This window comes from Coregonus lavaretus (genome assembly GCF_964263955.1).
Source record: "Coregonus lavaretus genome assembly, chromosome: 26".
Taxonomy (NCBI): Eukaryota; Metazoa; Chordata; class Actinopteri; order Salmoniformes; family Salmonidae; genus Coregonus; species Coregonus lavaretus.
In genome coordinates this window covers 6,445,306-6,516,282 of record NC_140013.1, presented here as the reverse complement: position 1 = coordinate 6,516,282, position 70,977 = coordinate 6,445,306, and the positions used below count along the sequence as shown (strand labels likewise).

General features: G+C 44.8%; 5 protein-coding genes across 7 annotated transcripts; 2 read left to right on the top strand and 3 right to left on the bottom strand.

Annotated features, from left to right (window-relative positions):
* Positions 1-15,020: 15,020 nt before the first annotated feature.
* On the bottom strand, positions 15,021-17,941 carry LOC311101688 (U1 small nuclear ribonucleoprotein A-like). 2 transcript variants are annotated; one of them, XM_084142839.1, is made up of 7 exons: positions 17,772-17,941; positions 17,332-17,407; positions 17,027-17,199; positions 16,686-16,886; positions 16,330-16,497; positions 16,063-16,151; positions 15,021-15,808 (listed from the first exon to the last, which is right to left on the bottom strand). In XM_084142839.1, exons 2-7 carry the CDS (start codon positions 17,402-17,404, stop codon positions 15,649-15,651), a joined length of 864 nt encoding a protein of 287 aa, XP_083998965.1. In that variant the 5' UTR covers positions 17,405-17,407; positions 17,772-17,941; the 3' UTR covers positions 15,021-15,648. The 2 variants fall into 2 exon arrangements, with proteins under 2 accessions (XP_083998965.1, XP_083998966.1); XM_084142840.1 differs by having other exon boundaries at positions 17,332-17,404; positions 17,772-17,860.
* A 665-nt stretch (positions 17,942-18,606) lies between these two features.
* Positions 18,607-21,425, top strand: LOC311101665 (actin maturation protease-like; the record flags this gene model as incomplete). The annotated part of the gene is given in 8 exon segments (XM_084142812.1): positions 18,607-18,633; positions 18,799-18,830; positions 18,832-19,002; positions 19,623-19,691; positions 19,888-20,012; positions 20,148-20,307; positions 20,546-20,616; positions 20,705-21,425. Coding segments are annotated over 8 exon segments (993 nt in total). The 3' UTR covers positions 21,043-21,425.
* Positions 21,426-22,230: 805 nt separating this feature from the next.
* LOC311102102 (inositol-trisphosphate 3-kinase B-like) lies at positions 22,231-42,366 on the bottom strand. The gene is made up of 7 exons (XM_084143330.1): positions 41,169-42,366; positions 26,766-26,865; positions 26,334-26,547; positions 25,873-26,077; positions 25,544-25,645; positions 25,342-25,413; positions 22,231-24,724 (listed from the first exon to the last, which is right to left on the bottom strand). The coding sequence occupies exons 1-7, from the start codon at positions 42,360-42,362 to the stop codon at positions 24,515-24,517; spliced, it is 2,097 nt and encodes a 698-aa protein (XP_083999456.1). The 5' UTR covers positions 42,363-42,366; the 3' UTR covers positions 22,231-24,514.
* A 7,085-nt stretch (positions 42,367-49,451) lies between these two features.
* LOC311102270 (elongation factor G, mitochondrial) lies at positions 49,452-57,932 on the top strand. Its single transcript, XM_084143554.1, has 18 exons — positions 49,452-49,662; positions 49,827-49,979; positions 50,200-50,332; positions 50,518-50,722; positions 50,817-50,933; positions 51,080-51,230; positions 51,369-51,523; positions 51,691-51,775; positions 51,922-52,059; positions 52,320-52,421; positions 52,565-52,621; positions 52,741-52,878; positions 53,086-53,168; positions 55,993-56,155; positions 56,529-56,673; positions 56,809-56,969; positions 57,092-57,145; positions 57,354-57,932. The coding sequence occupies exons 1-18, from the start codon at positions 49,588-49,590 to the stop codon at positions 57,483-57,485; spliced, it is 2,247 nt and encodes a 748-aa protein (XP_083999680.1). The 5' UTR covers positions 49,452-49,587; the 3' UTR covers positions 57,486-57,932.
* LOC311102271 (latexin-like) lies at positions 53,236-58,397 on the bottom strand. Of its 2 annotated transcripts, none has more exons than XM_084143555.1 (7): positions 58,230-58,397; positions 55,233-55,397; positions 54,921-54,983; positions 54,482-54,656; positions 54,187-54,323; positions 53,801-53,863; positions 53,236-53,713 (listed from the first exon to the last, which is right to left on the bottom strand). In XM_084143555.1, the coding sequence occupies exons 1-7, from the start codon at positions 58,380-58,382 to the stop codon at positions 53,594-53,596; spliced, it is 876 nt and encodes a 291-aa protein (XP_083999681.1). In that variant the 5' UTR covers positions 58,383-58,397; the 3' UTR covers positions 53,236-53,593. The 2 variants fall into 2 exon arrangements, with proteins under 2 accessions (XP_083999681.1, XP_083999682.1); XM_084143556.1 differs by lacking the exon at positions 58,230-58,397 and adding an exon at positions 55,672-55,740.
* Between the last annotated feature and the right edge of the window lie 12,580 nt (positions 58,398-70,977).

Here is a 70,977-nt window from a genome sequence, read left to right as displayed (position 1 = left end):
ACTGTCAGTAACTGGTCGGCAAACTGAAAGAGTTTCTATGGGACTACCTCTGAGCAATTAGGAGACCACTTATTATGGTAGTGGATAATGTATTTACTAACAGACTCCAATCAGGCCTGTGTGCAAAATGAAGCGGAGAAAAAATTCACTAAAGTTTGTCTGTTTGATCAAGTTTGAGTTTGAAGGGACCCCTCGCCATTGAGGGTGCCCATACGGGTGGCTGAGCAAAGTATTTGGTGTTTATGCTGTGCTATTCTTACAAAGCCGGACCGCAGCTGATGATTGGCTGTTTTAAATCGTTTGATTATGCATGTACACGCAAGGCTATGACATAATTTCTCCCAGCTCTGACCGTCTAGTGTCTGTGTGTGTGACTGCTTATGCACATTTACAATGATACATGCCTGGAGAACTACACACTGCTTCATTATACCGCCAACTATAAAGGGGTAGTTGCCATATACCCATAATAAAAGTGAAAAAATAATTTCCTCTAAAACCTATAGCATAGTTACAATAAACTGTGTCTAAACAACTCTAAATGTTATATGGCCACCTTCAATATTGAGTTTATATCCAATTTAATGAAGTATTTCATGCATTACTGCCTTGAATTTGTCCTCTGGTGTGACATTACAATTATTGTTAATGTAAAGGTTTAATGATTTCCAAATAGACAAGAAAATGATGATGATTATTTTTATTAAATGTTCTTGATGATAACCAAGTGTCTCACTATTACATTTTGGGTTAAGATTCACAGTAATTTCACTAAACCTTGATAAAAAAGCAATTATCTTACTTGTGTATTATTCTAACGTTATCTGCCTCATGCTTAACAATTATTTTTACATTTCGTCCAAGACAACAATTTTTTCCCTTTTATTTAGGCTATTGGCTTCACACCATAGGACATTATGTCACAACGATGGACAATACATAACAGGCAGTCAAATTGTACTGTTAAAACATAATTAATGACACTTTCAGAAGTTTCTGACCACTGTAAAAATGCTTCAAAACATTCGTTCTAAACATCCATAATGGATCCTCATTAAAGGATTTGAAGTGTAGCCTACTCATTCCAATTACAGGGACACAAAAGAGTCCTGTATTGTTATTTTTCGTCATTACCTCCCCGAATCAGGAGTGGAGAATTTGTGTGCCTGCTGCCCAGACCCGTCGCCAGACCTCAGTCTTAAGGGGGGCATATGAAATGCATGGGAGGGCACGGCACAATTATTATTAGCCTACAGTACCTATATTTAATAATAAATTCCCTCAAGGTGTGGGGGGGGGGGGGCACAAGCATTTTAGGGGGCGGGCCCGGCCCCCTATGGCCCGCCCATAGCGACGGGTGTGCTGCTGCCTCCCTTGGATGTGGTAGCTGTTTCTCAGGCTCCTGCTCCGAAATTGAACCCTCATCCCCCTTTACCCATGGTCACCATGGTAGGCACAGAAACTACCATCTAAAGTTGATTGGGCACACATTCGAATGATAAGCCTGTGCCAAAAGCGAGAGCACACCCATTTTACATTTACATTTTAGTCATTTAGCAGACGCTCTTATCCAGAGCGACTTACAGTTAGTGAATACATATATTTTTATACTGGCCCCCCGTGGGAAACAAACCCACAACCCTGGCGTTACAAACGCCATGCTCTATCAACTGAGCTACATCCCTGCCAGCCATTCCCTCCCCTACCCTGGACGACGCTGGGCCAATTGTGCGCCGCCCATGAGTCTCCCGGTCGCGTCCGGCTGCGACAGAGCCTGGATTCGAACCAGGATCTCTAGTGGCACAGTTAGCACTGCGATGCAGTGCCTTAGACCACTGCGCCACTCAGGACACCCGTATGCATAGCCGTGGGAAGTAGCGGTGCTGAGGCAGCACCCCCTGAAATAATAATAATAATGAATACATTTCACAAAAGTAGTGCACTGGGCCTTTACTAGTCCTGTATTAGTGGACCAATATAGCCGTCTGTAGCGGGCAACAACAGATAAATCAGTGATGAAGAAGAACCAAGCTCACTTGTGGGCACTGAGTGGGAGGCCCCAACCTACCCACAGCTGAAGCCGTTCGAGAGGTGTTCTATTGGAGGGGTTTTGGAGTATACCGCACAACAGAGCAAACTGCAGGGTTTGAGAAACGCAATGTGTCTCTAATGTCAGCGCGTAATGAATGGCTTTCACACCAAAGCACTAAGACATTTACCCCTTTTATGGCAATGGCAGAGAAGTGCAATATTTTCCTAAATATTCCTGATAAAGTTTACAACCTGTTCATGCCATGTGCTCCAGCCATGTCTTCTGTTCCTTCTTGCAAGAGAACCCTCCCCAGCGCAATGGTGCCCAAATGCTGGCTTGCTGTTTAATCACAGAATTGTGTCACACACCAAGTTGACATTGCTTTTAGGGACAAAATGTAATCATTCAGAACTATTTGGAAATATCATGAATAGACTTGGGGACTATTGTCTCTTGAAATACACTTCTGTGTGATAACTAAAAGAATAGGTGAAAGGAATGTTATTCATTTTTTTAAACATTTACAAAGTTCCACAACCTTACCTGGGACATTCATTCCGTTGGACAATTGTAACGTTTCGTTCAAAATTGTTAGAAAAATAATAAACTGCATGAATTTAGCGGCAGGTAGCTTAGTGGGTAAGAGCGTTGTGCCAGTAACCGAAAGGTTGCTGGTTCTAATCCCTGAGCCGACTAGGTGAAAAATCTGTCGATGTGCCCTTAAGCAAGGCACTTAACCCTAATTGCTCATGTAAGTCGCTCTGGATAAGAGTGTCTGCTAAATTACTAAAATGTAAATTTACTCATGACAAAAATAAAAAAGCTTTTAGTATAATATGCTATTACAATGTTAGCCAAATTTAAGTTGTTATATTTGTGTTTGACATCATGGTCAGAAATAGGCGTGTTACATCAACTACCCAAAGCATCTGGTTTCCTGTATTTGCATAAAGATAACGTTGTATGGAGCCATCTTGACATTGAATAAATTGTATACAAATGGATGAGAAGCATACGATGAAAGAGAAGTGTAGGTTGCGTCTTTTTGCATTTTGGCACTGATTCCACTAAATATTTTACATTGTCCAAGCGTCCGTTGGAACCAAGACTACAGGACAATGTGTCCGCTTCATGCCTGAAAAATAATGAGCCAATTCTAGTGACCCCGGTCCTCCCCCTCTCTTTCCCTTCCTACTCTGTGAGAGCAGGGATGGACTTGCTGCTTACGCTGACGCCCATGGCAACCAGTAGGCCTAGTATCTCCATTGCCCCGCGCTGCGCCATGACCCGTGGACAGAACAGAGGGCTCATGAAGCGCACAGTGCTCATTAGCATCGAGCAGCAGTGACCCTGAAACATGCTGAATTTCAATCATCCTCCCTCCCTCCAGAATGAAGCGATCTGCAGGTTGATTCTACATTATATTGGCACCTGGTGACGAGTGAAGGGCCTGTTGTTATCATCTACACTGGCAGCTCAATGTACAGAGCGACTTGGTCGATAATTGTTTTGAATACCCGACTTTAGTGGTTGGGTGGTTGGCGCCATCTGATGGTGACACATACATAAGTAATGAGAGATCATCGAGGGGCCTCAAACTATCCACTACTTTAACCGCATAGTAGTTCTAACTGATTACGTTTTACGACATTAAGGATGAATATATAGGGTCCATGCATCATTGGAGGCTGTTTTCAACAGGATCAAGGCTATCCTTATAATAGGCCTATTTGTCCCTATATGACCATTCAATAACCCCATAGGCTACCTTACTTCAAAGCAATAACAAATGTGCACAATCACAGTAGCCAGTTTACTGTTAAGTGTCAAAGCATGAGAACGGCCCGAGGGCTTTGAAGATAGCTACATCTACAGATAGATGTACTCCGGATAGTGAGTGATGGCCAACCAGTACTCCCCAGTGACGCAGCAAGCCGTACACAGATGAGCAGTAGCCTTTGTCTGAAAGACCCTTCAACAGGACAGGAGTAGCCTACAGTAAATACCCCTTAAACATAAAAAGGTGATGTACTTAATACAGGGTTAGCCTAAACTGTTATTGTCTTTGGAATGCTATTGATGTGTTTAATGTGAATATATACGTAGACATGCTTGGAGATGTCCCACGCAGACAGCAGATAAGTTGCCTCAGTTACCCGGCTGAAAGATCCCAATGTAGTGAATGGAGAGTCATTAGGCGTATTGCCAAGAGCGTGGGACACTGACACACACACACACACACACACACACACACACACACACACACACACACACACAGTGCCCCAGCAGCTAAGGTCAGCGCTTTCTCAAGGCAAAATAAGGGAGTGTGGAAGGGCTTGGCAAACTGCAGAAAAAAAACAACAGGAGGCCCTTGTTTGCACTGGGTACAGTTGATGGTACAGGCCTCTCCCTTCTTAAATCCAGTTGGAGAGGGGAAGGTGCTCCTTCTTGACTAGCAATTACTCTCCATTATCTTTTGAAGAACCTGTTCTGACTAAACCAGGGAAAAATCATGGGTCCACCCATTCTAACTCATGACTAAACAAACTTGGGTAACTGGTATGTTTCATAAACATAAATGTGTCATAAGCACAGGCAAAACAGTATGGTTGATGTTGCCTTGGAATGACCTAAAATTCAACCACATGCGCTTAAGACACTTCATGAACTACACACTTTTGAGCAGCTACCTCTACAGACAAAGAGCAGTGGAACCTTTACAGTTTTGTGGGAGCAAAGCTGTCCTGGAAAGAAAACAAATGATTTATTGACAGTAGGCCACTAGTAAAAAGTCAGTGACCACCAAAGTGCTAAAAGGACCCCTAAAAGGCCTTGTCTGGCTAGCTCCCAGTGCTATGAAATGACACCCTTTCCTATCCTCTCCTATCCTTCATGGTCATTAATAATGTTTAAGTAGGGGTGCACAGCAACACTGTGAAACCTATTGTTATTATTTTTATTTATAACTAAAGCATTGATTGGTAACTTTTTTTCTAGTATGGCACAAAGAAACTAGAGGCCATGAGTAACTTGGTCAAAAAGAATGGAACCGAAAGGAAACTATTAACAATTCAATTTTTGACTATGCAACGCTAATGCTTAAAATAAACATAAAGAATCGTCTTCTCATGGACTAAAAGTCAGATTCACTCCAAATGTGGTCTTTGGACACAATAGTCCCGAAAGAGTTAGAAAACATAACATTGATGCATTCAAAGATGGCCACACTATAGGGTGATTTTGGAATAAGTGGGGCAATATTTGCATTTCGGTCTTCTGTAACCTCTTTTGACATCTATCCAACATAGATCTGGTTTTGTCGCGTGGAATAAATATTGTGGATCTAAATGTTTTTCCTCATAATCCTGGACTATCGGACCACCGTTTTATTACGTTTGCAATCGCAAAAATAATCTGCTCATGACCCCAAAAAAGGATGATCAAAAGCTGCGCTATAAATTCTCGGACAACCCAAAGATTCCTAGATGCCCTTCCAGACTCCATCCACCTACCCAAGGACATTGAAGTACAAAAATCAGTTAATCACCTAACCGAGGATCTAAACTTAACCTTGCGTAATACCCTAGATGCAGTCGCACCTCTAAAAACAAAAACCATTTGTCACAAGAAACTAACTCCCGGGTATACAGAAAATACCTGACCCCTGAAGCAAGCTTCCAGAAAATTGGAACTGAAATGGTGCTCCACCAAACTGGAATTCTTCCGATTAGTTTGGAAAGACCGTACCGTGAAATATCAAAGAGCCCTCACTGCTGCTCGATCAGCCTACTTTTCCAACCCGATTGAGGAAAATAAAAACAATCCAACATGTATTTTTGATACTGTCGCAAAGCTAACTAAAAAGCAGCATTCCCCAAGTGAGGATGGCCTTCACTTCAGCAGTGATGAATTCATGAACTTCTTTGACGATATAGTTTTCACTATATATTCTATGTCAACTTTCACTGCGATGCAGATGACACACAGCTGTACATTTCGAGGCATCATGGTGAAGTCCCAAAATTGCCTACCCTGGAAGCCTATGTTTCAGGCATAAGGAAGTGGATGGCGACAAATGTTTTACTTTTAAACTCGGACAAAACAGAGATGCTAGTTCAAGGTCCGAAGAAACAAAGAGATCTGTTGTTTGATCTGACAAATAATATTGATGGATGTACAGCCATCTTAAATAAAACTGTGATGGACCTTGGCGTTACTCTTGACCCTGATCTCTCTTTTGACGAACATCAAAAAAATATTTCAAGGGCAGCTTTTTTCCATCTTCTTAACATTGCTAAAATCTGAACGGTTTTGTCCAGAAATTATGCAGAAAAGTTAATCCATGCATTTGTCACTTCTAGATTAGACTACAGCAATGCTCTAAGACTACCCATATAAAGCACTAAATAAACCTGCGGTTTCCGTCTCTCTCTCTCTCTCTCTCTCTCTCTCTCTATATATATCTCTCCCTCTCTCTCTCTCTCTCTCTCTCTCTCTCTCTCTCTCTCTCTCTCTCTCCCTCTCTCTCTCTCCCTCTCCCCCTCTCTCTCCCTCTCTCTCTCTCTCCTCCACTTGTGGGATACTACTCTGCCCCAGGTGGGGCCGCATCCCCAACAACCCAGCGTGTGGATTATTCTTCTACGTTGGAGTAGTAGGGAGTTGCAGCGCTGTGGACATTGCTGCATACGTCATATGGAGTACAGGAAGCACGTTTTGCCCGTATTGAGCAAGTCTTCTTTTCATTACGCAACAGAAGACCAGATCCCGGGCGTCCTCCTGTCAGGGGAGCCCTCTCCAACAGGCTGCAGTGGAGAAGATGGGACAGTCATATGGAGGACAGCAGAGAGAAGTTGTCTCTTCAGCCCCAGTACCGCCAGGTGTGACTGTGACCATCGGGTGTGACTATATTGCCTCTCCAGCCCTGTCAACGTTGTCGGGCACGGCTGCAACTGAGACCGGGCAGGGACACGTCATGTCCTCTACCCTCGCTGGTCCTCAGGAGTTGCCCGCTACGGAGACTGAGCCCAAACCAGATGTCATTCCCAATACCCCCTCCACTGCTGTAGTCTGGGGGAACCCTCTCCCCGGCTCAGGCGGCCTAGGTGATTCTAGCAGCATCACCATGCAGTAGTGAGCCTACGTTGCTGACTGGACCCTATTCCTTGCCGCCACCAGATCATCACCAGCAAGAGCTACCCGGTGAGCAGTCGCCAGCGACAGAGGCCTTGTCTGCCTCTGACTCTCTGCCTGTCCCTGCACTAGCGGAAACTCCTGCAGCACCGGACCGGTCTGCTGCTACCTCCGATGATCGGTCCAGCCCTGACCTGGTCCCATGGGGGTCCCAGCAAGACTTGAAATGGCTGTCTAGCAATGATCAACAACCAACTTGACAGAGCTTTTAGAGACTTACCCAGAAATAATTCTTCTTCCACTTTGACATTACAGAGTATTGTGTAGATCGTTGACAAAACATGACAAATCCATTGTAATCCCCCTTTGTAACAACAAATTGTGGAAAAAGTCAAGAGGTGTGAATACTTTCTGAAGGCACTGTATGTTGGATAGATGTCTGAAGAGATTACAGAAGACGGAAATGTAAAACGTGTCCCACTCTTTCTGAATTCACTCAAAGAACAGTATTAATAACTGTACTACAAGAAAACATTTAAAGGATATAGTGCTATAAGAACCAGAGCCCTGCCTAACCTAGGTACAGGGGGTCCCTAATGTAAACGGAATATCTTTCCTCTATTGGAAAAGCTGTTAAGACTGTCCCACTTTAACTACTCCATGTTGTCCTACTTTAACTACTCCATGTTGTCCTACTTTAACTACTCCATGTTGTCCTACTTTAACTACTCCATGTTGTCCTACTTTAACTACTCCATGTTGTCCTACTTTAGCTAGCTATGATTAGTAAAGCGGGACAACCAAAAAAATAACAGAATTACAAAATTGAAACATAATATTGGCAACATTTTTTTATGTATTTTGATGCACCAGTACATAGTAGGCACATTTACATTCCAATTTGGAACTGTACATTATTAATGACAGTTTTATAACCTTAACATCAAAACAGAAAAATATATAAGCTTGCTCTGCCCCCATCTATGATGTCACACCAATGAAGTGATGTGATTTTGATTACTTTCTCACTCATCATTGTTCACAATTCATTCAGGAAAATCCGTAATCACAGTAGCATCCACATTAATGTAGAAGTCTTTAGAAACATATTATATTCTTATTTACAATAAAAGTGACTCCAAAATGACACAACACATTATTTACCATTAATTTCTATTGGGCACAATATAATCTGAAACACAACCAAAACAAATAGCAAATGTAGAGTCACAACCTTGATGTAATCATTGCGCGCTAGGAATATGGGACCAAATACTAAACTTTTGACTATAAGTGACATATAAGTGAATTTGTCCCAATACGTTTGGTCTCCTAAAATGGGTGGACTATTTACTAAAAGTGCTGTAATTCTAAACAGTTCACGCGATATGAATGAAAATAGCCTCAAATTAAAGCTGACAGTCTGCACTTTAACCTCATAGTCATTGTATCATTTCAAATCCAAAATGCTGGAGTACAGAGCCAAAACAACAAAAATGTGTCACTGTCCCAATAATTATGAAGGGCACTGTGTATATAGTGCATTCGGAAAGTTTTCAGATCCCTTCTCTTTTTCCACATTTTGTAACATTACAGCCTTATTCTAAAATGGATTACATTAATTTTCTTCCTCATCAATCTACACAATACCCCATAATGACAAAGCTAAAACAGGTTTTTAGAAATTCCTTCTTTACATAAGTAAAGTCCCGTGTAGCTCAGTTGGTAGAGCATGGCGTTTGCAACGCCAGGGTTGTGGGTTCGTTTCCCACGGGGGACCAGTATGAACAAAAAAAAAATTAAATGTATGCACTCACTAACTGTAAGTCGCTCTGGATAAGAGCGTCTGCTAATTGACTAAAATGTAAAATGTAAGTATTCAGACCCTTCGAAATTGAGCTCAGGTGCATCCTGTTTCCATTGATCATCCGTGAGATGTTTCTACAACTTGATTGGAGACCACCTGTGTTAAATTCAATTGATTGGGCATGATTTTGAAAGGCACCCACCTATCTATATAAGGTCCCACAGTTGACAGTACATGTCAGAGCAAAAACCAAGCCATGAGGTTGAAGGAATTGTCCGTAGAGCTCTGAGACAGGATTATGTTGAGGCTAAGATCTGGGGAAGGGTACCAAAACATTTCTGCAGCATTGAAGGTTCCCAAGAACACAGTGCCCTCCATCATTCTTAAATGGAAGAAGTTTGGAACCACTAAGACTTTTCCTAGAGCTGGCCGCCCGGCCAAACTGACCAATCGGGGGAGAAGGGCCTTGGTCATGGAGGTGACCAAGAACCCGATGGTCACTCTGACAGAGCTCCAGAGTTCCTCTGTGGAGATGAGAGAACCTTTCAGAAGGACAACCATCTCTGCAGCACTCCACCAATCAGGCCTTTATGGTAGAGTGGCCAGACAGAAGACACTCCTCAGTAAAAGGCACATGACAGCCCGCTTGGAGTTTGCCAAAAGGCACTTAATGGACTCTCAGACCATGAGAAACAAGATTCTCTGGTCTGATGAAACCAAGATTGAACTCTTTGGCCTGAATTCCAAGCATCACGTCTGGAGGAAACCTGGCACCATCCCTACGTTGAAGAATGGTGGTGGCAGCATCATGCTGTAGGGATGTGTGGTCCTCTGTAGCTCAGCTGGTAGAGCACGGCGCTTGTAACGCCAAGGTAGTGGGTTCGAACCCCGGGACCACCCATACACAAAAAAATGTATGCACGCATGACTGTAAGTCGCTTTGGATAAAAGCGTCTGCTAAATGGCATATTATTATTATATTATTATGTTCACCTGCTCCAGAGCGCTCAGGACCTGAGACTGGGGGCGAAAGATCTGCAGAGAAGAATGGGAGAATCTCCCCAAATACAGTTGTGCCAAGCTTATAGCGTCATACCCAAGAAGACTGGAGGCTGTAATCGCTGCCAAAGGTGCTTCAACACGGGACTGAGTAAAGGGTCTGAATACTTATGTAAATGTGATATTTCCATTTTTTATTTTAATAAATGTGCAAAAATGTCTAAAAACCTGTTTTTGCTTTGTCATTATGGGGTATTGTGTGTAGATTGATGAGGGGGAAAAAACTATTTTATCAATTTTAGAATAAGGCTGTAACGTAACAAAATGTGGAAAAAGTCAAGGGGTCTGAATACTTTCCGAATGTACTGTATATCCCAGTTTATATAATGTCCCCCTCTTTCCACATTCCCTACCAGTAGTAGCACATACGCTAATATGCTAAAATATACAAAAATTACTGTTAAAATCTTCTTCTCATGACCCATAGAACCGAATAACACCATATTGGAATGTAGGCCCAAGGTACATGTCTTAACTTAGTTTGAGAAAAAGTAAGGGATTGGTCAAAGGATGGCTGAATTAATGACAAATCAAAAACCAGATTTCACGTGTCCATTGAACCACTGTAAATCCACTTCCCACAGGCATATCAACTTGAAACTTGTCATCGCTATCATGGACATCCCTAAGATGAACCACCCTGAATAAAGGTATTGATATATAAAAAAAAACAAGGAAACTATTAACAACTCATTCTTTGCATATGTAATACTAATGCTCAAAATCATCTGCAATCATCTTCTCCTGATCCCTGTATTTAGACTTATTACATCAGTCTTTAATGGTTGATTTTGTTTCTGCATTCAAAAATGGCTGCACTGTACCTATAGATGCACGTTAGCACATAAGCTAATGCTAAAAATACATTTTTCTCATGACCCATAAGTCAGATTGACTCCAGATGTAGTATATAGACTCAATGAATTAGCCTCAGAGGGGTTGGGTTAAATGCGGAAGACACATTTCAGTTGAATGTGTTCAGTTGTACAAGTAACTGGGTATCCCTCTTTCCCTTTCCTTTTTCTAATGAATTTGAGAATGACTAGTTGCTGCATTCAAATTCGGCCACGCTACACCAACAGATGGCACCATATAGGGCTATAAGGGCTGAACCGATGGACATGGGCCATGAAATCTGGGATGTAAACCTTATATACAGCTGAAGTCGGAAGTTTACATACACTTAGGTTGGAGTCATTTAAACTCGTTTTCCAACCACTCCACACATTTCTTGTTAACAAACTATAGTTTTGGCAAGTCGGTTAGGACATCTACTTTGTGCATGACACAAGTAATTTTTCCAGCAATTGTTTACATTACAGAGTATTGTGTAGATCGTTGACAAAACATGTGGGTCAGAAGTTTACATACACTAAGTTGACTGTGCCTTTAAACAGCTTGGAAAATTCCAGAAAATGATGTCATGGCTTTAGAAGCTTCTGATAGGCTAATTGACATAATTTGAGTCAATTGGAGGTGTACCTGTGGATGTATTTCAAGGCCTACCTTCAAATTCAGTGCCTCTTTGCTTGACATCATGGCAAAATCAAAATAAATCAGCCAAGACCTCAGAAAAAAAATTGTAGACCTCCACAAGTCTGGTTCATCCTTGGGAGCAATTTCCAAACGCCTGAAGGTACCATGTTCATCTGTACAAACAATAGTACGCAAGTATAAACACCATGGGACCACGCCGCCGTCATACCGCTCAGGAAGGAGACGCGTTCTGTCTCCTAGAGATGAATGTAGTTTGGTGCGAAAAGTGCAAATCAATCCCAGAACAACAGCAAAGGACATTGTGAAGATGCTGGATGAAACAGGTACAAAAGTATATATATCCACAGTAAAGCGAGTCCTATATAATCGACATAACCTGAAAGGCCGCTCAGCAAGGAAGGTTTGCAACTGCACATGGGGACAAAGATCATACTTTTTGGAGAAATGTCCTCTGGTCTGATGAAACAAAAATATAACTGTTTGGCCATAATGACCATCGTTATGTTTGGAGGAAAAAGGGGGACGCTTGCAAGCCGAAGAACACCATCCCAACCGTGAAGCACGGGGGTGGCAGCATCATGCTGTGGGGGTGCTTTGCTGCAGGAGGGACTGGTGCACTTCACAAAATAGATGGCATCATGAGGAAGGAAAATTATGTGGATATATTGAAGCAACATCTCAAGACATCAGTCAGGAAGTTAAAACTTGGTCGCAAATGGGTCTTCCAAATGGACAATGACCCCAAGCATACTTCCAAAGTTGTGGCAAAATGGCTTAAGGACAACAAAGTCAAGGTATTGGAGTGGCCATCACAAAGCCCTGACCTCAATCCTATAGAAAAGTTGTGGGCAGAACTGAAAAACATGTGCGAGCAAGGAGGCCTACAAACCTGACTCAGTTACACCAGCTCTGTCAGGAGGAATGGGCCAAAATTCACCCAAATTATTGTGGAAGGCTACCCGAAACGTTTGACCCAAGTTAAACAATTTAATGGCAATGCTACCAAACACTAATTGAGTGTACGTACACTTCTGACCCACTGGGAATGTGATTAAATAAATAAAAGCTGAAAGAAATAATTCTCTCTACTATTATTCTGACATTTCACATTCTTAAAATAAAGTGGTGATCCTAACTGACCTAAGACAGGGGATTTTTACTAGGATTAAATGTCAGGAGTTGTGAAAAACTGAGTTTAAATGTATTTGACTAAGGTGTATGTAAACTTCCAACTTCAACTGTATATGTGCTTAGAAGATTACCGGCTGCATTAAAAGATAACCAACCTACAGCACTAGACTAAACTTCATATGTGTTATCCTTGTGGTATTGAGATAAACATGGTCATGCTTTCACTGATTGCACATAAAGGAAGATGGTTCCTACATGATAGTGTTTGCTTTGTTATCCAGCTGATCTTCTGTTCTTTCTGTCATCCTGTGAACCCCGCTCATTGCTGCCCGTAGCTATATTTCATATTACTTTCTCCTATCGAGACCTTTCAGATCAGCGGTCATTAAAGGCATAATACGACGTTTTGGCAATTAAGCCCTTTTTTCTACATACCCAGAGTCAGATGAACTTGATGAGGACCACAATGGAAATAAGCCTCCGGCCTTTATTGTGTTATTATCCTCGATCATTGTTTTATGTATGTAATGTTGTCTCTGGCTGGAGCAGTCTACTACTTTTAGTTATGTAATAAATTCAATCAATCAACTCATGGATACCATTTTTATGTTACTGCGTGCAGTTTGTAGAAAGTTGAAGGTAGTTTCTGGAGCCACTGCTAATAGCGTTAGCGCAATGACTGGAAGTCAACAAGAACAGCTAGCAATAGCTCCAGAAACTACCTTCAACTTCCTTCAAACATAAAAAGGGTATCCTTGAGTTCATCTGACGCTGTGTAAGTTTTTTAAAAAAGGGCTTAATACGAAGGTGCGTAAAGATGGCAGCCCCCATGTACTTGCCAAGTTCGTAGTATTGTACAGTGCTCTCCATTTCTCTTTGTTTTGTATTGGCATTAGCACAGTATACATGCTCCCAATTCTAGCTCCAAGACAATTTGAAAAAACTAAAAAGTAGATTGTGCTGATTTATAGGCTCACGGCCCACCTGAACTCACAGGCACAATCAATGCTAAAGATATTCAAAGGGGACATTTTTTAAATTAAATCTCCAAAACTTCTTTAAACGAATTGAGCACAAAGGGAAAATAGCATTGATGAAATGGGCCATCCAGACATTGTGGTCTGATTCATGGTAGAAATTAGATGAAACTGCCGTGGCTGAGGCCAGACAGGGTAGGGAGGTAGTCAGTAATGATGATTTCCATGGTAGTACAGAGCCATTCCATTATGACACAATGCTCCAGAAAGAAAGAAATATCATTACTTTATAGGTTATAATAATCAAATGGAAACATTTCCCCAAAATGTTTTAATTGATTGCAGAATTATCAAGGGGAGGGCACAAACTCTCGCAAAAGTGCAGACAAGAGGCCAGATCAACGTTTAGACTACAGTCCCACCAGTCCGCTTACTGCATCATGCTGGGGAAAGCGTCATATTTCTCACCGCATTAGTTAGTTAGACACATAGAGATAGTTAGAGGAAGCAATATTGTATCTGTCCCATTAGTGTCTGTGAGAGCATGGGCATCTCCATTTTGATGTAGTCAATTTTCTTCTACTACTTGTATGAGATGGAAAACAAACTTTTAATACTGAAACACTGGTTCAGTATAAGATGTTCATGAAGTTACAGTAGGCTGTTTGAATCACTATAGATGTAATTACATCTCTGGTCTAGAGATACTTGATCCCATTTCTGGGGCCGTATGTAACAAACGTCTCGGACTAAGAGTGCTGAACTAGGATCAGGGGCCGTATCCACAAAGCATATCAGAGTAGGAGTGCTGAACTAGGATCTGTCCATATAAATCAGTCATTATCTGAAAGACATCTCCTACCGAGATGCTTGTAGATAGGGGCCCAGGCCCCTCTTCTCAACGTAATATTATGAATTGTGCTCTAGAAGGAAAGACCTATCATAAATCAGTAGACGGGTTGGCTGACATCACAAAAAAGATGCCCGCATTGATGGGGACAGAAGACATGCTTTGTTATGATTTTGAACAGTCAGATAGCTAGCAATAATGATGTGACGCTGCCACGTGGGGAAACGTACGTGGCTAATTTCAGCTAGTTTTATCTTGTTCTTGTCTGGAAGCGTTTTGACTGATTTCATGTCAATGGTAATATGGCAAAACAACAACTGTAACAATGTACTTGAGAGACAAGTGCTCATTGTGCAAATGTAGTTATATTTTCAAACATTGAGACAAAATATAGATTGTTGATAATCTACACCAACCCAGCCTGTTTTGGCCCATAGTTGCACACGCATTGGTTTTGTTGTTAAACAACCAACCCATCTATACAGCCCCTGGTGTCTCCCCGAACATAAAAGCAGAAAGGAACACGTACAGCATTAGTCATTATAAAAAGCACATGTTTTAATCAAACAGAAAAGCTACAGGTACAATGTCTGGGCGAAACAGACCCTGGGTGCAATGCTTTATAACAGACAAGACAGTAAAAATGAAAATATACTTACATACAAACACCAGATTTTATCCTCAATGAATGGGTGCAGAAACTGACATTTTCATTTTTTCTTAACCAGAGCTATGGATATGCAAATGTCAGCTAACTATCCTCTATGTTGGCACCAAATCACTATACCAATATAGTCCTTACAAGTTATCATTTTCAAGCCTGGTGCCAGCATTTCAATCATCAAAATGCTGACCTCTGTCTATGTCTCTTCTCTAAACCGCTGGTAACCTACCATCACATACAAGGCAAGTCATCTCCAGTTATTCTAAATGAGTATGGGGGATCACAGGAAGGGCAGTAACAGGACAATTACAATAAAAATCTCAACTTAAAAAAGAAGAGGCTAAAAATATTTGCTCTTCTATAGGCGGACTTGTAACACACTGTGCTTCCTTGGCGATGGACAGGTTAGTAGTCGGCTCTGTGCTGGTATAGTTTAAGGGGAGGAGGTCTCTCTGGTGTGTGTGTGTGAGATTGTAAACCACTCAAGAGCTCTCTGGTGTGTTATTTCTTGGCGAAAGAGATCTTCATGGCGTTGGTCTGGGTGATCTTGAAGCCCTGTAGTGCCTCCCTGGCTGCTCCAGCCTGCACGTCATTATCAAACTCCACAAAGGCGATATCGTGGCGACCAGGCACCAGACGTACCTCTTTGAACCCAGGGAACCTGAAGTGGGAAAACGGTCAACATCAGGACAGAGCTTCGGGGCAGACTTGTTAAAGACATCAAGGGTCTATACTTGTCAACATATTCAATCTCACCATACACAAACACTAGTAGTTGACATAACCACAACATTGGAAGCTGAAAACCAAACAGATATGTTCCAATACCACAGGACATGGAAGAATAAACATTACATTTTCACACCGCACCAAGGAGTATAGTAGAAGGGGAGAATAAAATGAAGATGTACTAACTGGTTGAAGAGCATAGACAGCATGAGCTCGTTGGTCTCCTCTGGGAGGTTGGTGAGGAACAGGATGTGGTTGGGAGGGTTTTCTGCAACCTGGAGGAAAGGAAGATTACATTTATCTATATAATAAGTTACAGAGTGAGATTATACAGTAAGATGAACGACAAGCAAACTCATGATTACAGTGTTCCACTAAACAGACCTGCTGTGTAGTTAATAAAAAGGGCACTGACAAGACATAAACTAACACGGATAAACATGTGATCCATACCTGGGCGTGGGGCATTTGCCCGGGCATCATCCCACCCGGAGGCATGGCACCAGGGAGCATCCCCCCAGGGCCCATCCCTGGAGGTGGCATCATGCCTGGCGGGGGCATGTAGGGGGGCTGCCCTGGCATTTGCATCATACGAGGAGCCCCGCTCATGGGTGGCATTCCCTTCAGAAGAACAAGAATGTTCAATTAAATCAGCCGCACTATCATTTAGCGATACACGTGGAATAACACACAATCCACCATTTTAGATAGACATGTCTTAAAGTAAACATGTTAAGCGCAGAGGCTAACAGTGCATTTGTGGCTACAAACGTGGTTCTGTGTCTTCAGGCTCACAGTACAACACTTACGGGCATGGGTGTTGGAACTCCAGGGCCCATGGGTGTTTGAACTCCAGGGCCCATGGGTACTACAGGGGTTCCTGGCACACCCTTTTTGGCCCCTGCTGCCTCTGGGCCCTTGACCCTCTTCTCCTTCTTACGGTCCCGCTCCACGTAGGTGCCCTTCATTTTAGCGATTATGTCAGAGTCCCCCTTGGCGTACCCAATACGCTGCCATGAGAAAGAGGGACAGTTGATGACGACAGGACTATTTACAGGACTGCATATTAGAGAATAATTATTCTTTAGCTAAACATGTGTCAGGCAAAAGCTAGCTGATGTGTACCAAGGTGTTATTGGCAGTAGCTCACCATAGGTTTTTCATAGAATGGGAACCCCTGCATGGAACGCAGGGCATTGGAGGCGCTGTTGACCTCCTTGAAGATGACAAAGGCCTGACCCCTCATTTTCAGGGAGCGGGCAACCAAAATGTCCAGGATTTGACCAAACTGAGAGAAGATCGCGTACAACGACTTCTTCAGTTCTGCGTGACAAAGGGTACAAACAATACATGTTTAGGCAAGGAGCCATTGGCATGGTTGATGGGTAAACAAACACAGACATGAGGGCAAAATCGTAACAAAAAATGAAGGGGTAGCCAGCTCTAAGCTCTAACCATCTTTTTTAATCTTCTCGTTTAGGTTGTTGATGTATATAGTGTGGTTGAGGCGCATATCCGGAGCAGCCATCTTCTGTGAAATAAAACAAATTGGTCACTTAGAAAACAGGTCAGGTAACGTTAGCTAGCCTCTGTTACTGTTAGCGGCCTATTACCTCATTAAAGTCTGCAATAATTAGCTAGATGTAGAAGAAGTTGGTAGCTAGCTAGTTTCAACCATTATGCAACATGTACGAAGTGTTTTACAATGAAAAAGTAGACAGGTAGCTAGCTAAAAATATATAACTAACAAGCTACTAGCTGCCATTTGCTAACTACTAACGTCACCGATATAGCGTCGTTAGTTGGCTGACGCATCAATCTCCAAACTGGTAGCTAACTTGCAAATTAGAAAATATGTGAACTAGACAAATACATAATAATTAAGACGTATTTACATTTCAGTACTGGGACGCACAATCTAATCGGCCTCGAAAGAAATGAATGAAACTAGCTAACGTTACACGTGTAGCGGACAACTCTCTACCCCTGGAGCCAGAATCACTTTATTCTTTCTGCTGGAGCTTGCTAGCTAACGTAGAAGACATAGAAAGCCTTGATAGCTAACAAAGCCAACTATTTTGATTGGCTGGTGTAATTTCCGGATCCTGTCCAGACAGCTTTTCATTGGATTGTTTTAGCCACCCCCAGAACATCATTGGATATGTAGTGCTACATTTCAGACGCTCCTGCCCCTTGTAAAATTGGTGCTCATTCGCGAGAGTCAGCCTGAGCGAGATGCTGCGCAGATGATCAAATCTGTAAATCATATTGATTTACTTTTACACATCTAAAGAAATAGGCTTTAACATATCCTTATGATATTATCATCGTGCAATCTACTGAGTTTGAGAGCCATCCGTATGTTTCAAACAGCTATTATTTGGTTCAAAAGATGAACTACTTTTCAATTATTTTGTTATTGATAGCTAGCTAAGTAGGTCTTCTGTTCTTTAACCTTGCTGTAGAAAATGCCACATTGTAGCCGCAGCTACCACTTTAAATGATCGCCGTGTTTGTTACCAAATATGGCTATATTCAGCTAGCTAGCTAGGTACTAGTCCTAACATGTAAAAACTTGAAAATAGCTCTCAGGTCTGCACTTGTAGTCGTCTCATTACAGCTAAAACAGCCATGCAATAAAGTGAGTGTTAATAAAACTGCATGTCATATGCACATATTTCAGAAACGTATTTTGCAACTTTTGTCATGGTGTAACATATCTAGCTAGACATGGCATCAGATGGAGAAGCTCTGACAGTAAGTTAAGCAATAAGGAGATCAGGTAATAGGCCTACACAGTAATGTTTATTTTTTTATGTATCACTAAATCATTAATGCAACTTTATTCCATCAGTGGGTCATATGTGTCATTTCAATAGCTTCCTGTCATGGAGTGGAGCCCTTATCATTCCCTTTTCTCAGTCTCTTATCACACAGAATTGCACTGCAGTGACAGGGTATTTCAATGGAGCATCCACCTCCTCCACCACCACCAGGACCACCCCCACCTACAGCTGCCTCGGGGCCAAGCAAGAAGAAGCTGTACCAGGCCATAGCGGCAGGAAAGACCCCTGTCGAGGGGGATCATGCAGAGGCTCGGTTGCTGCTCTGTCAGAGGGAGAGTAGGTGAGGCGAGCTGTCTACAGAAAACAGAAGTTATCAGACAAGCGTTGCAGCTAAAGCCTATTCAGGATATCCAACATGGTGGTTGGAAAACCACTGAAAGAGTTCTGCAGTTAGCCTAGCGGTTAAGAGTGTTGGGCCAGTAACTGAAAGGTTGCTGGTTTGAATTCCAAAGCCGACTAGGTGAAAAATCTGTCTATGTGCCGTTGAGCAAGGCACTTAACCCGTAATTGCTCCTGTAAGTCACTCTGGATAAGAGCGTCTGCTAAATGACTAAAATGTAAAATGTCCTACAGATTATGGAATGGGGTCATCAGTTGCACATTGGGTAACACTCTCCACCTTTATAATCAGTGCACTGGGGTGGGGGTGTTCTGCACCTGGGCATTCAGTTTAGAACCGTTTCTGTCCCTGAAAGCAGCACTGTAGTGATTCTGTGGGAGTTGCAACAACAAATAGAACACAAATGCAAGAAAAGAGAGGACGCGCTGAGCTATCCCACCAAGACCAAGCTACAGTACATACTACTGGGATATATGCATTGTTCAATAACTCATTTGTTACCAGGTGGCAGTAAGAAAGTCTGTTTTGTGGTGTGGCTGACTGTTTACTGGTTGACATAGTTTTAGGAAGGACCTGCACTGGATGCTGTTGAACAAGTATGTGCCTTCCCTCATCCAAGACGGCCCACAGTAAGTCACGTGAAGCTTTATTTAGGCTTTTCAAAATGGAGCCTTCCTCCATTGAAGTAATCACTGATCTAATACGTGTGAATTAATCTTCCTTCCCTAATCTGATGTCTCTTGTTTGTAGTTTTGTCATTAAAGGTCATGTTATACTTCCTAAGGTACGTACCGCTGCCTGAGGTGTGTGTGTTTTTACCTGTAGATGTGGTCTGGTGGCTCTATGGATGGCAGGTCACCTACGACAGCCCCCTCTGAGTGTTTCCATGGAGACCATAGTCCAGACAGCGATGGACAGGGGCTACACAGCGCAGGGGGAGATGTTCTCGGGTAATGCTTTAGTCATCTATGCTGCATACTCTCAACAACACCAGCGGAGCTATACTCTATTAGTGAGACTGTGTGTGTGTGTGTGTGTGTGTGTGTGTGTGTGTGTGTGTGTGTGTGTGTGTGTGTGTGATTCAGCTAGAGACATGGCCATGCTTGCAGAGGAGGTGTGTGAGTGCAGGGCTGAGCTCCTGTCAGGAGGGATGACTGGAGACAACTCTACAGCCGTCCTGAAACACCTGGCTGACGGGCAACCCGTCCTCATCCCGGATCCTTTATACTCTCTCACATTCAGGCTGTTCGAAAGGACCCATCTGCTCTAGTTAGTCTGTCTCAGGTAGTGGTAGTTAGGTACTGATAGATGGTGGTGTTCTTAAGGTAACCTAGTGGTAATTATTAGGTTGTTACCATGCATTTGACCATTTTACAACAACATTTCTTAAGTAATAGCTGTTACCGCAAATATTTATTATTCAATATATGAGTAATGTGATGTGTACTGTATGTGTTTGAGGTCTTTGACTGCATAAACACAGATATGACGAGGACTTCAACCATGAGCCATGCCAACGCAGCGGACACAGAGCACACTGGGCAGTGGCCTCAGGTTAGACTGGAGCTCCTTGACTGCAACACACACGCACAACCCATGTCTTGACATTTGACCCTTCCTATAACCTCTCTATCTCTCCCAGGTGTCTTGTTGGGTCTGGACCAGGACAGCGTGAGCAGAGAGCACACCCAACCTGACCCCACCCTGCCCTGGCTACTCCTGCCACAGGACAGCCCCTCATGCCCATGCCCCTGTCCCACAGTGGGGGCAAGAGAAGCTTACATCCTGGCCAAGCAGGGTAAGAGCCTGCGCTACCAGCTGTGGAGCCTGGACAAGGTAGCCCAAAGCAATGCCCAGCTGAGGGAGATAGATCCCCAGAGGGCTGGGGACAGTACCCAGTACGTGGTGCCCAAGGGAGGGGTGGAGGTTGGGCTGGCAGGCCAGGTCGTGTTGCTCCACACTGGGGGGCAGACTCAGTGATCATGGGCCTTCTCTCTTGGAACACTGCTATGGTACAAATGGTGACTCATTGGCCTGGACACAGGACAGCATGACAGTCTATAATACTGTAAGTAGAGGACATGATGAAAGGGTCTAAGGATGTTTTCATGGGTTGGCATTAATTTATTTTATAGGACACTGGAGGATGATCATAAGACAGTTCTTATCTGTATACTACTTATCAGAATGAAGAGTTTGAATGTGAAGTGGCCCTTTGCCAAATCTGTGGCTCCTCTATGGACCCTGTGCCTTACTGAAATGTTTGATTCACTTCACATGGTCGAACAGGCTGTAATATTGCATACGATGAGAACCCTGTACCTACCTGTATTTATACTGATTATCAAGCAATTCCAAGTGCACACAGAATAAACATATATTTACTGTTGTCAATAGTTGAAATATCATTGAATCGTGACCATGTTGTGTATATGAGTGTTTCTGGATATGATGCAAAATAGTTATCAGATATGCTCTTTTATGTCATTCCACAATGTAATGCTCACAGGAACCATATACTGTACTGTCCCCTCCATATGTATTTTGAATTATACTCCAGCATTTTGGATTTGAGATCAAATGTTTCATATGAGGCGACAGTACATAATGTCACCTTTTATTTGAGGGTATTTTCATAAATATCTGTTTTACCATTTAGAAATGAAAGCGCTTTATGTATCTAGTCCCCCCAATGTGAAGAAGTCATAAGTATTTGGACAAAGTCACTTAGTGTATTAAAGTTGTCAAAAGTTTAGTATTTGGTCCCATATACCTAGCACGCAATGACTACATCAAGCTTGTGACTCTACACACTCGTTGGATGCATTTACAGTTTGTTTCACTCACCTTTTGGCTACTATAATACACGGAGTGAATTTGTCCAAGTGCGTATTACTTCTTGAAATGGGGGGACTAGATACTTAGTGCTTTCATTTCCAAATGGTAAAACATATGTGTGAAAATACCATCAAATAAAGCTGACATTCTGTACTGTCGCCTAATATGAAACAGTATCTCAAAAAAAAAATGCTGGATTATAGAGCCACATTTTTAAAATGTAGCTTCACTGTCCAAATACATACGTAGGGGAGTGTAAAAACCCTTTCCATCAATAGGATTCATACTTCCAATATGTTTGGTGTTGAAGAATGAGGAGACGAGGGGTTTCAGATTAGAAAGACTTGAGCTCTTAGTTCCAGTTTATTACAATCAATGGTATTCTAGACAAAGAGAGCAAGGACCAGTCTCAATCCTCAGAACATTTGTATTTGTGTCCCCCAGCATCTTGCAATGCACTGTTTCCTGAAGTACAGCAGAGGAAAGGCTTATCCAAACTATAAAATATCTTAGACCTCTCCAACCTCCTACCCTAATACACAGTCCAGCTCTCAGCCACACACAAACAACCCAAACGGTCTGAAAGCTTGTAACTGTCAGGTTAAGATAAAGAGGATACATGGTACGTAAGATATATAATACTTTGTAAACAATACATTGTTCCAGAATATATACTTCCAGAATGTGTGCTTTTATGGTGTGGATTATTTGAGAGATGTCAACAGTAGAAACAGAATTCCAGTTCCATGATGTCAATGCTGACAGTCACATACCAGTCATACACAGAGCCCCTCTATTTTCTAGATAGAGAAATCTGCTCACACCACAAATACACAAACAGTGTTGTCTGACTCTGTTGAAGAATATGGAGGAAGACATGGATGGGAATGTTGGCTGACAGTTCTATAAATCCAGTGACACAAGACCTGACACCGTTCAGAAAAGGTGTCAAATATGGTCATCAGCAGAAACACATCAAATTGACCTCTGTCATTATGGGTGAGTTTTTGTTTTTATATTTATATCTCAACTTACAGAGGAATGGTAGTGTTAAACCATCATTACCTTGAAAGAAAAAGTGTACCAAACAATGACAGATGCAGAATCCTCCTTCAATTAGAAAAAAAAAATGTCACCACAATGTCGTCTTTGATATCAATGATTCAATATTAAATCAGATACACATTTCCCAGTTTATATAAAAGTCTGACGTATAGATGAACGTCTCATTATAACAAACAGTAGCGCATTCATTGCAGGTGACTTGTTCAACTAGTCATTTCAGTTGTCAGGCCAATCGTTACCCTTCCCAGAAAAATTGAGTATCATTGAACCGAACTGAAGGCATAATGGTCACGATTATGCAGATGAGTCAACTGCCATTCACCAAAAAATTGTTTGCTTATAAGAACCTGGGACACCAGAGTGAATTCATATTCAGAGACACAGAGGCAGGGCTAGCTTTGATCAATGGCTTTTGTGAGGAACCCATTTGTGCAACACAGTCTAGTTAGCCATGACCACCAAGTCATGTGAAAGTAAAGAAGAAAAAACATTCATCCCATCTATTAGTTCAGTGGTTCCCAACCCTTTTCGGTTACTGTACCACCAACTGAATTTTGCTCTGCCCGGAGTACACCTGAAGTACCCCATCATGTGCATTTTACCAGTAGGCCTATGGTCTCATGAATATTCTCAAGTACCCCCTGTGGATAGACCAAGTACCCCCAGGGGTCCTAGTACCCCTGGTTAGGAACTACTGTTAGTTTATCTGCTGGGTCAATGCTGCCAATCAGACACCACGCGGGTCAGACAGAGCCAAATCAACAACAGCCTCCAGTTTTCACCATGTGTCAATCCAATTTACAAATAATATAATGTTACAAACATCAGTTCATACCTTGGGTCAACTCTCCAGCAAACTTTAAAAAATAAATAACATTCAAATAAAAAAAAATCTACCTCCAATCCCACAATCTAGGCACAGAAAAATTACAAAGAGTAAAGAGGCTATTTGTGAAGGCAAACAAATAAAATAAAACTGTATTTACATTAAAAGGCTAAGCACCAGGTAAAGTTTAAAATATACATGTTTTCCAGTGTTTCTAGTATTGACATGTATATAAAATCGTTTTAAAAGCATAAAGTCAAGTGGTCCATAGTGAAAATAAAATGTTCTCCATTGCTCCTCTAAGGTCACTTGAGGAGGATATATCCCATTGGAAAAGTTCACTACATTATCATCATACTTGTGATAATATGAAGGAAGAGTAGTGTGCGTGTGTCTGTGTCTGCGCGCGGCAGTGATAGTTGACGTCATAGCTCTTATAATGAGAGAAGTTGATGACGGTGGACACACCACTGGTTGTGTGGACAGGTTTCCTCACTCTGGCTAGTGTCCACCATGCTCCGTGTGCTCCCTCGCTCTCTTTCACGGTCATCATCCTATCCTTTCCCTCCATCTCTCCAGTCTCACATCTAGTTTGGGTAATGACCAGTATCATCTGTTCGCCCCCACCTACATTCTCCGCTCTGACTAGGATGAGTGTTCTCTCCATCCTCTTTCTCTCTCTTCCAGGCCATCCCTTTGTTCTCTCACACACAGCCCTCTCTCTCAGGGGCTGGGGGGGAGCATGGTACTGAGGATGTCTATGAGGTTGTCCAGACCCCACAGGTAGCCATCCTCGTGGTTGCCCTCCATCCAGGGGGTCCGGTGGTCCAGGGTGAGGGGGGCAGGCACAGGCACCGTCTTCCCAAAGTCTATCATCCACACACAGGCCTGCCCCGACGCATCATGCACAAACAGCAGGGAGCTGCCCACCACCTGGGAGAAAAGAGGACAGTTGAGTTCAGTATGTCAGTGTGAGTGTTTGTTTGTGATTTAAAGCTGCACTACGCAGAAATCGCTCTGCCATTTCTGGCTGCTAAAATTCTAATAGTTCGCCTAATTTCAGTTTATGTGACAAAACAAGCATGTATAGTGCACAGATTCATTGTACCATCTAAACCACTTTGAAATATATTTCCCATAACCAAAAATATTGTATTTTAAGCTGTTTGAAGCTGGTGTACAAAACTGAAAGTAAAATATGCAAAAATGAAACTTAAGAACGGGAAGCATAGAAATAGTGCACATAGAACAGATCTACTGCTTCTTAGACTTGCTTTCAATGAGGATGACAGATCTATAACTAACATCTCTATGTGAATTTGGTCAGGTAGCCCAAAAAGTTACATATTGCGGCTTTAATAAGGAATTTGAATCATGTTCATATCAATCACATTGAATCATAACCCAGCAAACAGGTTTGTTGAGGGAAAGTACTCATACCGAACGTTACTGTAAATATTGTCTTAATTTACCACCAGTAAGTAAAGCAGAGTACTATGGGTATAGATAAGTAGGAAGCAGTATAGGGTGTGAGTGAGTGAGTGTGTTACCTCATGTGTTCTGAAGAACTGTGATTTCTCCAGCACGGATCGCAGCTCCTTCAGACGTTGCAGGTAGAGTTTCTACCAGAGAGAGCAGAAGGGGAGACAAACAGTCAAACAGACGGTCAATCTGAAGGGACTGAGTAGGTCCCCCTAGAACTCAAGTTCCCTTATGTGCCACCCGACTAAATGTCCCTCTAGAAACACGTACCAGGATTTGAATGTTCCCATCCACAAAATCTCTCAGGGCCTGCATGACCTGCTCCGTGTGTTTGGTCTTCTTAAAGTTGGTGTTACATGTCCCATCCGCTCTCTGCACAGCACAAATAACAAACAACAGTATTTAGTCTAATTATTGATGCAGTGAAAATCATTTTTTTAAAATGAAGTAAGCTTTATGTGACATATTTTTGAGTTTGGACAGATCACACACATTTCCTTGTCTTATTATTGTGACCAGGAACAAGTTATTGGGCACCTACATTTGAAACACTAAAAATTATATTTTGATGCCCAGTTGAACCCAGTGTGCCCCCTGACCTTGATGCCCTCGATGCGGAAGCCAAGGGTGGCAGTGGAGCTGAGGGTCTCTCTCCACTGCATGTATCTGGGCTTCAGGATGCCTTGTTGGGCCCTCTCCTGATCCGTAGGGGCCCCGGGGTCCACGGCCACCATCTTTTCATACATGTCCCTGCGGAGCCGCGGACGCTCCCTGGCCTTCAGTAGCTCCTCCTCCAGGTAAGTCCTGATAGGACAGGGAAGACAGATAATGAACTGGCCCACTAACCCTAACAGCTGAGTTATCTAACACTAGTGATCTCCTCTCCAGCATTGGTCCTGGAGAGCCTCAGGGCGTGCAGGAATTCGTTTTGCTCTGATGAAGGTCGACTGACATTTTGCCTCCAGCGCCTTCCACTAATCGGTTTTGGGTGTGTGGTAGATTCTACCTATACTTTTCCAGCTCAGTACTAAAACACCTAACTCTTCCCCTGGTCTCTCACCTGCTGCCCATCTTGCAATCCATGATGGAGGGAGAGTCAAAGTCAGCCAGGAGGTCGTCCATTAGGTTGTAGTCCTGTTCGTCCCGCTGCACCACGCCGTAGTAGCCAGGGACGTAGGGCCGCAGAGTTTCCCCCATCAGCTTCGACAGGCACAGCTGCTCACACTCACAGTAGCGCTTCAACAAACGCCCATACTCCCCCGCATGGAAGTTACCTACGAGAGAGGAGGGAGGGAGGGGGGAAAGTGAGTGACAGAGGAAAAGAAAGTGAGAAATACTGAGCGAGAGAGCGCGAGTACAGAGAGAGGGTGTGAAAGAAAGAAAGAGGCCAGCAGGGAGAGAAAGAGAGGGAGGGAGAGCGAGCGAGAGAAACAGAGAGAGGGAGAAAGAGAGGGAGAGAGAAACAGAGAGAGTGAAAGGGAGTGGTGTATACCTGCGTGCCCAGCGAGCTGCACCCAGGGATAGCGCTTCTTAAAGGACACGATGAAGGGAGACCAGTGCACCATAGTCTTCAGCTTCTGCCACGGCTTGGTCTGGATGGAGAGAAGCAACAAAATGGGTTACACACCACCAGTCGGCTAAACTAGTGGTTTACACATGGTTGTCCCGACTCATTCCTACTTGGCCACAGCAGAAAACTGGATAGAAATGTTGTCTCGCTTATCAGTGGGTCATAAGACCATTTGAGAGGTTGGTAAAAATGGTGTGAAAACCAATGATCTAAAGACACACAGACATTTATGCAGACTCGACAGGAGGCAGAGCGTGAGAGGTCCTAGCCCGTTTGAGCCAAGGCCAGGTACACAACGTTTCTCACAGCCCTCATTCGCAAAACATTGACCAGAACCATCACACTGGTGCCACAACAACAGAAAACACGCCCCTGGCCTACACAGGAACACTGTGTGAGTGTGTGGGTTTGCTGTGAGTCTGCTTGAGTATCTGTGAAGGTGTGTATGTGCAGTGAATGTGTATGTAGAGTTGGTTTATCTTTATTGGAAAAATACAGCAAGGTCACTATGCAAGGGGCTTTGACGCAAGCAAGCAGAGAGGAGAACACAGTATCGATCACACACGTCACTGACTAGGAAATGATAATGTACGTGTGTGGGAAATCACAGGAGGGAGAAAGAGAGCGAACGAGAGCGATAGGGACAGAGAGAGACAGATGGAGAGACAGAAGGAGAGCGTAAAAGGTAGACAAAACGTTTGAGAAAGAGACAACAATAGAAAGAAGAGGGAGGCAGAGGTCCTCATCAAAGGTCATTCAGTGGAAGGACAGGGTATCATAAGCCAGTCTTCTATGATCATTTACAATCCTCAGACCACGAAAGAATGCATGCCCCACTACACTACAGCCAAGTACAACCAACCAACCCCAGCCAAATGTTTGTCTGTCTGTCTGACTCCACACTCACACATTCTTTCTACTGGACTGCTGTAATTTTGTGTTGAATACAGAGCGAGGAAAGAGTAGTGATAAAAAGACTATTCAGAAAGTATCTCAGAGTAGGAGTGCTGATCTAGGATATGTCCATATAAATCTTATTCATTATTATCTAAAAGGCAAACTGATCCTAAATCAACACTCCTATTCTGAGACGCTTTGTGGATACGGGCCCTGAAGTTGTACTGAATACATGGTAAAGAACAGACACAGAGCAGGCATGTAAGCCTAATAGTCCCGTGGCTGGTCAATGCCAACAGAGACTTCCGAGCTCTAAAGCTCTTTACCAGCTTAACCCAAACATAACCCTTACCTCAGAGCAGATGACACATTCACACTCACAATTTTCAACCTCTCCTCTCCCATTCTGTAATCCCCACATGTTTTAAGATGACCACAATCATCCCTGTTCCTAAGAACTCTAAGGCTTCATGCCACAATGATTACCGCCCTGTAGCACTCACTTCTGTAATCATGAAATGCTTTGAGAGGCTGGTTATGGCACACATTAACTCCACCAACCCAGCCACCCTAGACTCACTCAATTTGCATACCGCCCCAACAGATCCATAGATGACGCAATCTCAATTGCTCTCCACACTGCTCTCACCAACCTAGATAAGAGGAATACCTATGTGAGAATGGTGTTCATTGACTGCAGCTCAGCGTTCAACACCATTATCCCCTCCAAGCTCGTCACCAAGCTTAGGACTCTGGGTCTGAACACCTCCCTTTGCAACTGGATCCTGGACTTCCTGACGGGCCGAAACCAGGTGGTGAGGGTAGGCAGCATCACCTCCCCCACGCTGACCCTCAACACAGGGTTCCCCACAGGGGTGTGTTCTTTCTTTAGTGTCTTTTTTTTAGGGTGTAGATCAGCTTTAATATTGCAGATAGATTGTAACTTCCATCAATGTAATTGTCTGCATCACTTCCAATCCCCCATATGTTTTTTTTTCTTGCAAATATATATGTGTATATACAGTTGAAGTCAGAAGTTTACATACACTTAGGTTGGAGTCATTAAAACTTGTTTTTCAACCACTCCACAAATTTCTTGTTAACAAACTATAGTTTTGGCAAGTTGGTTAGGACATCTACTTTGTGCATGACACAAGTAATTTGTCCAACAATTGTTTACAGACAGATTATTTCACTTATAATTCACTGTATCACAATTCCAGTGGGTCAGAAGTTTACATACACTAAGTTGACTGTGCCTTTAAACAGGCTTTAGAAGCTTCTGATAGGCTAATTGACATCATTTGAGTCAATTGGAGGTGTACCTGTGGATGTATTTCAAGGCCTACCTTCATACTCAGTGCCTCTTTGCTTGACATCATGGGAAAATGAAAATAAATCAGCCAAGACCTCAGAAAAAAAATTGTAGACCTCCACAAGTCTGGTTCATCCTTGGGAGCAATTTCCAAATGCCTGAAAGTACCACGTTCATCTGTACAAACAATAGTACGCAAGTATAAACACCATGGGACCACGCAGCCGTCATACCGCTCAGGAAGGAGACGCGTTCTGTCACCTAGAGATGAACGTACTTTAGTGCAAAAAGTGCAAATCAATCCCAGAACAACAGCAAAGGACCTTGTGAAGATGCTGGAGGAAACAGGAACAAATGTATCTATATCCACAGTAAAACGAGTCCTATATAAATCGATATAACCTGAAAGGCCGCGCAGCAAGAAAGAAGCCACTGCTCCAAAACCACCATAAAAAAGCCAGACTATGGTTTGCAACTGCATATGGGGACAAAGATTGTACTTTTTGGAGAAATGTCCTCTGGTCTGATGAAACAAAAATAGAACTGTTTGGCCATAATGACCATCGTTATGTTTGGAGGGAAAAAGGGGGATGCTTGCAAGCCGAAGAACACCATCCCAACCGTGAAGCACAGGGGTGGCAGCATCATGCTGTGGGGGTGCTTTGCTACAGGAGGGACTGGTGCACTTCACAAAATAGATTAACATTTACATTTTAGTCATTTAGCAGACGCTCTTATCCAGAGTGCATACATTTTCATATTGATGGATGGCATCAATTATGTGGATATATTGAAGCAACATCTCAAGACATCAGTCAGGAAGTTAAAGCTTGGTCGCAAATGGGTCTTCCAAATGGACAATGACCCCAAGCATACTTCCAAAGTTGTGGCAAAATGGCTTAAGGACAACAAAGTCAAGGTATTGGAGTGGCCATCACAAAGCCCTGACCTCAATCCTATAAAAAAAGTTGTGGGCAGAACTGAAAAACGTGTGCGAGCAAGGAGGCCTACAAACCTGACTCAGTTACACCAGCTCTGTCAGGAGGAATGGGCCAGAATTCACCCAACTTATTGTGGGAAGCTTTTGGAAGGCTTTTGGAAGTTTGACCCAAATTAAGCAATTTAAAAGGCAATGCTACCAAATACTAATTGAGTGTATGTAAACTTCTGACCCACTGGGAATGTGATGAAATAAATAAATGCTGAAATAAATCACTCTACTATTATTCTGACATTTCACATTCTTAAAATAAAGTGGTGATCCTAACTGACCTAAAACAGGGAATTTTTACTAGGATTAAAATGTCAGGTATTGTGAAAAACTGAGGTTAAATGTATTTGGCTAAGGTGTATGTAAACTTCCGACTTCAACTGTATATACATACAGTAAGATTGAACCTCTCTCCTTGAAGTTCTTGATGATCCGATAAATGGTTGATGTAGGTGCAATCTTACTAGCAGCAATATCATTGCCTGTGAAACCCTTTTTGTGCAAAGCAATGATGACGGCACGTGTTTCCTTGCAGGTAACCATGGTTAACAGAGGAAGAACAATGATTTCAAGCACCACCCTCCTTTTAAAGCTTCCAGTCTGTTATTCTAACTCAATCAGCATGACAGAGTGATCTCCAGCCTTGTCCTCGTCAACACTCTCACCTGTGTTAACGAGAGAATCACTGACATGATGTCAGCTGGTCCTTTTGTGGCAGGGCTGAAATGCAGTGGAAATGTTTTTTTTGGGGATTAAATTCATTTTCATGGCGAAGAGGGACTTTGCAATTAATTGCAATTCATCTGATCACTCTTCATAACATTCTGGAGTATATGCAAATTGCCATCATAAAAACTGAGGCAACCAACTTTCTATGGCTTGTTTTAGAAATAGTGATATTTGGGAGATTATTTCCTTTTCAAATAACTGAAAGTGAGAGGTTGTAATCTGAATAAATGGAAAAAGGCCATTCTTGAACATTGGGTGTGTTCTTAGTCCCTTCCTGTTCTCCCTGTTCACCCACGACTCCAACACCATTATCAAGTTTGCTGACATCACGACAGTGGTAGGCCTGATCACCGGCGACGATGAGTCAGCCTACAGGGAGGAGGTCAGTGACCTGGCAGTGTGGTGCCGGAGCAACAACCTCTACCTCAACGTTAGCAAGACCAAGGAGCTGATCGTGGACTACAGGAAACAGGGGGGGGGGGGGGGGGAGCATGCCCCCATCCACATCGACATGGCGGCAGTGGAGCAAGTAGACAGCTTCAAGTTCCTTGGTGTCCAAAATCACTAAAGACTTCAAAATGGTCCAAACATACACGCATAGGAGGTTGAAAAGGTTTGGCATGGGCCCTCAAATCCTGAAAAGGTTCTACAGCTGTACCATTGAGAGCATATTGACTGGCTGCTTCACTGCTTGAAATGGCAATAGCACCGCCCTCGATCGCATGGCGCTACAGAGGGTTGTGCGGACAGCCCAGTACATAACTGGGGCCAAGCTCCCTGCCATCCAGGACCTCTATATCAGGCGGTGTGAAAAGAAGGCCCGGCAAATCGGCAAAGAACCCAACCACCCAAGCCATAGACTATTTTCTCTGCAGCAGCATGGCAAGAGGTACCGGTGCATCAAGTCTGACATCAACAGGCTCTTGAACAGCTTCTACCCCCAAGCATCTTTATTGACCTTTTTTTTCAGAATTTGCACTGTCTATGCACACTCACAGGGCCCTACACACTTACACACACTGTCACTCCAACACACACACACAAACACTCACTCCATCATTTGCTCACTCGCACATAATATACACATACATTTATACTGACTCTACACAACCGCACACCCACTCACATACAAACTGCTGCTACTCTATTTATCTTACATCCTGTTGCCTAGTCACCTTACGCCAATACATATCTACCTCCATCACTCCAGTATCCCTGCACATGTAAATATGGTATCGGAACTGACCTTTTAAATATTTCCTGTATATTAGTTGCTTACTTACTTACTTACTTACTTACTTTATTGTGTATTTCATATTTCTTATTCTTATTTCTTGTGTTTTTGTTTTAATAATACATTGTTATTAGTTATAGCATTGTTTTGAGTTTGCAAGAAAGGCATTTCACTGTACTTGTGCATTTGACATTAAAACTTGAAACTTGCAGACATGCCAGATTGAAAACATTGCAAAATGAAGACAAAGCCCCTTCCTTTCGAGACAGAAGGAAAAGTGCAAAGAGGCAGAGGTAAATGTGACAGGTGAGCGATGAGCTAACTCCAAGGTAGCACAGCACTAATCTGCAGGGGGCTTTCAGCTAAATCAATCACTTTGTCTATCATTCTCGCTCTCTGTCCCTCTCTGAGCTGAGCATTGGGTGATGGGTGTCACTCAAGGGGGTCTGGAGAGGAATGGGTAAGCAAAGCAGAGCTATACCCCTTCTAAACGGCTACCGTCTCCTCTTTCACTCCTCTCTCATCCACTCGTTTATCTCCCACTCACTCGCTCTCCAGCAGTTCAGCCCAGACAGCTTAATGAATGGCCAGGGGGAGGTCAGACGTAACTCAATCCCCTCTATTAGATTTCACCCCCTCCTCCCATCTCCACCTCCATTATTACCTGACCTGAATGACCCTGGAGAGGAGAATGATGATACGGAGTCTCTCACTTGATCTTCTTTCTCCTTCCCTCACTCTTGCCCAAACTTTGCCCTTACTTCTTCTTTTCGTAATCCCCATACTTTTCCCTTCCTCACAGTATCACTCCCTCTCTCCTGCCTTCACTCATTGCTTCCCGCTGTCATCCTTATCCCCCTCTATATTCCTCCCTCTCCTCCACTATTAACAGCAGGGCTCTGTCCCTTTGCCCCCTCCCTCCCCCTTTCCTTCCCTTCATCCTACACTACACTCTTGGAATGCTGGGAATGTGTCTGGCCCCTGTCAATGATAGCAGCCATGAAACACACACACGTCAGCAGTGACATTCTGGACGTCAATGCGGTCTGCAAGAGGAACACAAAAGCTCTGTTCATGAGGTCAAAAACTAACAGTTGTGAAACTCTGACCTACTGAGCTACAGCCCTGATGTCTATTCAGACAGCAACCATCATCATAAATCCCCCTGGCTTACCACCGCCTTAGCCCAGATAGAAACATCAACTCAGAGCACCTTATTAACACCCACGACATGATTACAGCTTTTCATAATAAAGACAGATCCTAGGTGTCACAAACCTGGTCAAATAAAGATACAATCAGATCTTGTGTTGGACCTAATGTCCCCAATACACACCTGACCCAGCCTACAGACCCGTCCATATTGGCTAATGCAAAAGCAGATATATTTCTCTCTGTAGAAGGATTATCTACAGTGAGGGAAAAAAGTATTTGATCCCCTGCTGATTTTGTATGTTTGCCCACTGACAAAGAAATGATCAGTCTATAATTTTAATGGTAGGTTTATTTGAACAGTGAGAGACAGAATAACAACAAAAAAATGTTATAAATTGATTTGCATTTTAATGAGGGAAATAAGTATTTGACCCCCTCTCAATCAGAAAGATTTCTGGCTCCCAGGTGTCTTTTATACAGGTAACGAGCTGAGATTAGGAGCACACTCTTAAAGGGAGTGCTTCTAATCTCAGTTTGTTACCTGTATAAAAGACACCTGCCCACAGAAGCAATCAATCAGATTCCAAAGTCTCCACCATGGCCAAGACCAAAGAGCTCTCCAAGGATGTCAGGGACAAGATTGTAGACCTACGCAAGGCTGGAATGGGCTACAAGACCATCGCCAAGCAGCTTGGTGAGAAGGTGACAACAGTTGGTGCGATTATTCGCAAATGGAAGAAACACAAAATCACTGTCAATCTCCCTCGGCCTGGGGCTCCATGCAAGATCTCACCTCGTGGAGTTGCAATGATTATGAGAACGGTGAGGAATCAGCCCAGAACTACACGGGAGGACCTTGTCAATGATCTCAAGGCAGCTGGGACCATAATCACCAAGAAAACAATTGGTAACACACTACGCCGTGAAGGACTGAAATCCTGCAGCGCCCGCAAGGTCCCCCTGCTCAAGAAAGCACATATACAGGGCCGTCTGAAGTTTGCCAATGAACATCTGAATGATTCAGAGGAGAACTGGGTGAAAGTGTTGTGGTCAGATGAGACCAAAATGGAGCTCTTTGGCATCACCTCAACTCACCATATTTGGAGGAGGAGGAATGCTGCCTATGACCCCAAGAACACCATCCCCACCGTCAAACATGGAGGTGGAAACATTATGCTTTGGGGGTGTTTTTCTGCTAAGTGGACAGGACAACTTCACCGCATCAAAGGGACGATGGACGGGGCCATGTACCATCAAATCTTGGGTGAGAACCTCCTTCCCTCAGCCAGGGCATTGAAAATGGGTCGTGGATGTGTATTCCAGCATGACAATGACCCAAAACACACGGCCAAGGCAACAAAGGAGTGGCTCAAGAAGAAGCACATTAAGGTCCTGGAGTAGTCTAGCCAGTCTCCAGACCTTAATCCCATAGAAAATCTGTGGAGGGAGCTGAAGGTTCGAGTTGCCAAACGTCAGCCTCGAAACCTTAATGACTTGGAGAAGATCTGCAAAGAGGAGTGGGACAAAATCCCTCCTGAGATGTGTGCAAACCTGGTGGCCAACTCCAAGAAACGTCTGACCTCTGTGATTGCCAACAAGGGTTTTGCCACCAAGTACTAAGTCATGTTTTGCAGAGGGGTCAAATACTTATTTCCCTCATTAAAATGCAAATCAATTTATAACATTTTTGACATGCGTTTTTCTGGATTTTGTTGTTGTTATTCTGTCTCTCACTGTTCAAATAAACCTACCATTAAAATTATAGACTGATCATGTCTTTGTCAGTGGGCAAACGTACAAAATCAGCAGGGGATCAAATACTTTTTTCCCCTCACTGTAACTCACCTGTCCAGACCTGCCTCAACTAGAGAGGACAGGGTATGTAGCAGCACCTACACACATACCTGTGTGGATCAGCACAGAGAGAGGAGAGACTGTTTACCTGCCCACCTCATATCTAATCCTAGAGAGAAAGACAGCCTTATATACTGGATGTACACAAGGGGTGCATTCAGCAGGATGCAACATTTTGGAATGTTCAGATATAAATATGCTATGTAGAACAAACATGCCTCTCTGACAAGTAGAATAAGGAATCACGTCGGCTCTATTCGTGGCATTTTTATTTGCAAAGTTTGACAATGTGGTCCTGACTACATCCATGCCCACAAGGACAAGGACATTCTTCACCTGTCCACACCTAAGTATATTATATCTATGACTATAGAAGACCAGTGTCATCTGACCTAGCTATACTATACTTAAGCAATAAGGCCGGGGGGGGGGGGGGGGGTATATGGCCAATATACCACGGCTAAGGGCTGTTCAGCCGACTCAACGCGGAGTGCCTGGATACAGCACTTAGCCGGGGTATGTTGGCCATATATCACAAACCCAGAGGTGCCTTATTGCTGTTATATTGCTATTTTGTCATACCTGTGGTATACGGTCTGATATACCACGGCTTTCAGCCAATCAGCATTCAGGGCTCAAACCACCCAGTTTATAATGTACTGTATCTAAGCCTGCCCTCACCTGTTGACATCCATCTCCATCTCAGCTCTTCCCAACAGTATATCTAATCTAGTATGTCTAATCTGTTTGTCTCGGTCTCGGTCTCATCTCTTGGCAGACGGAGCAGTAGTGTAGCAGCAGACCGACACAGACACAGAGAGGAGGTGAGAGCGTAGCCAGTCCCACACACTCCGCACCATCAGCACAGGGTCTCCAAACGTGACCTCCACGTGCATCCGGCGCTCCATCAGACTGTCCCTCAGTTAGCCTAGCGGGGTTAGCATTTAGCCTTGCCCCTCTCTGTATGTCACTCTGTTAGCCTAGCATGAGCATTTAGCCCTACCATTTAGCTACAGCCCGTCGATCTGTCCCTCAGTTAGCCCTGCAGCATTAGCAATCAGCCAATGTAATTGCCTGGCTTTGTTAACTTGTGTTTTCTGGTGAACATCCCCTCTTGTATGAGGTTACACTATAATCCCTCTCCCACTGAGCCCTCCCTCTCCCTCTCTCTCTCTCTCTCTCTCTCTCTCTCTGCTTTCTCTTTAACACCAACTCATCATCTCTGTCCTCTCAGCAGCATTTTGTCACTCCTCTCTTACTGTACCACCGTCTCCCTACCTGATATTCTATCTCCCTGGTGTTCTCTTCTCCCTCCCTCCCCATCTCGTGCTCGCTCTTTAACTCGTCACTCTCCCTCCTCTCACTAATATGTCACTTCCCTCTCCCCAGGTTTATTATGACCTCTGCCTCCCACTGTCAATTTTCCCTCTCCAAGTTTCTTTCCCCTCTCTCACACCAACTGTCTTTCGATTTCAGAGTCCTCCACTCTTCCTCTCACAATCTGCTTATAGTAGTCTCTCCCCCTCTCTAATCCCTCCAGCAGCCTGTCCTGAGCCTGTGTCCTCAGAAAGCCAGAGTCCCCAGTGACAAACATGACTGTAATACCCAGAGAGAAATGGCCTCTTTACTCTACACTACTTTGACGACACATACTAGTCCCAGGTAATATACTTCTATAGTGTAAAGAGGGATCTCGATTCAAAATCTCTCTACGAGAGATGTCTCCTACAATAGCTCTGGAGATAGTGTGGGAGACATCTACCCCACATACCCCTGAGTAGTGTAAAGAGAATGGCTCTTCCCAACCACATGTTCCTGCAAGAAGGACCTTAATACCAGCAGACAGCATTTTTGCTCTGTTAGCTAAATTGAAATATCCACACATGTTTTACTAATGTAAATCCAGAGACAGACAGACAGAAAAGAGAGAGAAAGAGAGAGAGCAATAGTGGGGCAAAGGCACAAGTGTGTGAGTATGATGCTAAATACATCTACCTAACGTAGCCAATTCTGTTTTGTGGGAGTCATCATGCTGGAGCCAAAGTGAATTACTAGATTAGATATTCAGAGGAGGAAAATAACATTTCTAAATACCACTAAGCACAGTTTTGCTCTCTCTCTCGTTTGTATTGATTCTATGGAACCCAGGACTCCTTGGAAAACAGTGGCAATTGTTACTGAGTGGACTATCCTGACTAAATAAAGAAAAATTGAAATCCACTAGAGTACTCCCCAATAGCTCCTTCTAAACCCTTCCTCCGCTGTCCTGTTTCTCTTTGTCCCTCTGAGAAATTCCTCAAACATACAGTATGTAAGCCCAGAGAGAAAGAGAGACAGAGAGTGAGAGCGAGAGTCAAACACAGGTATGTAGCTGTTATGAATAGCTTTTGATTTATAAAGGGGGTACTCCCTGTTTTAGTGCTCACAACACCAGTGGGTCCCTGCTGTAGTCTTGAAAGACGTCCAACAATTTATTTTACTTTTACTGTTGAAAAGCGATATCCCACGTATAAATACAGTAAAGTACACACACTAAAGGGTCAAAAAAATGTTGCGCAAAATCGTTTTTTTTTTTTGACAACTGCAAACTTCAAGGAGTAGGCCATTCAAGAAGTTGGTCTGATCGGAATCTGTGATGCCAGATTGATGGCCTTCCCCCTTGCTTGAGGAACAACAGAGAACAAATGAGGAAGAAAAAAACCACACACACACACTTGTGCTATGTCATTACTTACCTGGACCACCTACTGAGATGTGCCTTCTGTTAAGTAAATCTTGGGATATCGCTTTTCAACAGGAAAAGTTCAAAAATCGCTGGAGGACGTCTTACTTTTAGGTGTGATGCTGCTCCTCTGTAGCTCAATTGGTAGAGCATGGCGCTTGTAACGCCATGGTAGTGGGTTCGATCCCCGGGACCACCCATACGTAAAAATGTATGCACACATGACTGTAAGTCGCTTTGGATAAAAGCGTCTGCTAAATGGCATATTATTATTATTATTATTATTTTTCAGGCCTGGTTTACATGTAAACCAAATCCCCTCCCTTCTGCTCTCTTTGGCATTAGCAGCACAGCTCAACCACAACCCAGTTAACATAAAAAACAGAAGGCTGATACAAATGTGTGTTTTAATGCTTTTGTGAACACTTACAAGTATGGGTGAGTGTTTGTATGTGTATGCAGGTTTGAGTGCGGCAACTTTGCGATTGTGAGTTGCATAATGTGAGTTTGTGTTCGAGTTGGTTCTTGTGTGTGCACATGGAGTATGTGCTGTATGCACTGTATGAGCCTGTATGTGTTGTGGGGTATATTGTAGAGTGTATGTGCATGTGTGTGTGTAGGGATAGTACTTTATCACTACTCCTCCACTTATCTATATTTTCCTCTGCGTTCTGTTCCACTGCCTGTGTATCAGGGGAAAACCTTATGCCGTGCTGCAAGGCTAAACAGGGGGGGGGGAGATAGTGTCAGAGAAATGAAGGGATGATGCAGACAGAAAGAGAGACTATGAAAATATGTTAAAAGTCATTTGAAAAATGTAAGCCGTTACATTCAAAATACAGACCAGAGAGAGAGAGGGAGGGAGAGAAAATGAAAAAAAAATAGAAACTGCACCATATTTGGCAATGAGGTCGCCTAGCAACGCAACTGCCTTCAGCCCAATTTTCCATGACACACTGAGCTGTGAATGCAAGATGGCAGAGTGTGTAGTGTGTGATTGCGTGCCTTAAACTCTGAATATGCATAGTGTGAGCAGGCAAGTATCTACTATGTACGTCATTGAGCAAAGTGTAACAACTGGTTTGGCCACACTTTGAAAGCATATGGTAAGCCAATAACAACCAAGGCCCTAATATTACCACAACACTCCCCTCAGTGCTACCGTATCACACCAGCTAGATCCAAAATGGATGCCCAGTACAGTCACTCACTCCTTGGTATTTCACTATGTTCCAGATATTCAATCATAACAGTAGCGTGGGATCTATAACATGGGAACTGCTGACATACCCCCTTTCATCCAGACTACATTCATACATTAACAAGGATGACACATACACAGATATGGAAATATCTGGACCCACAGAAGATAAAGAAAGAGAGAGCAAGACAAGAGATAAAGCAAATGTCTGAGGAAAAGAGAGAGCAAGACAAAGTAGGATGAACGTGAGCAAGGGAGAGAGCTATGGCTAAGTGCTGAATTCAGGATGTTTGGGTACATTTTCTTAAGTCTCACTCTCTCCACACATTGACTCACACACACAGCATAGAAACCCACTGGAGCACAGACACAATGTGAGAGTGAGTTTACACATCAATGTCACCTAAATAGATCAGTCATTATGTATTATTTGGAAGACCATCTCCATCTCAGAGACTAGACATGAAGAAATTAGGACTGAACAGATGTTCTCCTGAAGTAGTTTCTCTCATGAAACAAAGACACATTGATTACAACATTGACTCTGCACTCAGAGAGAGACAGAAAGTAACAGGGAGAGAGAGAAAGTATGTGTGTGTTGGTGATATGTAACATGTAGAAATTCTAGTATTTCCACACAGTCTCTCTCAGTGGTGACTTCAAGGATTCACACCATTCCTGTTCAGGAAGAGAGCTTGCCTGCGTTTCAATTGGTCCATTTCCAGGAAAGACATCCTGTTTTTGAGCTCATGTCATTCCAAGCATTTCTGGTCAGGGCGCATCAAAGGCCTCTGACTGGGGAGGGAAACATCATCATTTACCACTGTAAAAGGTTAGAGCTGGATCATACATTGGACAAAACAAGAACAACTTGGGTTTCAGCAAATGACCCCATGTTTATCAAGCCAAGCTCATTAGTGACAATCATAGCTAACGGTCATAGTGGTTGGGGTCATGGGTAAAGAGTCACTCAGGAGTCAAAGGTTCACCGATCACCAATAAAGGCCCTATTTATTGGCTTAGGTGTATTATGTAAGAGACACCAAAAGTTCACCTAGCCCTCTGATAGGCCAGCTGAGTTCCATCATATTGTTTACACCCAACTGATCAAATAAAATTGTATTTGCCACATGCGCCGAATACAACAGGTGTAGTAGACCTTACAGTGAAATGCTTACTTACAAGCCCTTAACCAACAATGCAGTGTTTAAGAAAAGAAAGAACAAAAAAAAGTGTTAAGTCAAAAATAGATAAGTAAAAAATAAAAAATAGCAAATAATTAAAGAGCAGCAGTAAAATAAAATAACAGTAGGGAGGCTATATACAGGGGGTACCGGTACAGAGTCAATGTGCGGGGACACCAGTTAGATTCTTTCTGATCTATGGGTAAATACAATTGCACTCCAAACTCCTTCAGGCTAAAACGACATATGCGTCAAGGGTGAAATATTTGACCCTTGACACAGCCATTAACCTAATATTCACCACACACCCTGTGGTAGGAGCACAGGGGCTTGGCGGCTTAGTGTATGTGACGTGAGTGAGATACAGAGACGTTTTCTAGGAGTAGATCTGACACAAACACTGACATCGAGAATTGTTAATTCCTCAGTCTCCAAGTTGTGTTTTTGAGTGTGTGTGTGTGTGCTATTGACATGGAGTCTGTAAGTAAACAACAATGGGGTTGTGGTACTGGAACATGCATTATCAGTGAATGTCTGCTCTGCGCATTATGGTATCATTTCAATCATAGTGCATCTCTTCTGCATAAATGAAAAAATATTTTGCCTTATATCAATAGCATGAGAGCATAGAGTAAGCTACAACTGTACCGTGGAAGTGTGTGTGTACAGAAAGTAGTCTAATAAAAAGCATGAGCTGGCATACACCCAGATACATTATTTTGTGTAGAGGTGCAGACTAATGGCGAATATACTGCAAGCTATACAAATAAATAAAGAGAATTTACCCAATAAATTACTGGGAGTTTATATAGAGAGTATGCAACACTATTTGTGTACAGAAAGTAAATAGGCCTATGTGTGTTTAAGTATGAGCCCATCTATGGCACTTCTAGTCAACATTTAGGACCGATTATAGCCAAGGAGTTTAACATAATACTACTGTGTGTTTTTGTATGCAACTTCATACAGAAGAAAAACACTCTAGTCAGCAGACCTCCACCACATTTTACGCACAGTAAAAAATAAAAGTATGGCACACTTACCCCCATGCCTTCGTCGGGGCTGCCCAGCGTGTTGCATATGACTGGGGACAGGCTGGACTCGATGTCGCTGCCGGTGAAGTCATCCTCCGACTCCTCAAAGGACGAGGCGGAGGACAAGCAGCCGGCGGAGGACGAGTTGGAGAGCTTTCGGCGAAAGCGCATTAGCGCAGGGGAGCCTCCGCAGCCACTGTCCGAGCAGGGAGATTCATCATCGGCGTGTGGGTCCAGCGATGATCCACCGACTCCGAGTCCCATGGTCCTTGGATCTAGTGTTTCCTTGGCCCAACTGGGGCTTGGATCTCTGGTTATAATAAGCTTTGGGATAGTACCGGGGAAACTTTGGCTACCTAGTGAACTTTGGACCTGTTTTGGAGAGTTGGTCGAGGGGTCCTCCTGGTTCCCCGACTCAACGGGACAACTGTTTTGGTCATTTTTCCTGTCAGCTTCGGGGTCACAAGAAGCACTGAGAAAGTTAGATTTGGTCATTTCTACCTCTGTGTGGGGTATATCATACCCTATCGGTTCTGACACGCCACTTGTCAGAGGTTCGTCCAAACGCAAGGTCAGTGATGCCAGAGCCTCTCTTAAATTCTCCTCGCCAGATGTGCGCCAATGGACTGAACCATCCCTTGCTACAGCCCCCGATACTGCCCTGACCTCAGAGGCAACCCCACCCTGTTTATCAAATCCGAATGGCTTGTTTTCCATGGCCCTAGCCGGGGCATTCCGGACATGCTCCTCTCCCGTTGTTTCTGGGCCGCTGCGCTGCGTAACTGCGCAGGCGGTTCTGTCGAATCCTCTGGCCCGTGTATCCAAGCCCGTCGCATCGAAGGACGAGTCGGCCGCTCCCTTGTTCACAGCGTCACCATCGAGAGCCTGAATCTTTTCATAATGAATTCCAGATGGGTATTCGGCGACCGGGGTGGTGTGGTCCACTACCTTCGACTCTATCTGGCCTCTCAACAACTTCCCTTGCCCGTGACAACGAAGGGTTTCCGAATTTCCAGATCCGATTACCAGCCGTACCTCTGGCAACTGCTTCGTTTTTATTAGATTCCTGTAAAACCGGTCACCCCTTCGCTCCTCACTGGTAAATCTGCGGATAGGGAGTCGTTTGGCTGTTTCAGTTGGTTTCCATTTCGCTTTGCCTGGAGCGGTGGTGGAGCACGAGAGACCAGAGCGCGTTTGACCCATTCTGTACACTGTAGTAGTAGCGCACAAGTCACACCTTCCAAGATGTTTCCAATTTGAAACAAAGTAACACGTGAGTCACGTGCTCCACTCATTCTTGCCAATGATGAATGACAACTAGAGGAACATGTTTGAATGTTCCATATCTGCAAGAAAAAATATGAAAACAGTTTTAGAACATTTTGCAAAAACACTTCATATAGGCTAGTGTAATGCTTTCCATTTGGTCTTGTCTATGTCATACTGCAATAAACAACTTCAAACAACGTCATAAGGTACACCATTTAGCTTTCATTAAAGAGATAAGAGTGAAATGTATGCGTCTGGGTGGAGGGAGAACACAAATCAATTTGGTTGTAAAACAGGAACGCTTTTATGTATTTGATTGTGCCTTTTGAGGCCAATAACATTGCTTTGCTCATGTTTCTTGCCTCGAGATTGTTGCCTCAAGTCTGTTTTGTTTGGCTTGAGATTGATGGTTTAGGCCAGAGCACAGAGCCCTACGCTACGAATCAGGGTTGAAGAGTTAAAGCCAATTTATGCTTGATCCGAAAATGTGGTCGCAGGATTCGCATGGAGGGTGTGATGCAATTGCGGAGACTCCAGAGGCATGTAGAGGCCAAATCAAGCTCCATCCAGCATCGGTGTGTGCCTCTCAAATTGTGTAGCTGTATAGCTCCACAATGACATAATTGGTTGACGATAAGTGGGTGCGTGAGTTCTTGTATAAACACAAACTCACTTCCTTGACAATTTCCTTCACAACAGCTCTGCTCTGGGAGTAAAAAGTATGTTTGCTCTGACTTCTGTGGAAGCCACATTGCAGTAAATGCTGTACTGCCACCACAGATGGTATGGATGATTTTCTAGTACATATGTTGTAGAATGAAACACCTATATGCCTTAAATGCTTATGGATTAAGAACCAATTAAAGGGTTAAAACAGAGCAGAGACATTTCTTTAGTGCAAACGCTGTGCTTCTGATAACTCCCTGCAGCTGATCTGGGTATGTCAATGACATGTGATGGAGATAAAACTTCTCGTGGTAGCTGTGTGGAGATTGGAGTAACAATGGAACTGGTGTTATCACATGTTTGTGCTTATGACCTGACACATAGCCACATGCACATAATCTCAAAGGCCAGGGAGGATGGCTGTTGGTAAATGCTTAAATATATGTGGTTGAGAATGGGTTACGGATGACATGTTTAAACCATGTTTAATGAAAGGATTAATGTGTAATGAAAGGATAAGGGTAAAACAGAATGAACATGATTGATACTTTGTACTCCAGATGCATGTCTGGATAGTGAATATAGTCAATACAGAGTGTGATTGTTCTTTAACGTATGTATGTATATAATTTTTTGAGTCACGCCACTAATAAGAGACAGAAGCCTCACTTAGAGAAATGCACGTAGCCTTGTGAGTAGCCAACATGTGACACTGAAAGATGTTATTCATTTACATAGAGAGGAGTAACTATGTACAGTGGGGGGAAAAAAGTATTTAGTCAGCCACCAATTGTGCAAGTTCTCCCACTTAAAAAGATGAGAGGCCTGTAATTTTCATCATAGGTACACGTCAACTATGACAGACAAAATGAGAAAAGAAAATCCAGAAAATCACATTGTAGGATTTTTTATGAATTTATTTACAAATTATGGTGGAAAATAAGTATTTGGTCAATAACAAACGTTTCTCAATACTTTGTTATATACCCTTTGTTGGCAATGACACAGGTCAAACGTTTGCTGTAAGTCTTCACAAGGTTTTCACACACTGTTTCTGGTATTTTGGCCCATTCCTCCATGCAGATCTCCTCTAGAGCAGTGATGTTTTGGGGCTGTCGCTGGGCAACACAGACTTTCAACTCCCTCCAAAGATTTTCTATGGGGTTGAGATCTGGAGACTGGCTAGGCCACTCCAGGACCTTGAAATGCTTCTTACGAAGCCACTCCTTCGTTGCCCGGGCGGTGTGTTTGGGATCATTGTCATGCTGAAAGACCCAGCCACGTTTCATCTTCAATGCCCTTGCTGATGGAAGGAGGTTTTCACTCAAAATCTCACGATACATGGCCCCATTCATTCTTTCCTTTACACGGATCAGTCGTCCTGGTCCCTTTGCAGAAAAACAGCCCCAAAGCATGATGTTTCCACCCCCATGCTTCACAGTAGGTATGGTGTTCTTTGGATGCAACTCAGCATTCTTTGTCCTCCAAACACGACGAGTTGAGTTTTTACCAAAAAGTTCTATTTTTGGTTTCATCTGACCATATGACATTCTCCCAATCCTCTTCTGGATCATCCAAATGCACTCTAACAATCTTCAGACGGGCCTGGACATGTACTGGCTTAAGCAGGGGGACACGTCTGGCACTGCAGGATTTGAGTCCCTGGCGGCGTAGTGTGTTACTGATGGTAGGCTTTGTTACTTTGGTCCCAGCTCTCTGCAGGTCATTCACTAGGTCCCCCCGTGTGGTTCTGTGATTTTTGCTCACCGTTCTTGTGATCATTTTGACCCCACGGGGTGAGATCTTGCGTGGAGCCCCAGATCGAGGGAGATTATCAGTGGTCTTGAATGTCTTCCATTTCCTAATAATTGCTCCCACAGTTGATTTCTTCAAACCAAGCTGCTTACCTATTGCAGATTCAGTCTTCCCAGCCTGGTGCAGGTCTACAATTTTGTTTCTGGTGTCCTTTGACAGCTCTTTGGTCTTGGCCATAGTGGAGTTTGGAGTGTGACTGTTTGAGGTTGTGGACAGGTGTCTTTTATACTGATAACAAGTTCAAACAGGTGCCATTAATACAGGTAACGAGTGGAGGACAGAGGAGCCTCTTAAAGAAGAAGTTACAGGTCTGTGAGAGCCAGAAATCTTGCTTGTTTGTAGGTGACCAAATACTTATTTTCCACCATAATTTGCAAATAAATTTATTAAAAATCCTACAATGTGATTTTCTGGATATTTTTTTCTCAATTTGTCTGTCATAGTTGACGTGTACCTATGATGAAAATTACAGGCCTCTCATCTTTTTAAGTGGGAGAACTTGCACAATAAGTGACTGACTAAATACTTTTTTCCCCCACTGTATGTTGAATAAGCTTGACTATGCATTTGTGTCTGTATAAAAGGAGAGTCATGGCAAGCAGCTACTCCATGGACCAGCTCGGCTTTCGTTGCTTCGTGTAATAAAAGTCTATCTTGATTCAACAAAAACTCTGGAAGAACTTTTGATTGTTAACAAGTATAGTGATAATTATCCACGACAATGGCAGATTGACCATGCAAAACCTTTAACTGAGATAACTTTGGTCAATTCTTGAGTTCAACTCGGGATAACCAGTACCACGAAAGTGGCTCACCTTTTAGCCAGGCACATTTCTATGGCAACGAATCCTTCAGAACTAACCTGCTCCAGGGCAGGCTAACTCGATTTATCCTGAATGAAGAGTCTGAGCCACAAGTTGAGGACCAATGAAATCAGATTCCCTCCCTCTCGCAAAGATTGCGTCATCATTCCCTTCATTTGAGGAAGATGACTGATTCAATATTTTATTAATCAAATGTTTTTTTGTGTGTAAAACCTTTTTTTAAATGTTAAAATACCTATCACATTACACATTTAAATATGACAATGCATTTGAACCTTCACACACAGTAGAACTTCTGTATGGAAATTCAATTATTTTATTGATAGGAGTGGGGGGAAAAGGTGCTCTTGCACTGATAAGCACACCAAAGTACACCGAAGACGGCATTAACTATTAGTAATAAAATAAAGACTGCACTTCTAAAAGCCTATTTCACACCATTGCTAAATTTACCTAAACTTGTCTTTCATTTAGATTTCGGCACAAATTAAAATGTGGCACTGGGCACTGGATTGATGTTTCAGCATTGTTTCAGCACGCGAAGTTACAAGCCTGCTAGAGTAAGCGCCAGGTGGATGAGCAATATCCTCCACTATAGGACAGATGAAGCGTGAGCTGGAATGTGAAGCTAATTTAAGCTGGCTAACTTTAGAAAACCCTGAGTAGATCTAGCTTGCTTCATAGTATACCACTCTGGTCTAGGCCTTCCTAAAGCAGAGAGGAAGAGGCGAAGTGAGAGGGTTTACTCCTCCCAAAATCTGTCCACATTAAGCAGATCATTCATTATAATAATATGCCATTTAGCAGACGCTTTTATCCAAAGCGACTTACAGTCATGTGTGCATACATTTTAACGTATGGGTGGTCCCGGGGATCAAACCCACTACCCTGGCGTTACAAGCGCCATGCTCTACCAATTGAGCTACAGAGGACCACATTATGAGGCAAGTGAGGAGTTTTTGTATGGGGGGCAATGAGAGTGTCGAATGCAGTCAAGATATAAAAATATATTGCTATTTTGATACCTAAGGCTTATTTGATCTAGTAGAAGTTTCGTAATGCTTAGGTTGTTACGAGTGTACTGATATAAGTGTGATGTGTGTGACACATATCCCGGCAACTTTGAGCAAAAACACTTTGTATCGGCGTTGTCCCTGTTGAAATGTTAAACGATCTATGCATCTCACTCTCCATTGAATACAGGCGGTTGACATTAACACTCCTCATCGAATATTTAAAAAAGTTTTAAAATAAGGAGATGTATCCACCAATCTAAAGAGAGGAATAGGCGGGATCTTGACAGGCCGCCGTTCCGCTCTGTGGACAACGGATCCCATTGTTAGGACGGTGACACAAGCATCTCGTCATTATATCTACACTGAACAAAAATATGAACGCAACAATTTCAAAGATTTTACTGAGTTACAGTTCATAGAAGGAAATCAGTCAACTGAAATAAATTCATTAGGCCCTAATCTACGGACAGATAGATTATCTGTATTCCCACAAGAGTGGGAATACAGATATGCATATGTTGGTCACAGATACCTTATACCTTGGATCAGAAAATCAGTCAGTATCTGGTGTGACCACCATTTGCCTCATGCAGCATGACACATCTCCTTCGCATAGAGTTGATCAGGCTGTTGATTGTGGCCTGTGGAATGTTGTTCCATTCCTCTTCAATGGCTGTGCGAAGTTGCTGGATATTGGCGGGAACTGGAACACGTTGTTGTACACGTCAATCCAGAGCATCCCAAACATGCTCAATGGGTGACATGTCTGGTGAGTATGCAGGCCATGAAAGAACTGGGACATTGTCAGCTTCCAGGAATTGTGTACAGATCCTTGCGACATGGGGCTGTGCATTATCATGCTGAAACATGAGGTGATGGTGGTGGATGAATGGCATGACAATGGGCCTCAGGATCTCGTCACAGTATCTCTGTGCATTAAAATTGCCATCAATAAAATGCAATTGTGTTTGTTGTCCGTAGTTTATGCCTGCCCATACCGCCACCATGGAGCACTCTGTTCACAACGTTGACATCAGCAAACCGCTCGCCCACTTGACGCCATACAAGCTGTCTGCCATCTGCCTGGTACTGTTGAAACCGGGATTCATCTGTGAAGAGCACATTTCTTCAGCGTACCAGTGGCCATCGAAGGTGAGGATTTGTCCACTGAAGTCGGTTACGACGCCGAACTGCAGTCAGGTCAAGACCCTGGTGAGGACAACGAGCACACAAATGAGATTCCCTGAGACGGTTTCTGACAGTTGGTGCAGAAATTATTCGGTTGTGCAAAGCCACAGTTTCATCAGCTGTCCGGGTGATTTTTTAAGTTTTATAACCACTTTCCTGCAATTCTACACATTTTGCAATAGGTTGGAGGTAAATGTTTGCCGTTTTTAATATGATAACTGATGATCAATGGGCCCCACCCCAGTCGGTAATTCGACCATGCTTACTACAAGTTTAGATAGCTGGCCGCTAGACTACCTTACCAATCTAAAAAGATTTAGATGACATGGGCTAATTAAGTGACTGCTGATCCACAACCGAATTTTGAAATTGCACCTTGTGTATTCTATTACTCTAACTCTCAACAGTAAGTTGAGACCCCGACTGAGTCCCCCCGCCCCTCCCCAAAAAGTGTTTATTTTAATTTGTTATTGTTCTGCGGGCCTACAAAGGGGGGGCCGTGGGCCACCAGTTGCCCATCCCTGCCCTACAGAATAGAGAGAATCTAGGACATTGGAAATGAGTCAGTTCCGTTTCTAGTTTGTGACTCTGAATTTGACCTTGTAACACTGATGTGTCTTAATCACCAAGAAAAATGAGCATAACAGAAAAAGGCAGGACAAATGTAATTTAGTCTTTCACCACACATTGTAATGGGGAAATGTTATATGACTAAAGTTCATGTTTAGTTTAACACAATGTTTAGCATATTTTGAGTTTCTGTAATACACAATTTCCAGTGTTCTGTTTGTGATACTCAAGGTGCGGATTGATGGTCACTAGACTTGATGCTAAATGTTATGGATTATTCTCATATCTGTTGATAGTGATTGACGCCAGACTGGAGGTCCAAGGACCAAGGACACACTGATTATTCACTGTTGCATTGATTACATTTTGTGAACACTGTGATTCTGTAGCAGCGGACAAAGTCACCGCCTTTTTGATGACTTCCTACAAGCCTCTTGGGCTGGTGTTTGACATATGGATCAACTGTGTGTTGCAATGTGACCTGCTGTACCGGTACCCCCTGTATATAGCCTCATTATTGTTATTGTATTACTTTTTATATTAAATTTTTTACTTTAGTTTATTTAGTAAACATTTTCTTAACTCTATTTTCTTAAAACTGCATTGTTGGTTAAGGGCTTGTAAGTAAGCATTTCGGCGCATGTGAGAAATAAAATTGTATTTTATTTGATAAGGATGATGACAACACTGTGCTGCGTTGACACACACTCACGGATAGGGATGTTAGGTGAAATACAATGTCCTTTTAGGGAAACTGGTCATTGCTGCGTATGGAGGAAATTGCAGAGATTAACACACATCACTGATGGTGAGATACATTTAGCAACCAAGCAGACGCCACAGAATAACCCAGTATGGGGGGATGAACTAGCACACGTTTGTCCGCCTTGCCAATGTTCGTCACTGTTGAGCTTGGCAAAGCGGATTTGTTGAAATGCAAATTTGACTTCAGACTTGCCGTAGTCCAGGAAGTAATGTTTCACAACGAACCGGCGTGCGGTGCCGTGACTTTCACGGGTTGACTGACATCCAGTGGGGGGTTGTGTAAACGGAGCTAAACCCGTCCTGTCCACCACCAAAATGCGACTTCTAAAAGCAGGGCTAACCTTAGGTCAAATACATTTAAGGAAACCGGGAACACTAACATTCAAAAAGGTAAGAAAAAAAGACCACAAGATGTTGAGAATAGCACAGGTGAGAAGGGATGGAAATGGACACACTAGTTAGCTAACCACTGGCTGTCCTGTCTTGCGTTGTATAACGTTAACTAATAATAGAAAGCTTATCTGAAAGCTGTCTGTTTTTTATTTTATTTATAGGTATTGATGAACAGTTCTCGGTCGTGCTCCTCTGGTATCGTTCCCAATGAAAGAATCCGCAACATCGGAATCTCGGCGCACATCGACTCGGGGAAGACCACACTCACCGAGCGCGTCCTCTTCTACACGGGCAGAATAGCAGAGATCCATGAGGTGAGTTAATCATGATCATAAACTGGCTCTGATATATTGAAGTGTGTGTGTGTGTGTGTGTGTGTGTGTGTGTGTGTGTGTGTGTGTGTGTGTGTGTGTGTGTGTGTGTCTCCCTCCCTCTAAAACGCCTGCCTGCGTTTTAGAGGGAGGGAGACAGACTAAAACTATTGTGTTTATTTTAATGTACTGTATACACACTGTGGTTCCTCTAACCCTATAGGTAAAGGGAAAGGATGGAGTCGGGGCCACCATGGACTCGATGGAGCTGGAGAGGCAGAGAGGCATCACCATCCAGTCAGCTGCCACATACACCGTCTATAAGGATTACAACATCAACATCATCGACACCCCAGGTATGGAGGTACCTGGCAGAAAGATTTGCGTTAGTGGCAACAGATCTTATGACCAGGTTCTTTTTTTGACGGATATACCATAAATCACAGTCACAGATCGATACTAGTGTACCCAACAGCTGATGAACTTAGGATGTATTTTTGCTTTTAACTTTAACCCCAGTTTCCTCCTCTGTCCTGTCCAGGCCATGTAGACTTCACCATCGAGGTGGAGCGAGCCCTGCGTGTTTTGGACGGGGCGATCCTGGTCCTATGTGCGGTTGGAGGGGTCCAGTGCCAGACCCTGACCGTCAACAGACAGATGAAACGCTACAATGTTCCCTTCCTCACCTTCATCAACAAGCTGGACCGCATGGGAGCCAACCCCAACCGCGCCCTGCAGGCCATGAGGTCAGCAGATATAGATACTGAAGAGTAGACAGATAGACTAATCTGGTTTTTCATTAGCTCTGTGTTCTGACTCCTCCTGTGTTCTCTCTTTCAGGACCAAGCTGAACCACAACGCAGCCTTTGTGAACATCCCCATCGGTCTGGAGGGGAACATGAAGGGCATCATAGACCTCATAGAGGAGCGCAGCATGTACTTCGAGGGCCCATTCGGGTAAGAGAATGGAGAATGTGTGATCATGGCAGGGATTTAGAGATTACTTACATTACTATTCAGATCTGAAATATTTCCATAGCTGGAAACCTTCTTACTGGAAGAAAAAAATATTTAAAAAATGACATCCTCTGTGCTTCCTGCAGACAGAATATCCGGTTGGATGAGATCCCGGCAGAGTTCCGTGTGGAGGCTGCAGACAGGAGACAGGAGCTGGTGGAGTGTGTGGCTAACGCTGACGAGACACTGGGAGAGATGTTTCTGGAGGAGAGGATCCCCACCTTGCCAGAACTCAAGGTGTGTGTGACTGTTCATTATGTCTTGGGATATCGCAACAAATTCTGTAATTTGATCTTCTGCATCAGTCATATTTTCTGCTATGACCTGTGAACTCTGCCCCCTGGGCCCTGACCTCTCCCGTCTCTCCTCCCACAGGCAGCCATACGCAGGGCCACAGTGCAGCGCCTCTTCAGCCCCGTGCTGGTGGGAACTGCCCTGAAGAACAAAGGGGTCCAGCCACTATTGAACGCAGTGCTGGATTATCTGCCCAACCCCACAGAGGTCAACAACTATGCCCTCTTCAACGATGAGTGAGTATGACCTATGTGCCTAGATGGTTACACCATTCAATATGACACAGCCGTCTTTTAATGAATTGATATGCCAATATCAGGACAGAGTATAGGCTCGGGGACAAACTTGAACAATGTCAATGGAAGATCTCACCACTGTGCTTGTGTTGTTTCCTCTGTGTCAGAGAGTCCAGTGACAGCAATAAGATCCTGATGGATCCCACCAGAGACGCCTCGCAGCCCTTCGTTGGCCTGGCCTTCAAACTGGAGGTGAGCACAGCACACAAACACTGTGTAGCAAACCATCTTCTCTTCAACAAGTAATCTTGCACATTTACTGTATAAACTTTTGTTGTATGATAAACTATATAGGGATTGTAGATGTATTTATCTCTCTCCCCCTTACACTGTTCTAGGCAGGTCGGTTTGGTCAGCTGACGTACGTGCGTGTGTACCAGGGCTGTCTGAAGAAGACTGAGTACATCATCAACACACGCACAGGCAAGAAGGTCCGCGTGCAGAGGCTAGTGCGTCTCCATGCTGACCAGATGGAGGTGAGAACCAGGAAGTGAATGTAAATGGAATAAACTGACAGTTTCAGTACTATGAAAAGCACAGCACTGTGTGATGTTCCCCATTTGGTTTTTTGTTTGTTTCTACGACATAGCACAATGACCCTGATTCCCCAACTGGACTTACCCTAGTGATAACATCTCATGATTACAAACAACTTTATCTATACATTTGTAGAACTGAAACAATCTTATTTTCGTGCTATCATAAATTGTGTCCCTCCCTCCCTCCGGTTGGTCAGGATGTGGAGGAGGTGTATGCAGGAGACATCTGTGCCCTATTTGGGATCGACTGTGCCAGCGGAGACACCTTCACCTCCCGGACCAGCGCCAACCTCTCCATGGTACATGCCTATGGCCATTGTCCAGACTAGATAAACAACCAGTCAGCACTCACTAACGTGTATTTAAAGATGCAATCTGTTGTGCACTGCCTGTGTGCATAATGTTATGACCTTGAGCTTCATTCAACATGTTTCTCCCACAGGAGTCCATCCACATACCAGAGGCTGTCATCTCCATGTCTATGAAGCCGTCCAACAAGGTGGGCCCTCTCATATTCTATGTAGTATGAGGAGTCTAAATGACTATATAAGACTTGATACTATTTCAGTAGAGAATATAAACATGTATGACCTCATCCTCCCTCTTCCTGTGGATCAGAATGACATGGATAAGTTCTCTAAAGGCATCAACCGCTTCACCAGAGAAGACCCCACGTTCAGGGTCCACTTTGACACAGAAAGCAAGGAGACTATCATCTCTGGTATGGGAGAGCTGCACCTGGAGATCTACTCACAGGTACTAGTCTAGTGCTCTGCTCTCCGGAGATCTGAAGATCCTTCTGTCTGCAACGTTTTCGTGTTTTGGCTTCATCTTATTTTTACAGTGTCCTAAGTTGTCTTGAAGGCTAATGGAATGTATTAGAGTTCCAAACATCTAGAATCTTTAATGGCATTTCGGTGCAGTAAATCAAGCTGACCTTACTTTCTCGCTGTCTTTCTGTAGAGGATGGAGAGGGAGTATAACTGCCCCTGTGTGATGGGAAAGCCCAAGGTAGCCTTCAGGGAGAGCGTGACCAGTGCGGTACCGTAAGTACCACTCCTAACACACACACACACACGGCAATGATGTCCAACTGAACCACTCTCAGAAGCATTACATTGTATACAGTGATGGCTTTATTGGACCCCTTCACATCATCAATAGAGTATATTAACAAAAGGTTTTTACAAACACATTGTTATATCTTACCAAGAGTCTTACAAGCTGACACAGTCAAAGCAGTGCATTGGCATAGCTGCAGTAAGGCCATTGACATGTGCCCTATCCTCTCCTCTGAAGCAGTAGTGGTGAAGGTAAACATAATTACTAAAGCTAAGACAAGTGTGATGTGTAAAGCTCAGCTTTTCAAAATCAGGTAGAAAATGGCTTTACCCTTTCATTCAAGTCCTAAGAAAGATGTGCTATACTCTTCTCTGTAGTACTTGTGTAAGTATTTCTCTGTGTGTGTATCTCAGTTGGTGGTGTTCGGAGGAGCCTCACAGTGGTTGCACTTTGGCTGCAGCTCAGTCTGCAGGACTTTAACTCCCTGTTCTGGGGACCAGGTGAATAGCAGCTTCCAGTGGATGATCTCCTGCACGTACACACAAGAATGTACCTTTATAATAATAAACATGACGTCTGAGTTATGTTAAGACAGATGGCAGAATGTTTTCGTTACCTGGGAAATCATTTCATGCAGCAGGACATGGTAGTTGAACCTCAGCTGGTCATTCTCAGTCTCCTGTTGAGGGACAGACAGAACCAGGGACCATGTGTGTGAGAAGGACGGATTGAAAGTGTGTGGGTGGGGAGTTAGGTGTCAATTTGGAATTGGGCAGATATCTCCATGGTTACACTGAGGTTCTTCTCAAGTTACTGTCCGACTACATCGCAGACCAGATCATACCACGCCTGGATAGGTATTTAACATATCAGCTAACCACATATGATATAGCAATCTGGTGCCCGACTGCACAGTTGATGACGTAGCACGCAACCATTGGTTGATGCAACGCCTGCGCATCTAGTCGGGCAGGCACTCGACGTCTCTCTTTTGCTGCTCACCAACTGTGTGAAGTTGGCCACCTGGGCCATGTTGTACAGCGTGCTCTCATTGGACTCCCTCAGCATGATAAAACTGGAGGCCACGCCCGCCAGTTGCCAGAAGGGTTTCATGCTGGTCTCCATGTGACCGTAGCTGTCTGTCAAAGAAACATCACGGTCAGAAGAGAGATGGGGTCAGTTAGACCACAAAAGGGACCACAGTCTGAACAAAGAGATGGTGATTTCAGTGGACATGTTTGGACATTATACCATGGCTGACTGAGTTGTGTGTGTGTATTTATAGCTCTCTATCTACCTGGTATATTGTTTCCTGACACCAGGTTATTGCTGGCTCTGTGTTGCTGGTAGAAGGCCTCTTCCTGAGCCGTGGTGTTACTTTGAAGCAGTCCCTCACAGGAGGCCTGGACCTGGGGAGCACTCTGCCCTTCTCCCCCTGGAAAGAGGAGCTCCGCAGAGCACTGCCCCGAAACCTTTATAGGGAGAGGAAAGGGTGAGGGTTGAGGTGGGGAGGAGAAAGTGAAAATATGAAAGGAGAGTTGGGGAAAGGAAAGTAGCGGTATGTTAGGGGAAGATACGGGAGAGGAAAAATAAGAGAAGGAAAATAGGTTGTTGCTCTAACACAGGCGTATTTATCACCATGGCAGTGTAGCCATGGTTACTGAACACACCTTGTATTTATTCATACAGCTGTTCTGTGCGATAGTGAGTCATTGAGAATGTGAATCGGATCTTACGTTACTGATCATCTCCTGCATGGTAAGCTCCAGTTGATACTTCCTCCCCATCTCTGCCACATCCTGACAGTCAGGGAGAGAGAGCAGAAATGAACCACTTAAGACAAGTGTAAGTAAACAGAACTATGTTCCATAAAGCCGTCGCCCCCTCACAAGCCCCCACCGTATGCATTATTGAGAATTGACTTTTTATCCGCACAGACCTCCCATATCCATCCCCTTCAAGGATCTTTCCTTCCTTGCCTTGTAATATTAACTGCCCCCGCCCAACACACTCCCCAAAGTGTGCTGATCCTCTATCTCCACTCTTACCTCTGCGCTGCCGCTATGTACTTTGCTGAGAAAGATCCACCTGTAGGGTGAGCCGTAGCGGGTGTTCAGGTAGTGTTGGACCACCGTGGCTGCCCGACGGGCAGGGTAGTGATTTGGGTTCAGCATGCCAGTCGTCATCACTTTCTCCAACACCTCGCTTTCCCCCTAATCCGCCGGAGAGAAGAGGAATGAGAGCAAACAGGGGGAATGAGTGAGAGAGAAAAGAGGGCGGTGAGGACAGGTAGGGAGAGTCCGTCTGCTCTGATGGGACTTTGACCTCTGTGTGTGCGGGGGCAGGGTGGAGGAAGTAGTGTCCTGCCCTAGTTCTAGATAAGGAGAAAGGGAGAGAATAGAGACATTTAGTGAGTAAGGGGAGGGTAGAAGTGTCAGAGGGAGGAAACAGTGTTCTTGCCTGTGCCTGGAAAGTCTAACTACCTGCCTGTTGAGAGGCTGTTGCGGTTAGACACTCAGACAGCTGGAAGTGCAGCCACATGCAGGGGGAGAAACAACTTCCTGCTTCCGCCCAAGCCAGGAATTCAGTTAGGACTGCCCCTTTTTAAAGGGACAGGCCACACATTTCCCCTCTCCTCTCTTTACTGTAACATAAAAGCATGGCAAATGACCATACAGCTACTTTGTCTATGTTAATGTGAGTATTGATTGTTTCGGTATTGAACTATGGCAGTTCTTTACCTAGCAATGCTTTAATGAAAATTCTCTGAATGAGTTACTGATGTTGGCTATGTGCATGTCTCTGCAGGTTTGACTTCACCCATAAGAAGCAGTCTGGTGGTTCTGGGCAGTACGGTAAAGTGATAGGAGTTCTTGAGCCTTTGGACCAAGAAAACTACACAAAAGTGGAGTTTGAAGACCAGACTGTCGGAACCAACATCCCTAAACAGTTTGTGCCGGCTGTTGAGAAGGTATGCATGCCTGGCTGTAGTCTGAAAAACACATAGGCCTTTGAGTAAGTGTAATTACGATTTTAAAAATCCTGTATCTTATTCAGATAGAAATTCTAGTAGACCTCTTATCTCATACCCCAAGGGTGGACCTGAGGGCCACATCGGGATTTCAAAATTCAACAAAGGACTGCACATATTTTTATTTTGACCGATTAGTTTGTCAAAATCAATTTGTGGGCTACAAAAAGTGCATTAATTTGAAAATATATAGGTCCATTATAATGTCTATATATTTTTTTTTCTCAAACACCCCGTTGGCCGGATTGAACGGGCCTGCGGGTCGTAGTTTGCCCACGTCACTCTTTCTCCATCTCCTCCCTCTCTCCTGCAGGGATTCAGAGAGGCCTGTGAGAAAGGCCCTCTGACTGGTCACAAGATCTCAGGCGTCAAGTTCCTATTGGAAGACGGAGCACATCACATGGTGGACTCGAATGAGATCTCCTTCATCCGTGCAGGGGAGGGCGCTCTTAAACAAGGTGGGTGTCAACTAACCAGAATACACCCCCCATTGTTCTCGCATATTTTTTCTCTCTGTATAACTTTTCCGTGCTTCTCAGCTTTTTGACAAACCTACTGATTGTCTCCTTCCATCCATGTCCCTCTCTTGGTAGCCATGGAGAAGGCCAACGTTGCCGTGCTGGAGCCAATCATGTCAGTAGAAATTGTGGCGCCCGATGAGTTCCAAGGGACAGTCATAGCCGGGGTCAACCGTCGCCATGGCGTTATCAGTGGGCAGGATGGGGCGGAGGGCTACTTTACGTTGTATGCTGATGTGAGTGCAGCTCTGTCCTATTCATACTTCCTATGCCTTTTTCTTTCTGCAAAGACAGGATAGGTTAAATGTCTGTCCATTCACTGTGTATTTGATGGTTAATCTCCATTTCCTCTACCCAGATTCCACTGAATGACATGTTTGGTTACGCCACAGAGCTCCGGTCCTGTACAGAGGTAAGGCACTGGCTGCTCTAGTCGGATGTCAAGACGTCAATTAGTCATTAAAAAAAAGTCCAGGATATCAAGCCATACATTTTCAATGATATTGAATTGAGTTTGCGTTTGCTCATTTTTTCTGTTAATTTCTTTGGACCAAAGTAATTTCTCAGTCCATGATCCTTTCTAGAGAACTGATGTGTGGGGATATGTGTGTTGTGTCCAGGGGAAAGGAGAGTACACCATGGAGTACAGCAGATACCAGCCCTGTCTGCCAGGCACTCAGGAGGAGCTCATCAACAAATACCTGGAGTCAACGGGACAGCTGCCTGCCAAGAAGGGGAAGTGGAAGAACTGAGCGTGAACAACACACACAATCACTGAATTAAACACATTACAGTACTGCAATGGAATGCTCGACAAACACACACAAACATACAGTGCTCAATCAACTGTAAACATACTGGGCTCTGCCTTACCAAGGTGGGTGTATTATATCGTATGTGCATTCAAAATGCTACAAATGATCAGACAGAGATGACCAAGTGAATTCCCTTGATTCACCCCCTCGTTTTTCCCCACACTGTCCTAAAGTATCTATTTATTACTGACTTTATTTCCATTCGGCCTCTTCTCTCCAGCAAACAGCCTTGTCCCACAGCCTAGCAGTTTTTATGACGACTTGAGGCAAGCTCAAAGTTTGGACTTAAACTTGGGCATGTATATTAACTGGTTTTGTACTATGTACAGCATATGTTGTAATGATGATTAAATAAGATTGATATAATACATCATTTCACCAGGCTGACATTGTCCCTTCCTTTACTTAGCAGATGGTTATGTGGTTGATGTGTTAATTTTAGGTTGCCTGAATTTGATCTAATCTGGATTCGACAGGAAAGCACAACTCTTTTGTGAAATACTATCTAATGTACATCACAGCAAGAAGCTGGACAAAGTTAAGTCAAAGCAGTATTTTCATGCAAAACAAACTGGAGACTCGTTCTCCATGTTATGTAGGCCTATACAGCAAGTCTCCTGAATCTATGCTGACGTAACTCTTCTCTGAGTAGAGGATTGTAGGGGTTTGTAGCTCACTCACCTCTGTAGTGGTCTGTGTGTCCTCGCCCAGAGGAACACTGTTTGGGTGTTGATCGGACCCCACTGGTGGTCCTGACCCAGTTCTGACGGTCACGGTCGGGTTCCCCTGGACCACGATCAGAACAACCAGAACGATAAGCAGCGTCCAGCCCATACTCCACACTGTAAGATCTGAGAACAGAAAACTAATGCCAAAGAGGATTGTGGTCCTAAGGAATGCAAGCTGAGTGTGAATAGGCATCCAGTTCAGGGTTATGTAAGAGATGGTGGATATGGAGTGAGAGGAAACTAACACTGTCCAAACCTAGCTGCCTGTTCTGTTTTCTTGGTCTTTATCTAAACAAACTGCTCTTCTGCCATTCTGGTCTCAAATGTAGGCCTACACACTTTACACTGAGTAGAGCAGTCCTCCAGAAAAGTTATTTATTTAAAGGAGTGCCTTCAACGTGATATTCCACACTGAGGTCGCAATAACGCTGAAATTGTGAAAATGATAATGCCCTTTTAATGTAAAAGCTTTTTGAAGAAAAAACTCCTGGGGCCTCATTTATCAACTATTCTAAAACACTACTTAAACGGAATTTAGAATATTCGTACGCATAGGAAAAAGTGATTTATCTAACAATCCTACGAGCGTCATAAGCACACCAGTAGGAGATAACCATTGATAAATACCAATCGTTCTCAGCGCTCGTGCACGACCTTGGCTGTTTGCATTTCGAAACGCCCCTAATTAACCATATATGGTCAAAATCATCCCTTTAAAGTCCGTGGGGGAAAATACAACGCCATACCATGAAACAAAGGGAAAAAATTAGAGAAACTTTTCAGACACTTAAATAGAGGTGCTAGTGTCAGAGATGAGGACAACCAAAATGTTTTTTTTGGCTCGCTCAGTTGTGGCTTCACCAGTAAAAATAAAAATGTATCTACAACGAGAGGACCATTAGGACAACTCAAGTTGCTTTAGCAATGGCAAATAAACTTAAAATGAGTAGGCAACACTCACCAATAAGCCATCCATCCTCAACAGCTCCCTCCTGTAGGCGTATAGGCCAACAATGCTGTTCTGCAGAATGAACGAGGTGTGCTGTGCGTTCCACCTAGCCACCCCATCAGCAGCATATTTTGCGCGTCATATGCACATAAAGAGTGGAAGCCTTTTCTGTTCACATAGTTGAAATCGTTTTGGGATGGTGATTTTATGCCAATATGTGTGCCTTTTATTGACCCGTTCATATTTGGGAACCCATTGATGGCATCATGGCAAAGAAACCCCTTTTGACTTCAACCTGTTGTGCGATGGTGTATGGAAATTGTATGCGTTACTGTACGTTTTGCTGATGATTGCATCCAAAACATTGGCTCATCGAGGGCTGTGAGATGCCGATCCGCAAGCTCCCGTTGCCAAACACCCGAGGGTGGATAGCACTTGGATGTGCACCGGAATGGCCTTATTAACTTAGATCTTGAATCCTCACAAAAATCCAATAACATTGGTGTTAATATGTGTATGTGAATAACTCACGCCGGAGAGCTAGATAAGATGCAAGCGTAATCCTTTACTCAGGTGTTACAGGTCACGACATTCTAATCAGACACTCATAATGCACCTATTTATCTATCCTAGATAGGTGCCCCACTAGCGCCATCTCTGGGTTGGCATTATGCCCATTATCTCAACATCTTCCTTTTCATATAGAATTAGCTCCAGCACTTCATACCATTTTAATACCACAGTGAAAATATCAATTTACATTATCAACACCTTTTTCCTTTCTTATTTTGTTCTCATTTTTATTTATATTTTTATTGTCCATCTCTTAAAGGATGTAGTCCCAGTACCGCAGGGGCGGTCTTATGTTAGCCCTTGTCCTAGTGTGGCGCAGTGGTACGTTGGGCACCTCTGGGATCCTCAGGGCTTCTCCTGGCACCCCTGGGAGCCTCAGGGCTTCTCCTGGCACCTCTGGGAGCCTCAGGGCCTCTCCTTCCTCTTCCACGTCCTCCTGAAATTGTGGAGGCACGGTCGGCAGAGATAACTGACCTGGTGGGGTCTTCCCCGTCTCCTCATTATGTGTCCTGCACACACCATCCAGAGGATATTCTTCCTATGTGGCCCTCCTGTGCCCTATGCTCATAGGACCTTGTGCTGATGTGCCCTATGCATGTGCCAAGACTCCATGTGGCATCCCTGGCTTGAGGTGCCAGGAGCACTCTGACAGCTTGGCCTTGTTTTATTACAGGCAGATTTTTTTGCATGCTGGTCATAGTAAGGTTTTGAATTGTCCTGAAATGCACGCTTGTGTGCCTGAACATCCCTAATGACCTTTGGAGTGAGGAGCTTGGGAGTTGTTGGCAACAGAGAGCGAGTGCGTCTATACATTAAGCGCTGTACAGGACTGCTGCTGAAGACCTCTGTGGGAGTATTTCTCCATGCCAAAATGGCTTTCCACACATCTGTGCCTTCCTGCATAGCCTTTGTGATGAGAGTCTTTGCTATTTTCACTGCTGACTCCACCTTACCATTACTCTGACTGTGGTAGGGTGAGGAGGTCACATGATGGAACTCCCAAGTCTTGACTCGTGAACTAGGGCCCATTATCCGTAACTACACCACTGTCAGGTATGCCATATCTGCTAAACTGCTGCTTACAACAGTCGGCTGTTGTGTCAATCACTTTCTCCACCTCCCAAAAATCTGAATAGTAGTCCACTATAATCAGAAAAGGAATGTTCTTTCATTTATTTTTTACCCCTTTTTCTCCCCAATTGGTAGTTACCATCTTGTCCCATCGCTGCAACTCCCGTACGGACTCGGGAGAAGCGAAGGTCGAGAGCCATGCAACCTCTGAAACACGAGCCGCACTGCTTCTTGACACACTGTCGCTTAACCCGGAAGCACCAATGTGTCTGAGGAAACACAATACAACTGGCGACCGTGTCAGCATGCATGCGCCCGGCCTGCCACAGGAGTCACAAGAGCGTGATAGGCTGCGACACAGACCGGGATCGAACCCTGGTCTGTAGTGACGCCTCAAGCACTGCGATGCAGTGCCTTAGACCATTGTGCCACTCGGGAGGCCCCGAAAAGGAACATTCTTGACTGTGAACAGATCCATTCCCACTTTAGACCAAGGACATGCTGGTATGTCATGTGGCTGCAGCATTTTCTTTTGCTGCTTAGGTAGATTAGCATTTCATATGCTGCACACAGCCACAAAATGTTTGATTTCTTGGGTACATGTTGGGCCAGAATACTGAGTCTCTGGCTTTCCTGAGACTAGCTTCGACCCCTGAGTGCCCTGCATGGATACAAGAATCATTGGGCGTAGAGTTTCTAGCACAACCACCCTGTCGCCTTTGTAGACGACCTCTTCCAGGATGGGCGTACTCTTTCCCTCACCAGGATGGGCATACTCTTTCCCTCACCAGGATGGGCGTACTCTTTCCCTCACCAGGATGGGCGTACTCTTTCTTGTGTCTGGCCAGCCCTAGACAAGAAATGTGAAGCTCTATTCCTTTCTTGTATACTACCTGTAGTTGATAACGCTGAAGCTTTAGCATCATCCTTTGTAGTCGCTTCGGGGCAGACAGAAAATGTTTTCTGAAGATAACCTCAAGCGACTTGTGATCAGTGTGCACCGTGATAAAGTCCCTACCATGAAGGTATTGATCAAAACGGTCACAGGCGAACACAATGGCTAGGCACTCCTTTTCAATTTGGGCATATCCTTGCTCTGTGGGTGTCAATGTCCTTGAAGCGAGTGCAATGGGCTGCCCCTTCTGCTGCCTCTAGGCCTTTGTCACTTGCGTCACATTGTAGGGTCACTTCCTCAGAGAGGTCATAGTACTTCAGTATTGGTTGGTTGCTTACCAATTTCTTGATTTGCTCCAATGCAGCATCATGTTGAGGAAGCCACGCACACAGCACATCTTTATTGGTCAGCCAACGCAATGGCTCACATACATCAGACAGATGAGGCAAGAATTTGGCTAAGTAATTTACAAAACTAAGCAGTAGCTGCACTGCTTTTCTGCTTTTGCGTCTGTAGGTGGCCGCATTTGCTACACTGCCTACACCTTCTTGGGGTCTGGCTTCAGGCCTTCAGCTGTCAAACGATATCTGATGAGGCAGTCTGTACTTTTTGCTAAAAAAAAGTCCCACCTGTCTCTAAAAACGTGTGCCAGCCACCATATCTTCCATATCTTCCAACAGCAATATCAGCCATCTCTCATTCGATTTATATTATTTCAACAATGGTTTCACTCTCACACATACTTCTAATTTAACAAATTACTGTACTTTATATGGACTATTATTGTAACACATGCACTGATGTGGTCAAATTATATAGCATGTCAAGATATTTTGCATGAATTCACAATGGAAATACAATGATTACTCTCACAATTTCACACATTTTCAACATATATTTTCCCCATTCTACGCTTGACAAGTAGTTCCCTTATTCCATATATTCCACCACCTGGCACTGTGCATAGGCATGGTCACGGCTGTGCGTAAATTTACACACACTCTCAAGCAAACGTTCATATCAATAATGCCACGTTTACGTGGTAGTCGGAACTAGGAAACGCTGACATTTCCAACTTGCTAACTGGTTGTAGTTATACACGTGCAGCATTTAACCAGTTAGCAAGTCGGAAAGATCAGAATTTTCGAGTTCCGACTATCACCTGAACACGTGGCATAAATCTGACACTTTGCGTGGAAATGATCCCATGCATGGTTTATGCACAGATTTGTGCCTACACATGACTAATAAATCAGGCCCCTGGAATTTCAGCCTGTTCAGGTGGGAGTTTTTGGCCCAAAGCATGACATCACAATCTGATCTGATTATTTTGACCAATGACCAGTCATTTTTGAAGGGGTAAGCGGGGTAGGCTCTAGAGCACGTGTGAAACTCATTTGTGAGTGACAGAGCTTGAGAGGATCTGCAGAGAAGAATGGGAGAAACACCCCAAATACAGGTGTGCCAAACTTGTAGCGTCATACCCAAGACTCGAGGCTGTACTTGCTGCCAAAGGTGCTTCAACAAAGTACTGAGTAAAGGGTCTGAATACTTACACTACTGTAGCACCAAATTCGAACTGCTCTCAGACTCACATATTTGTCACGGTTTCGGCCGAGGCTGCTCCTCCTCCTTGTTCGGGCAGGCTTCGGCGGTCGTCGTCTCCGGAGTACTAGCTGCCACCGTTCTTTGTTTTCGATGTTTGTTTGGTTTGGTCTGTTTGGTACACCTGTTCATGTTTAGTGTTGATTATGTGTCCTATAAGTTCTCGTTGTTTCTGTCATGTGTTGTGTGTAATTGTTTCGCCGGTCAGCAGGAGCTGTGATTTATTCTCTCTGTTTGTTTATTGAGAGTGTCCGCACTTGTGTGCGCATTAGTTTGTACTTTGTGGTTTACGCAGTGTGCGTAATTTTCACTTGCCTCCGGCTCGTTTGTAGCCGTTTGGTTTTTCGTGTCTTTACTAAAGACTTTTTTGACGAAGCCTCTGTGTCCAACGCTTGATTCCCACACCACATCCACGCTCGAACTGACAGAATTACACACCATTGAACATGGAATCAGCAGGAGCAGCAGCAGCGGCCGAGTTATTTGAGGAGCGCGTCCGCGGACAGGAGGACAGAATAAACCGAATCGGGACCGCTCTAGAGGGAGTAATAAATACCCTGCATAGATGGGAGACCAGTGGGGTACCCACGCCTCCACCTACCTCACCACCACCATCGGTCAGTCCGCCCGTCCAAGCTCCGGAACCCAGTGGGATTCGGCTCTCGCTCCCGAGGGTGTATGATGGCACCGCTGCCGGGTGTCAGGGTTTCCTCTTACAAGTAGAACTCTACCTAGCCACCGTACACCCGGCGCCCTCGGGACACGAGAGCGTTTCCGCCCTCATCTCCTGTCTCACCGGCAAGGCGTTGGAGTGGGCCAACGCCGAATGGAGGAGGATAGACGCCGCGACGATCACCTATGTGGAGTTATCCCGCCGCTTCAGGGCTGTGTTCGACCATCCACCTGAGGGGAAAGCGGCGGGGGAGCGTCTATTCTACCTCCGGCAGGGGATGAGGAGCGCCCAGGAGTTTGCACTGGAGTTCCGGACTCTAGCAGGGTGGAATGAGCGGGCCCTCATAGACCACTTCCGATGCAGCCTACGGGAGGACGTCCGTTGTGAGTTGGCTTGCAGGGACACCACCCTCACGTTCGACCAGTTGGTTGACATGGCCATTCGTCTCGACACCCTGCTGGCCACCCGCGGACGTCCTGAGTGGGGGTCGTCCATTCCACCCTCCAGCACCTCCGAGCCGAGTCCTATGGAGCTCGGGGGTGCTGGCGCTAGAGAACGGAGGAGAAGGAGTCCTAGGGGGGCCGTCCCCTGTACCAACTGTGGCCGTGGAGGACACACTGCGGCTAGGTGCTGGGGAGGGTCTCCAGGGGGACGAGACGGCAGGCCACGCACTGGGGAGTCCTTCCAGGTGAGTAGGCGCCCCACTTACCCAGAGCTCTCTGTTGTGCACCTAACCATACCTGTTTGTTTTCCACAGGTTGCACCTCGTTCCCAGCATAAGGCGCTAGTAGATTCAGGCGCAGCTGGGAATTTTGTAGATCGGGAATTTTGTGTAGAGTTAGGGATTCCTCTCCTTCCTGTGAATAATCCCTTCCCTGTACATGCTCTAGATAGCCGTCCGTTGGGATCGGGGTTGATTAGGGAGGTCACAGCGCCACTTAGGATGGGGACGCAGGGGGGTCATGAGGAGACTATTCAGCTATATCTGATCGACTCTCCTGCGTATCCGGTGGTGCTGGGGCTTCCCTGGTTGATTACCCATAATCCCTCTATTTCGTGGCAACAGAGGGCTCTTAAGGAGTGGTCTGCCCAGTGTGTGGGGCGATGTCTGGGTGTTTCCGTGGGGGCGACCTCGGTGGAGAGTCCAAACCAAGTGCCCGCAATGCACGTTCCCCCCGAGTATGAGGATTTAGCACTCGTGTTTAGCAAGGGGAGGGCGATGCGATTGCCACCTCATAGACAGGGGGATTGTGCGATAGACCTCCAGGTAGGAGCTGCGCTTCCGCGGAGCCATGTGTATCCTTTGTCTCAAGAGGAGAAGAGGGCTATGGAGACTTACATAGCCGAGTCTCTGAGACAGGGATACATACGGCCCTCCACTTCCCCTGCGTCCTCTAGCTTCTTTTTTGTGAAGAAAAAGGATGGAGGTTTGCGCCCGTGTATTGATTACCGCAGTCTCAATCAGATTACTGTGAAATACAGTTATCCACTCCCTCTGATTGCGACTATGACGGAGTCATTACACGGAGCGAGGTTTTTCACAAAATTGGACCTCAGGAGCGCCTACAACTTGGTGCGCATTAGGGAGGGCGATGAATGGAAGACAGCATTTAGTACCACTTCGGGTCATTACGAGTATCTCGTCATGCCATACGGGTTAATGAATGCTCCTTCAGTCTTCCAATCCTTCGTGGATGAGATCTTCCGGGATATGCAGGGGCAGGGAGTGGTCGTGTACATTGACGACATTCTGGTGTACTCTTCTACCCGAGCCGAGCATGTAGCCCTGGTGCGCCGAGTGTTGAGGAGGTTGTTGGAGCATGACCTGTATGTCAAGGCAGAGAAATATCTGTTTTTCCAGGAGTCTATCTCCTTTTTGGGTTATCAGTTGTCCGCGTCAGGGGTGAAGATGGAGGTTGACCGTGTGTCAGCCGTGCGTAATTGGCAAACCCCAACCACGGTTAAAGAGGTGCAGCGGTTCTTGGGCTTTGCGAATTACTACCGGAGGTTTATCCGGGGTTTTGGACAGGTGGCAGCTCCCATAACGTCCCTTCTGAAGGTGGGTCCGGTGCGCTTGCAGTGGTCTGCTGAGGCGGATAGGGCTTTTAGGAGACTGAAGGACCTGTTTACTTCGGCCCCGGTGCTGGCGCATCCGGATCCCGCGTTACCATTCCAGATAGAGGTGGACGCGTCTGAGGCCGGTATAGGGGCCGTGCTCTCGCAACGGTCCGGCACGCCACCTAAACTCCGTCCCTGTGCTTTTTACTCTAAAAAGCTCAGCCCGGCGGAGCAAAATTATGACGTAGGGGACAGGGAGCTGTTAGCCGTGGTACAGGCCCTAAAGGTGTGGAGGCATTGGCTTGAGGGGGCTCAACACCCTTTCCTCATTTTGACTGACCACCGTAACCTGGAGTACATCCGGGCAGCTAGGAGACTGAACCCTCGCCAGGCTCGGTGGAACATGTTTCTGGCCCGGTTCGTATTTAAGATCACGTACATCCCTGGGTCCCAGAACGGTAAGGCAGACGCCCTGTCCCGGCGGTATGACACGGAGGAGAGGTCCGTTGAGCCCACTCCCATACTACCGAAGTCTTGTCTGGTGGCACCGGTGGTGTGGGAGGTCGATGCTGAAATCGAGCGGGCGTTGCGTACCGATCCTAGTCCTCCACAGTTTCCTGTGGGTCGGACGTACGTTCCGCTCGAGGTTCGGGATCGACTTATTTATTGGGCTCACACGTCACCCTCCTCTGGACATCCAGGTATTGGCCGGACAGTGCACTGCCTTAGCACTAAGTACTGGTGGCCAACGTTAGCCAGGGATGTGAGGGTTTATGTTTCCTCCTGCTCGGTGTGTGCCCAGTGTAAGGCACCCAGACACCTGCCCCGGGGTAAGTTACAACCCCTGCCCGTTCCACAACGACCCTGGTCTCACCTCTCGGTGGATTTTGTTACAGACCTTCCCCCCTCACAGGGGAATACCACCATCCTGGTTGTTGTGGATCGGTTCTCGAAGGCCTGTCGTCTCCTTCCCATGCCGGGTCTCCCTACTGCCCTACAGACCGCTGAGGCACTATTCACCCACGTTTTCCGGCATTACGGGGTTCCCGAGGACATAGTGTCAGATCGAGGCCCCCAGTTTACCTCCCGAGTCTGGAGAGCGTTCATGGAGCGCTTGGGGGTCTCGGTGAGCCTTACCTCGGGGTACCACCCGGAGAGCAATGGGCAGGTCGAACGTGTAAACCAGGATGTGGGTAGGTTTCTGAGGTCGTATTGCCAGGGCCGGCCGGAGGAGTGGGCGAGGTATGTTCCCTGGGCCGAGATGGCACAGAACTCTCTCCGCCACTCCTCCACCAAACTAACTCCTTTCCAATGTGTGTTAGGGTACCAACCAGCTCTGGCACCTTGGCATCAGAGCCAGATCGAGGCCCCTGCGGTGGATGAGTGGGTGCGGCGCTCGGAGGAGACGTGGAACGCTGCACATATCCATCTGCAGCGGGCCATCCGTCGACACAAGGCGAGCGCCAATCTCCACCGCAGTGAGGGGCCGGTGTACGCACCGGGAGATCGAGTCTGGCTCTCAACCAGAAACCTACCCCTCCGCCTGCCCTGCCGGAAGCTGGGTCAGCGGTTTGTGGGGCCTTTTAAAGTCCTGAGGAGGTTGAACGAGGTGTGTTACAGGTTACAACTGCCTATTGATTATCATGTTAACCCCTCGTTCCATGTGTCTCTCCTCAGGCCGGTGGTAGCTGGTCCACTCTAGGACTGTGAGATAGGGGAGACTCCTCCGCACCCGTTGGACATCGAGGGGGCTCCGGCGTACACAGTTCGGTCCATCCTGGATTGGAGACGTCAGATGGGGGGTCTCCAATATCTCGTGGAGTGGGAGGGGTACGGCCCGGAGGAGCGGTGCTGGGTGCCGAGGAGGGACATCTTAGACCCATCTCTTCTGACTGAGTTCCATCGTGGTCATCCCACGCGCCCTGCTCCGCGTCCTCCTGGTCGTCCTCGAGGCCGGGGTCGGCGCACGGCTGGAGCCGCGCGTCAAGGGGGGGGTACTGTCACGGTTTCGGCCGAGGCTGCTCCTCCTCCTTGTTCGGGCAGGCTTCGGCGGTCGTCGTCTCCGGAGTACTAGCTGCCACCGTTCTTTGTTTTCGATGTTTGTTTGGTTTGGTCTGTTTGGTACACCTGTTCATGTTTAGTGTTGATTATGTGTCCTATAAGTTCTCGTTGTTTCTGTCATGTGTTGTGTGTAATTGTTTCGCCGGTCAGCAGGAGCTGTGATTTATTCTCTCCGTTTGTTTATTGAGAGTGTCCATACTTGTGTGCGCATTAGTTTGTACTTTGTGGTTTACGCAGTGTGCGTAATTTTCACTTGCCTCCGGCTCGTTTGTAGCCGTTTGGTTTTTCGTGTCTTTACTAAAGACTTTTTTGACGAAGCCTCTGTGGCCAGCGCTTGATTCCCACACCACATCCACGCTCGAACTGACAATATTGCTGTTCACTGAACCTTATGATCACTCAGCTGCACAGCTGATGCCTGCTGGACTGTTCCTTTACACGGTACCCTGTCCTGTTTATCTGTTTAGCCTCAGCCCAAACTTTATCGCCATTACCAGTTGTTGTCTTAGCTCTCTCTAATAACACCGGTGATTGCTTTATGCCTCTCTCCCATGTCAATATGCCTTGCCTATTGCTGTTCCAGTTAGTTCTTATTATACAATTTCACTGTAGAACCCCAAGTCCCTCTCAAACTGCCTCAAATAGTTCCTTTGTTCCACCCCCCATACACGCCGAGACCGGCTCAATCGGTGCCTCCAGTGATGCTATCTCTTTCATTGTTACCCAACGCTTAGCTTTACCTCCACTGTACTCATATCCTTCCATATCCTTGTCTGTACATAATGCCCTGAATCTATTCTGCAATGCCCGGAAATCTGCCCCCTTTATTCTCTGTACCCAACGCACTAGAAGACCAGTTCTTAAAGCCTTTAGCCATATCCTTATTCTAATTCTAGTCCTCCTCTGTTCCTCTGGTGATGTAGAGGCTAACCCAGGCCCTGCAGCCCCCAGTATCACTCCTACTCCCCAGGAGCTATCATTTGTTGACTTCTGTAACCGTAAAAGCCTTGGTTTTCTGCATGTTAACATCAGAAGCCTCCTTCCTAAGTTTGAGTTATTCACTGCGTTAGCACACTCCGCCAACCCTGATGTTCTAGCAGTGTCTGAATCCTGGCTTAGGAAGGCCACCAAAAATTCTGAAATGTTCATCCCCAACTACAACATTTTCCGTCTAGATAGAACTGCCAAAGGGGGTGGATTTGCAATCTACTGTAGAGATAGCCTGCAGAGCTCTATCATACTATCCAGGTCTGTGCCCAAACAGTTTGAGCTTCTACTTCTAAAAATCCACCTTTCCAGAAATAAGTCTCTCACTGTTGCCGCTTGCTACAGACCCCCCTTAGCCCCCAGCTGTGCCCTGGACATCATATGTGAATTGATTGCCCCCCATTTATCCTCAGAGTTCGTACTGCTTGGTGACCTAAATTGGGATATGCTTAACACCCCGGGCATCCTACAATCCAAACTAGATGCCCTCAATCTCACACAAATTATCAACGAACCTACCAGGTACAACCCTAAATCTGTAAACATGGGCACCCTCATAGATATCATCCTGACTAACTTACGCTCTAAATACACCTCCGATGTCTTCAACCAGGATCTCAGCGATCACTGCCTTATTGCCTGCGTCCGTTACAGGTCCGCGGTCAAATGACCACCCCTCATCACTGTCAAACGCTCCCTAAAACACTTTAGCGAGCAGGCCTTCCTAATTGACCTGGCCCAGGTATCCTGGATGGATATCGATCTCATTCCGTCAGTAGAGGATGCCTGGTTGTTCTTTAAAAGTAATTTCCTCTCAATCTTAAATAAACATGCCCCATTCAAAAAATACAGAACTAAGAACAGATATAGCCCCTGGTTCTCCTCAGACTTGACTGCCCTTGACCAGCACAAAAACATCCTGTGGCGTACTGCATTAGCATCGAATAGCCCCCGCGATATGCAACTTTTCAGGGAAGTTAGGAACCAATATACAAAAGCAGTTAGGAAAGCAAAGGCTAGCTTTTTCAAACAGAAATGTGCATCCTGTAGCACTAACTCCAAAACGTTTTGGGACACTGTAATGTCCATGGAGAATAAGAGCACCTCCTCCCAGCTGCCCACTTCACTGAGGCTAGGAAACACTATCACCACCGATAAATCTACAATAATCGAGAATTTCAACAAGCATTTTGCTACGGCTGGCCATGCTTTCCACCTGGCTACCACTACCCCGGTCACCAGCTCTGCACCCTCCGCTGCAACTTGCCCATGCCCCCCCCGCTTCTCCTTCACACAAATTCAGACAGCTCCTGTTCTGAAAGAGCTGCAAAATCTGGACCCCTACAAATCATCTGGGCTAGACAATCTGGACCCTTTCTTTCTAAAACTAGCCACCGAAATTGTCGCAACCCCTATTACTAGCCTGTTCAACCTCTCTTTCGTAACGTCTGAGATCCCCAGAGATTGGAAAGCTGCCGCGGTCATCCCCCTCTTCAAAGGGGGTGACACTCTAGATCCAAACTGTTACAGACCTATATCCATCCTGCCCTGCCTTTCGAAAGTTTTTGAATGCCAAGTTAACAAACAGATCACCGACCATTTAGAATCCCACCGTACCTTCTCCGCTATGCAATCCGGATTCCGAGCTGGTCATGGGTGCACCTCAGCCACGCTCAAGGTCCTAAACAATATTATAACAGCGATCGAAAATAGACAGTACTGTGCAGCCGTCTTCATCGACCTGGCCAAGGCTTTCGACTCTGTCAACCACCACATTCTCATTGGCAGGCTAAATAGCCTTGGTTTCTCAAATGACTGCCTCGCCTGGT

Coding starts and splice junctions, on each gene's coding strand:
- LOC311101688 (XM_084142839.1), bottom strand. CDS start 17,404: ATGGCTGCTCCGGATATGCGCCTCAACCACACTATATACATCAACAAC. Junction 16,498..16,685: donor GAGTTCCAACACCCATGCCC/GTAAGTGTTGTA, acceptor GTTCTTCTGAAG/GGAATGCCACCCATGAGCGG. Junction 16,152..16,329: donor GGCAAATGCCCCACGCCCAG/GTATGGATCACA, acceptor CCTTTCCTCCAG/GTTGCAGAAAACCCTCCCAA.
- LOC311102102 (XM_084143330.1), bottom strand. CDS start 42,362: ATGGGTCAAACGCGCTCTGGTCTCTCGTGCTCCACCACCGCTCCAGGC. Junction 26,866..41,168: donor GCCCCGACGAAGGCATGGGG/GTAAGTGTGCCA, acceptor CTCTCCATCCAG/ACCAAGCCGTGGCAGAAGCT. Junction 25,646..25,872: donor TCCGCATCGAGGGCATCAAG/GTCAGGGGGCAC, acceptor TGTGCTGTGCAG/AGAGCGGATGGGACATGTAA.
- LOC311102271 (XM_084143555.1), bottom strand. CDS start 58,382: ATGGGCTGGACGCTGCTTATCGTTCTGGTTGTTCTGATCGTGGTCCAG. Junction 55,398..58,229: donor ACACACAGACCACTACAGAG/GTGAGTGAGCTA, acceptor CCGGCGGATTAG/GGGGAAAGCGAGGTGTTGGA. Junction 53,864..54,186: donor TGGCCAACTTCACACAGTTG/GTGAGCAGCAAA, acceptor GTCCCTCAACAG/GAGACTGAGAATGACCAGCT.
- LOC311102270 (XM_084143554.1), top strand. CDS start 49,588: ATGCGACTTCTAAAAGCAGGGCTAACCTTAGGTCAAATACATTTAAGG. Junction 52,879..53,085: donor ACCTGGAGATCTACTCACAG/GTACTAGTCTAG, acceptor GTCTTTCTGTAG/AGGATGGAGAGGGAGTATAA. Junction 56,674..56,808: donor GGAGGGCGCTCTTAAACAAG/GTGGGTGTCAAC, acceptor CTCTCTTGGTAG/CCATGGAGAAGGCCAACGTT.